General features: G+C 39.3%; 4 protein-coding genes across 4 annotated transcripts; all 4 read right to left on the bottom strand.

Annotated features, from left to right (window-relative positions):
- Positions 1-14,885: 14,885 nt before the first annotated feature.
- Positions 14,886-18,153, bottom strand: LOC136773744 (uncharacterized). Its single transcript, XM_066727658.1, has 7 exons — positions 18,149-18,153; positions 17,754-18,096; positions 17,000-17,691; positions 16,786-16,948; positions 16,591-16,698; positions 16,255-16,494; positions 14,886-15,041 (listed from the first exon to the last, which is right to left on the bottom strand). The coding sequence occupies exons 1-7, from the start codon at positions 18,151-18,153 to the stop codon at positions 14,886-14,888; spliced, it is 1,707 nt and encodes a 568-aa protein (XP_066583755.1).
- A 27,357-nt stretch (positions 18,154-45,510) lies between these two features.
- On the bottom strand, positions 45,511-46,197 carry LOC136773743 (uncharacterized). The gene has a single exon (XM_066727657.1). The coding sequence runs from the start codon at positions 46,195-46,197 to the stop codon at positions 45,511-45,513; it is 687 nt and encodes a 228-aa protein (XP_066583754.1).
- Positions 46,198-47,406: 1,209 nt separating this feature from the next.
- LOC136773742 (proteoglycan 4-like) lies at positions 47,407-49,279 on the bottom strand. Its single transcript, XM_066727656.1, has 2 exons — positions 48,657-49,279; positions 47,407-48,235 (listed from the first exon to the last, which is right to left on the bottom strand). The coding sequence occupies exons 1-2, from the start codon at positions 49,277-49,279 to the stop codon at positions 47,407-47,409; spliced, it is 1,452 nt and encodes a 483-aa protein (XP_066583753.1).
- A 17,076-nt stretch (positions 49,280-66,355) lies between these two features.
- Positions 66,356-68,503, bottom strand: LOC136773604 (protein FAM200A-like). Its single transcript, XM_066727385.1, has one exon. It carries the CDS (start codon positions 68,501-68,503, stop codon positions 66,356-66,358), a length of 2,148 nt encoding a protein of 715 aa, XP_066583482.1.
- Positions 68,504-72,089: the final 3,586 nt, after the last annotated feature.

The raw sequence follows: 72,089 nt of genomic DNA, 5'->3' as shown, positions 1-72,089 counted from the left end.
GTTTAACCTTGAACGTTGAACAAGTCTATATATTGAATAGAGAATAGCTTTACAAAATGAAGGAGAAAAAGCTTCTAAAGAAGATTGCTGAGGCAAGTGAAGTAATTCGTCAAAAATATCGCGCACTCAAATCTGACTGAGTAATGATGGAAGACAGTTTAAATGAAACTTTTGTTCGATCTTTGCATGGCAACAAATCGAATAAGGATCTGAAGTTGTGTAATTAATTTTACGCTCAGCAGCTTCTAGAAAAAATCGATACAGTTTGTGTTTTGTTTAAGGTAGAGATAGTCAATTTTTTAGATCGAGCATCGTCAGTCACCCAACAACTTTCCTACGATTCAGACGTGTCGGAGTAAAAAGATATGTAAAGGCCCGAGCCTAGACGTAAGACGTACAAGTTGAGTGAAATATGTAAAGGCCCGAGCCTAGACTTCAGAATTTGTGCGAACGGAGTAAGAAATGTAAAGGCCCGAGCCTAGACGTAAGACGTACAAGTTGAGTGAAATATGTAAAGGCCCGAGCCTAGACTTCAGAATTTGTGCGAACGGAGTAAGAATTGTAAGGCCCCAGCCAAACGAGTGGAGGTGAAGTTAAAGCAGCCCGGCTGTTTGTCCAAATCAAGGGCCCGGCCCATAAATGAGATAATAGCCATGCTATTAAACATAATATCAGGCCCGGCCTAAATTAATAAACGAGGTGATAAATAATTCAGATATTTAACGTGTATCGACCTGAGAGTGAAGATAAATTGTGCACATCAAAAAGACATTTTATAAATTGTGTAAATTGTGTAAATTCTGGACAATAAAAAGGGTTTTTTATGCCTTCGGGCTTTTTCCCTTAATTCGTGTAGTTTTCTTTATTTCCTAAAAACCAAGGAATTCATCCGTGCGGAGTAATTCCTCAAATCCATAGAAAAAGGATAAACAACTTTTAAACCAATAGTTGAACCATTAAAGAAGCTGACCGAAAATAATCAAGCAATTTTCGTTGCACCGAAACATGAGATGAAAATGGAACCTATAAAGAGATCTCTCTCAAACGAGGAATCTTTCATAATTCCGATGAAACGAAGAAAGTCTTATCTCACATCGACTCCACAGCGGAAAGATTTCATACGCAGCTCCAGAATTAACGTTCAAGGTCATTCATCGGATGATGAGCAGGAATATCCACAGTCGCACGAAACACAGTACCTTTCTCTGGAAGATGATGAAGAGGAGGAGGAGGAGGAGAAGGTGAAGAAGAATAATGAATATGGCACGCAAGATTTAGCGAAACAAATAGAATTACCTGTGCATACATCCATCGAGGATGTAAAAGATGCTAATCGAAGTACGATAAAGTCTGGTTCAATTGCATCCAAATATATAGAATTGTTGACGAATAATGCTAAGGATAAAATTGACAGTAATTTTGGAGTTAAGTTAGATAAAGTGACGAATAAAATGTGGCTTCCGAAATGTGCTTTTAATGTTGATGATTACAGTAATTTTATTATTATCGATAAGGAGTATTATCCTGGCACGAAAGGTCTATTTGAATTGATCTTCATGAAAGAACCTGAAGACTATACTAAAGATGATTTAGATACATATAAAAGTATTCTTTCTCAAACTAATGTGCACAGAGCAGATAACATTAGTACAGGAAAGCTTCGTGGGAATAAGGGACATAAATGGAAGAAAATAATTAGTGAATTATTTCCACCGAAGACAAAACTTGTACAAGGCAAGGGATATATGCGTGTTAATAATAATCCCGTTAGCTATGTACATTGGAACGATCCAAACGAACTGGTCGAGCGATTAAAACTATTAATTGCATCATCTGCTGCTGGTCATACGAATCACCATAATGAGATACAGTCAATAATGGAGGAGCTCCATGAAGAAGGTATCATCTTATAAAAGAGATTGCAGTTTCAAGATTTTCTCAGTTCAACGTACTACTTCGCTATGACGATAAATAAATTTGGAGCTGGTTTCAATACTGGTAAAGTGAGAAATTATTTTCACAAAATTGATAATGATACGTTAAAGTTTGATAAATATAAGAATGCATTTAATGCTAAGAAGAAAATAATTTCAAACTTGGGATCTGATGTTACTGATGAGACAAGTGCGGTGAATATCAGTGTTCTGATGAGTAATTTGACACCATTGCGTGATAGCTTTACAAAAGAAATGAATGAATATAGTGTGAAGCTGAATGAATATGCATTAAAATGTGAAATTCTTGAGGAAAAAATGACAAATCTGTTGAAAAAACGTATCGACGAAATTGATGAAAGAATCGAAAAATTGAATGATAAAATCGATCATAATAGTTACAAATTGGCAGGATCTAAATAAGAGAAGAAAGCGTTATTCTATATAAAAGAGATTGCAGTTTCAAGATTTTCTCAGATCCACGTACTATTTCACTATGACAATAAATAAATTTGGAGCTGGTTTCAATACCGGTAAAGTGAGAAATTATTTCCACAAAATTGATAATGATACGTTAAAGTTTGATAAACAAAAGAATGCATTTAATGCCAAGAAGAAAATAATTTCAAACTTAGAATGTGATGTTACGGATGAGACAAGTGCGGTGAATATGGCTGCTCTGTTACGTAATTCGATGACTGTACGTGATAGCTTAATGAGAGAATTGTTTGAATACAGTGAGAAGCTAACTCACTATTACCTAAAATGTAACATTCTTGAGGAAAAATTTACAACTCTAATGAAAAAAATCGATGAAATTGATGAAATTGGTATAAGAATCGATAAATCGATTGATAAAGTCGATCATAATGATTATAAATTGGATCGAAAAGACAAGGAATTACGAAATTATATGATTGTTGGATTGATAATTGTTGTAGAATATTTCTCTAATCAGCTGGCAAAAAAAGATTTTGCAAATGAGAAGAATAGAGAAGACGATATAAATTATGCCTTGAAGAAACTTATACTACCGCCAGTGCTTGATGACCTGCTGTAAACATAACACGTAGTGGAATAATTATGAGTAGTGAGGAGAAGAAGCAATTGGTAGAAGAGTTGCATGTGCCTGTCAGACGGAACTTTTTACGTAGACGGGTAATAATACGAGGCTTCGATGACCTCTGGCAAGCAGACCTGGTAGACATGAGAAACTATGCAGACGCAGGCTACCACTACATTCTCACAGTTATTGATGCATTGTCGAAATATGGCTGGGCAATAGCCCTGAAAACCAAGTCAGGCAAGGAAGTGACAGCTGCATTGCTGAAAATCCTGAAGAGTGGGAGATTTCCGAAAAATCTACAGACCGACGATGGCAAGGAATTTTATAATAGTGATTTCCAATCGCTTATGGAAAAGCATGGAATAAATCATTACTCAACATACAGTGTATTGAAAGCAACCATAGTCGAGCGTTGGAATCGAACGTTGAAGACAGAAATGTGGAAAGGATTTACGTTGAATGGAAATTACAAGTGGAGAGCTATGCTACAACAACTGGTTGACAAATAAAATTCAAGAAAACATCGTACTATAGGAATGCGTCCAGCCGATGTGAAACCTGAACATGCTAATAAGCTCTTGGCAACAGTATTCAGTAATATAAAGATCGTTGGTCGTGCCAAGTTCAAAGTCGGTGATTTTGTACGAATCAGTAAATATAAGAATGTATTTGCAAAAGGCTACACACCAAATTGGACAACTGAAATATTTGAAATTATAAAAGTGCAGAAAACAAATCCTGTTACATATTTACTAAGGGATTCTAGTGGTACAGATATATATGGTGGATTCTACGAATATGAACTTTTAAAAACTGCTAATCCTAATGTATATCTAGTTGAGAAGGTATTACGTAAGAAGGGGGACAAAGTCTTTGTAAAGTAGTTAGGATTCAATAATACACATAATTCATGGATAAATAAAAACAATATTTTGTAACATACAATTTATTAATAAAGAAGCAATTATTTAATCTTCATTTAAATCTACTTCACTTAATTCTATTTCATTTATCCTATAATGACCCCATGGTAGAGTTGATACAGTACCTTGTACAATATAGCGCTTATCATCATGTGGACTGAGAGAAATTTTTGCTGTATAATTGAATAAACATTATGCAATTTTGAACCAATTAAATTTTGATTATGGATATGAACAGTAAAATATTGTAAGCAGTCTCTATAATCTTCAAACGTTATTTTTCTAGCGATAACGCAACTCTTAACGCCCTTAGCTTTTTTAAAAATTTTATCTTGTATTTTAAATGTATACATTTTCGATCTCAGCCCAATAAACTCAGTCATAATTCTCCCGTTATTCTCATCTTTCATCAAACCAGGCACTTTTTTATTTACTAGAGGTAAATTATCCTGCCAATAGGCGCGTGCTTTTTTTTTACGTAGATAGGCGCGTGGGGTGCCACGGACACCCCATTTGTTTTTCGTTATTAGACGTAAAATATTTACAAATACAGATTTATTTTTCAATAAATATCATCTATGCGAAGTTCCCTTTGGTATACAATAGCAATTGCATTTCTTTACATTATTTGTATTAATTAAACGCTACTATTTTTAAGTGACTGCACAAATTTTTCGCTACGTTACCAATAGATTTCTATTCTTGGGGAGTTCTGAACACCCCGCGCGCCCATTGCCGGGTTATGCTGGTTATTAGGCGAATAATCACTAGTATCGAATCTTGAAAGATTTTCTCTCATGATCGTGTAAATGTCATCGCATTCGATACTGTATATCAAACTATCTGTATCGGTATACAATGCTCTACATTTACTACCAAACGTTGGAAGCATATATTCATAATGGAATTCGTATAAACATGTTTTTGAAATATCTAGAATACTCATACCTACATATATAGGTTTATCAAATTTCGCCGTTAATTTTTTTAATTCTATCGCAACCAAATTTTCGTTGAATATGGCGCTACTGTGAAAATTTGGTTGGGATATCAATGCTTCTGCTCCATATCTTCCTTCCCACTTACTAACTAGCCTCACATCAACTCTATTTCTTACATTTTCCATCGGCTTACCGAACACTGCATTGTTCATTAGTTTGAAAAGATTTTTCTCAAACTCATTTTTAGATGCAGCTCGCAAACGTGTGTTTAAGTCTATATATTTGTTTAGCCATGCAGATTGCTGGAATCTTAATCCGCGATGGATACGTTTCAGTACCATTCCATGACGAATACATTGTTGTAAAGCCCGATAATGTATAACTTAACGCTCCTTATTTTCGACAGTTGCAAGTAGCTTCTTCTGTCATGCTCCGGGCGGAGCCTCACGTACCGGACAAAATGGCAAGTCAGAGTGATTATCATGAAGTACGCTTGGATACTCCAAGTCTACCTCTAAATTAAAACCCTCAGATGAATCTATAGGTATGCTAGAGATATCAAAGTTGTTGGTATCTTCAATCCAGCGAAATCCATGAGTAGGTAGAGCTTGACACATTGCCCATCCGTATAGATTATTTACATCATAGTACATGAAATATTTGCTTGGTTTTGTTGAGTCATAATTATTCATATACCGATTGTTTGCTTTTTCATAGCGGTGAGAGCACTGACTCAAACCACCACGTATTCCGCGTTCTACGAAAAGCAACATTTCAACATCAGTTAAAAGTTCCAATTTTATTCCAGTATATTTAAGCATTGCATCCCAAGTGAAGCCTGGGAGTGTAAAATAATGTGCAGGATCCAAATTATAATTTTCCATGCAGCTATCGCGAAAATTGTCAAAAACGTCTGTCAGTAATAATACGTCAGTTTTTAAATAGAAATCGCTTTACTTCCCAAGTGTTTGTATTTGAAAATTGATCCATACCTCCTTAGCATGATTATATGCCTCTTCACTAATATCACTGTCAGTTAATTTGTTATAGAATAACTTGCGAGGCGGTAAAGCATTTTCTTCCAGACGATTCAGATTATCTACGTAATCATAAGGAAAAATACCTTTTCTTGTTAGTAGATTAAATTGCTCCGTATTTAAATTCGAAAATTCTGACTCTAAGTTTTTCAAGTGAGATCTCTCCAAGTATGAGCTCAATTTGTCTAAACTTGATGCAAGAAATTTAAATGAATCAATAAACCTGAGCTGAATATTATATTTCCGTATGTATTTTGTAAATGAAATATACTTTTCCTTATGTACAGGTAGCAGGTATACTGAACCTTCATACATGTTAGCGATCGCATTGAAGATGAAATGTGCATCGTAATTAGATAAATTATGAAAAATTACTGGAATAACGTGCGAATCTTTATAGTTTAAATTACAATTGTTGTGAGAGGGCCCTCTATATTTACCTGTTAAATGATCATGATCGCGAACACGTATTTGATTTGGAAGAAACGGCTTTTTACATACATATATGACAGTCGGGATCATTGTTATGACGAAAATTTTCGCTAATACTTACCGTTCTAATAGGCACCAGTGATGCCAGAAATACTATTTTTGACAAAAAAAAAACAGTTGAACAGGGAGGGCATGCACACAACGATAAATACCCCTATGTGTGTGATTAACAACTTTTATGCCGATTCGGGCAATTTCGGCTTTAGAGAAGGACAGCGACATTTACTACGTCACTCTACATACACTAGTCTACGGCATATGCGTGTGAGCTGCTTGCGTCATCGAATACCGGGAGACTAACACATGTGTATGATCCATCCGTGAGAGCCCTCCCAAAGTTTAGCAAAGTGTCAAATTCTCGTGTTCATAACCTATATCAACTTGTTCGAATGTTTTACGTGATTAAAGTGTAGTGAAGTGAAATGTCAAGTGTGGATAATAAAGAAGATTGTGGGGAATCTTCACCGAGTATGACATTCACAGGTAAATTATGAATTATTCTGTAAAGTTTTTGATGTTTGTTTCAACGTTTTCGTTTTTGTAGGCTATTTTAATGGAAGGGTTTTGGTGGGTAGGTGCGGAATAGCCGTAAATCCTGTTGAGTGTCGAGTTTGAATTTAATATTCCAAATAACTTGACCTCTCCAGGTCGGCAGCAAGTCCCACACTACCCGTGCAAAGGATCCTTGTATCGTTTGCGCGGGTGAACATGAGTTTTCCCTGCCATTCTAATTAAAATAAAAAAAAAAACTTATAACTGGAATAAAGCTTATGGATACTGAACACCAGTTAAAGTGGACGTTCATAAGGACTGGACCAAAAGAAGAGATGGTTCAACTGGCAACAAGGATTCTTCGAAGGATGAATTGCTGAATGGTGGATTCTTTCAATTTGCTGTCAAAGTGTCCACACCATTATTCTGCAACCAATGTCCAATATTCATTGATTTGCCATCGGCCTGGAAATGGAGATAATGGAGAGAAGTTGCCTTGTTATAATCCATTAATCCAAGGATGTGGAAACATTCTTATGGTATTGATGGATTTAACAATATAAGCATCAGTGACAACAGTAGATGGAAAAAACATTTTAAGGTACTCCAGTCATACGTTTGTACATCCAATCTTATTTCAACAGGAACACGCGCTGAATCTACTCCAATTGTGGCATCTGTTAGCATGATTCCAATAATGATTGGTAGTTTGCTGACTACATCATTTTCCTGTTTCCTCCCTGCCTCATGACCATTAATCAACGGCAGATACATGTTACAATAATAAGGTATATTTTTCAAAACTGTCATCTTGAGTGTTACATATAAACAAGTAAAATATATTTAATTCTTAATTTCTATTGCATTGTAACTTATAAATCTGTATTTGCAGAAGCTGCGGGTCACTCCAACATCAAGAGTCTATTATGGCTGGAATATTGCTTGAGGATTCTGAACACCAGTTGAAGTGGATGTTAATGAGGAATCAACAAAGAGAAAAGAGATGATTCTACTCGCAACAAGGAATCTTCGAAGAATGAACTGCTGAATGCTGGCTTCATCCAATTTGTTGTCAAAGTGTCCACACCATTATTATGCAACCAATGTCCAATGCTGTCGGATAAGCCATCTGCCTGGAAATGGAGAAAATGGATATGAGAAAATTGGTTACAATCCAAAAGTGCAAGGCTCTGAAAACATTTCTATGGTATTTATGGATTTTACTAAGAACTATACTTAAATTTGCAAATATTGGAAAATCATTTTCAATGAATCCAATGACATTTTTTAAAAGCAAACTTACTTTATCAGGTACACATTGAAACTCTTCCAAACGATGCATCTGGTGGCCTGAATGCAAGGAAAATGGTCATTATTCAGACTGGAGGCTTTTTTCATCAGCAAATGATCCACATGCTTCCCCACTGCATCAGGACCATTAATCAGAGGCAGGCATGCTGAAATTGTACATTACAGATTACAAAAATGTTATCCTGAGAGTTATATATAAACAAGTAAAAGATAGTTCATTCTTAATTACCGTTGCATTGTAACTTATAAATCTGTATTTGCAGAAGCTGCGGGTCACTCCAACATCAAGAGTCTATTATGGCTGGAATATTGCTTGAGGATTCTGAACACCAGTTGAAGTGGATGATAATGAGGAATCAACAAAGAGAAAAGAGATGATTCTACTCGCAACAAGGAATCTTCGAAGAATGAACTGCTGATTGGTGGCTTCATCCAATTAGCTCTCGTAGTAATTGTTCCTCTCAAGTCATATTTTATGGAAATCATTTTAATTTTAATTGAAAATATATGTAAAACGGTTAATAATTGAGACTATAAACTATGACAAGTATTAATATAAACGCAATATATGAAAAATGTATAGCTACATTCGTATACAAATAAGTCACTGTTAACATGATATTTATTTGTCAATAGATAGCATTATCAGTAAAGTTTAATATACATGTTTTTTTTGGTACACATTCTCATTTTCTTATTATAGACATTATACTCATATAGTGTCAATAATGTTTGAGTTGTACTTTCTTCTTCGTAGCTTAAATATTTTATAGATTTTTGAATTTACATTTTTGTATTTTTTAATAAATGAAATTGAATAATTATTTTTTATTTAATAAATTTATTTTTGTTATAGTTTACTATTTATTTTATATTAATTTTTAAAATAACTAAACAAATATATAATTTTAAACAATTTATTTAACTTATATACAATTTAATACTTTTACATTTATCATATAATTTAAAAATATTTACAAAATTAAACTTTAAATTAACAAAATATATACAATATTTACAAATTAAACCCTCCCCTCCCACCCCGGCCACCCCTACCCCAAGCCCACCACGACATCTTCTCATTTCTTCCCACGTTAAAATTTTGTTCATATAAAAGCTTTTGGCCGCCATTATCTGTCCAATATATTGGGCGGCCCTCTGCTTCCCCCGTTGCTCGGCCCTCTGCCGGACCTTCCTGCCAGCTCGATAGTTCCGCTTGGTTTCTGCAACAAATAATAAAATGCATATTTTTTATTTTCCAATTTTTAATCACCTAAAATTATTATATATATATATATATATATATATATGTCATATTGTTAATCTAGAATATCGTGAACCAAGATAAATTAATAATACGGAGTGAATGTAGATGATTGGTGAATGGCGGGAAATAGGAATATTTATCAAATGCAAACTGATGCAACCTGTCCATTGAACTCATTAGAATGTAGAGTAATCTATAATGGGCTATTACCGCTATTATATAAACCTATTAAGGTATTTAAAGTATAATACTTTAAATAAATTAAAAAGAAAAAAACAATAATTTATATAAAAATACGTTATGGAAAATATTGCACATTCAAATTAGCACAAGAAGTTTATAAAAGTTTGATTGAATTTAATAATTGCATATAGAATAAATCAAAAGATATTAATGAAATTGCTCTCTCCAGGTACTTTATACTGCCATGTTATTTGCACATCAACACAGTAACAATAAAGTAAAAGTGTTAGGCTGTAGTATATACACATACTAAGTCCATACTGCATATTACGAAAAATATCCGTCAAAAATAAAGAAATTTATTATTAGAAAGTGTTGATGGCATGAATGCATCAGATATCATCTAGACTCTACCAGAACTATATCCATTACCTTAATGTTACTGTATTGGTATAAATGGAGAAAATCCTTGAATTTTAAAATACTTTTTCAATGAAACAATAAATAATCATAAAAAGTTTTGCTTTTAATATTAAATTTTTCATTAACTTACAAAGAATCTCGGAGAATCATAATGTCAATAGTGTATTCTTATCCATCTATGAATTTATTAATCTTAAACCTTAACATTACTACGGTAGAAATAATTTAATGTAAGCTTGCGTTACTGTATAATTTATGCTTTGAATTTTGTAAAAAGTGAATGCTTGTTTGCTGTTGAAGAGACAGAAGATTTCTTATATTCATAATAAACGGCATAATCAGCTCCGGAAATTGATGTCATATTACCAGCTTTCCGTATAATCTAAAATGCATAAACGGTAATGTAATATATGAAATAAATATCCTATATTGAAATATAAATCAATAAATATCAAGTAACACGGTAGTGTTACGCGGCAAGTAATTTAAAGAGCCGCGCGACACTACCTACTTTTACGCTAAGTTTGGACTCACGATTTTTCCGATGGATATATTTTCCGATCGGTTCATTTAATGAAAATTTTGATGAAACTTTTGTTATATAATGTTTATATAAGCTTTCAAATGAGACCGCAAACGTTTAAATCGGTTCACGCAATGCTGAGATCTCACGATTACGTTCCACTAATAGCTCAAATCATTTCATTTAGCGTTTTTTCTCTTCCCGACCAAGATTTTGGTGTCTCCATCGGACCTCTCACTCTTACACGTTTAAGCGTTATCTTCTGTCCTTTACTTTTGCTCTTTCGAATGTGTTGGTGCTATAGGTGTGATGCGTGTGAAACTGATTCCAATATGGCCGCAACGCAGGCGCGACGTATATATAGTATCCATCGAAGTGTTCGTTTTGTTAGTATGATTCGCACGTTAGTTTTCCACGTGAATTCATAGTTAAAATTTGGATGCATCAATTATATGGCAGTGATCCAGAAATCAATTAGATAAGTATTGTTTGTTAGAACAAATATTTAAATTGTTATGTACATAGAATAAACATACATAACTCATTGCTACTATAAGCACTATATAATTAATATCATTATTATTATATTCAATTGGAGACATAATTAATCAATCTTAATCTAGCATAGTTATACTAAAAAACCAATAGCCTCTTAAAGCGACAAATTCCTAAATGTAATACGAAGCGCCAGACGCAGCTCGTTCACACTGTCGCCAAGGTTAAGTCCCGACACGTGGCAAATGCACTTCGACGGCAGTCGAATGTTCTAGAACAATGACGCATTTGACCATTGGGACCCGCAAATGTTACCATATAAGGAAACGTTTGACGCTGCACTTTGAGGGTAAGAGCCCCAAACGTGTAGCCCCAAAAATCAGTTCGAGTCAAAAGCTAGAAGGAACAAGTCGAGTCTCCTAGGACCTTCAGTCCTCTTATCTCTTAAACTTATCCAGGCAATCCCTTGTCTCTTAAAACTATAATTATCTAGCTCATAGCTCTGGTTATCAATTTGTATAAAGAAGAAACATTGTAAATCAAACGTCAATAAACTTTATTATACAAAAGAATTTCGAGTTTGTCGTGAATCAGCGATTGAACCACAACAAAATATTTGAGCAATGGTACTTTGTGGTTTCTTTGTTTTATAGGTTACAGGAAATAGAGTGACTAATAGAAAACCATGCGTTTATAAATACTCATCACATTCCAATTAATAAGGTAATTGGTAACAAAATGATGCCAATCAAGGAAAATAGTTGTGGTATAGTCTATAACCTTTAATACGCAGATTATTTAGGTTAGTTTCAATGCATCTTAAAGAACAAATTAAAAGTTAAATAACATTTTTCAATATCTGATTTTTATTTACTCAGTTTTAATATTAAATGTGTTTATCAATATTATTATTATAGTGTGTTTTCAAAATTACAGATTGTGTTAGCAAAATGCAGAAAGCAGATGAACGAATGGCAGATCGAACAGCTTACATATATAAAGGTATGCAGAAACAAGAATTAAACATACATTGATCTTTTGTGACTAATTTTAATGAGGTTAGAAGGTTGTATTAATAAATATATCTTCTTTCACCATTTAAATTTGCCATAACTTGGTTTGTACGTATGTTTAAAAATTGAATCAATATAAGTACTGTTATATACTTATATGCAGTCATATACCAACATATATTTTAAGCTATTGTTATTATATTCTTATAAAATGATTGGCAGCTAATATATTCTTCAAACATGCAACAACAAGTATCGGAATGGGAAAATAAAGTAGAAGTTATCAAATTGTATCCAGGAGCTGATTATGTAGAGTATGAGCCATTTATGGATATTAGAAAATCATTCAATTAGACAATGCTACGTAGAATGATAAATTTGGATTTCGACTAAAAAGAGGCCTGGTATTTTACACTGCGTAAGATCTATAAAATTGTAAGACAAAAATATTAAAATTTATAAATACATATTCATGTTTTTACAGATATATTTTTTTGTATTAATTTCAGATTATGTTAAAGAATTCTGTTTGGTATATGGTGATTCATGATGCTTATTAATAAACTCTAATACAATAATATTGAGATACTTATTTCAATTTAATTGGTGACCTGCAGGTAGTGGAAATTTGAATATTATCACCTTTTCGGTTCATAGTCTCTTGTATTGTTATTATATTCTTATAAAATGATTACCAGGCAATATATTCTTAAATAATGCAACAACAAGCATCCGAATGGAAAAAAAGAGTAGATATAATTTGTATCCAGTAGCTGTATGTTGAGTATGAGCCATTTGTGGATATTATAAAATTATTCAATTATATTATGTTTGAGATGAGCTTTATGTAGCAAAGCAACAATTAAAAGGAAAATTATATTGTATAATACGTACATATCCAATTTTAATTCAAACCAATTTTATCTTAAGTAGCATTATTTATATAATAAATTTGTCTTTTTTACAGGATATGTCAGAAAGAAGAAGGAGCATCTAGAATAGTGGAAAAATGGGTAAACTCTAAAATATTTGCATAAAGGTATGCAGAAAAAAATTTTAACATACGTAAACTGTTAATGCCTAATTATTGAAGATACAAGGCTTAAGTAATAAGTAGATCTTTCATCATTTAAAATTGTCATTAATTGTTGTATATGTATATTTAAATAGTAAGTCTGGGAACTATTATGTATGACTTGAGCTTTAGGTAGCAAAGCAACAATTGAAAGAAAATTATATTGTTTATATTAATATGTATCCAAAATTAATCCAAACAAATTTTCTCTTAATTAGCATTGTTTATATTAAAATTTTGTTTTATTTACAGGTTATTTCAGAAAGAAGAAGGAGCATCTATAATAGGGGGAAATTGGCTAAGCAGTCACATGTTTGCGTAAAGATATGCAGATAAAACATTATAACTTATAAAAACTTTTGGTGACTAATGTTAATGAGGATAGGAAGTTGTTGTAATAAGCAGATCTTTCATCATTTTAATTTTTCATTAATCGATGTATATGTATATTTAAATAGTAAGCCTGGGAACTATTATGTATGACTTGAGCTATAAGTAGCAAAGCAACAATTGAAAGAAAATTATATTGTATAATATGTATCCAATATTTAACCAAACAAATTTTCTCTTAATTAGCAATGTTTATATTATAATTTTCTTATTTACAGGTTATATCAGAAACAAGAAGGAGCATCTAGAATAGTGGGAAATAGGCTAAGCAGTCACTTGTTTGCGTAAAGATATGCAGATGAAACATTATAACTTACAAAAATTTTTGGTGACTAATTTTAATGAGGATAGAAGGTTGTAGTAATAAGTAGAACTTTCATCATCTAAATTTGTCATTAATTGCTTTATATGTAAATGATGTTGATTAATACATAAGAGGGATAATGAAACGTGATTATATTTCTTCATACGCAAATACAGTTATACAATGCATTGTAAATTGTTATTCAATTAGAAGTACTATTTCGTATAGGAGCAGGCAATGCTCTAAAATCTTTTATTCTTGCTTACAGAAACTATTGATAAATCTGTAAAAAATATTGATATTAGACAATATGCTGAAATCTAATTTGTTGGAAAGCGGCAGTATGATGCTGTTGATTTAATCACTGCTCTGTGTGATAAATTAAGTAGCTTGAATCGCGTTGTGCAACATTATCTTATAAAAACGGACAAATGTAGTACTTCATGTTGTCATACAGATATTACCCAATCTTGTAATAATATTTTATTACTTACGCTATTTGATGGTATGAAGAGTTTGTTAATTCCCAAAAAATTATGCAAAAGTAATTCTTGGAGCACACGAAAGAAATAATTCAGAGCAACTTCTCTAAGTGGAAAAAAAACTATAGAATTCTTTGTGCAGTAATTGCATGTGTTCTTTAGAACTTCAGCAAAAAATTGCTAGTACAGTTACTAACAAAGTTCTGATTGTTAAATTATCATTATACAATAAGAAAACTGAAAATATAGAAAACGTTAAAGATTGGATTGTTCTTAAAATCTGAAACATTAAAGGTATACCTATTGAGAAATAAGAAATGGGTGATAAAGTTAATAAAGCGAATTGTTCCATTTTCCATGACGGCAAGGATGCTGCAACTGGTCATTATACGTTTTTGATACGTAAGGATAAATCATGGATATATGAAAACGATCATATCGTTCAAAAGAAAACATGGCCCAGAAATTCAAAAGGTACGCTTATTATATTCTTTGAGGAAATTTAATTAATTCAATATTACGTTATTCGTATCTCTAACGGCTGCTTTTATAAATATTGAAAGTTGTTATCATGGGTAAAAACGTTTTACTCGTAATAACATGTTCAACAATATTAGCACCACGGCTGCGTTTAAAACACAATTTCACTAAATATTGGCCGCAATTATAGCGCCTTCGACTGCAATGTATCTAATGAATAAACTATTTAAAAATGATATGATTTCCACAATGAGTTTCTATCATGATTAAATTATTTTCTCACTGAGTATCGCGCCGTTTCAAATAAAGTCTCGTAATACATATTTTTTGTGTAGAAAATTATTGTATCTTTCTTCATCAAAACTATTTATAACGAGTTGATATGTAATTTTTCGATATATTATTTAAAATGTTGTACTTTTCCTTTTTTAATATTGTTAAATAAAATTGATTATTGTTAACAATATAATTATTTATATATTTCAATTTATATTCCCTTCCAATAAAATTTATTTATTAGAATACACATTCTTTCTTTAAGAGTTTCACTACATTTTGTATTATTTGCATAAAGAAATTCTTAAGATGTATCTTTGTCACATATTACAAAAAGCTCTGAGATCCCAAAAAAAAAACACTTTCGGGTAAAAAACAACGGCAAGTAATTTGGTCCTTTCTCTCCACAAAAATTAAAATCCCAATAAAATACAATAAAAAAAATTTTACACAAAATAAATCTCAAACAAGAATACCGGCAACACAAAGAATTGAAATCACTTAAATTCGACAAGTAATTATTTGATCCCAGACAAAAATAGCGGCAACACAAAGGATTGAAATCACTTATAAATTCGACAAGTAATCAAGCGGTAATATAAAGCACTGAGGTCGCATAATTTAGGCAACTAAAAAAATGTAAATAAATAATTAATTATTATATCATTTTTGTATACATACTACTTGCCAGGAGGGGCCAAATAGTGTTATGTATATTTAAATCTTCGTTACAGTTGCATATTGAAATATATACTACTCTACACTTTTTGGCCCCTCCTGGCAAGTAGTATGTATACAAAAATGATATAATAATTAATTATTTATTTACATTTTTTTAGTTGCCTAAATTATGCGACCTCAGTGCTTTCTATTACCGCTTGATTACTTGTCGAATTTATAAGTGATTTCAATCCTTTGTGTTGCCGCTATTTTTCTTTGGGATCAAATAATTACTTGTCGAATTTAAGTGATTTCAATTCTTTGTGTTGCCGGTATTTTTGTTTGAGATTTATTTTGTGTAAATTTTTTTTTATGGTATTTTATTGGGATTTTAATTTTTGTGGAGAGAAAGGACCAAATTACTTGCCGTTGTTTTTTACACGAAAGTGTTTTTTTGGGGGATATAAACATTACATCTCTTATATACATTTTCTATAGTTTTACCAAAAACAGCATTATTCATTAGTTTGTATAAATTTTTCTCAAAATCACTATTACTTTCAGTTCGTAATTTAGTATTCAAATCAATATAACTCTTCAACCAAAATGATTGTTTAAATTTTAAAATTCTATGTATTTTTTCCAACACCACACTATGATTTAAAGCTTGTTTCAAATTTCTATAATGCATTACATAACGATATTTATTGTTTAATGTTGCTAATAGCTATGAAATTTTTGATTTTGGAGGTTTTTTATTTTCCGAACACATGGGTAAATCTCTTTGTAAATCGTGAATTTTTTCAGGGTAAGAAAGATCAACTTCTATGATGTATCCTGTATCTGAATCATCAGCATAATCATTTACATTGAAATTTTCACAATTCTCAACCCATTCAAAATGTCCAAAAGGTAAAGCCTGAGACATTGCCTAACCATATAAATTGTTTACATCAAAATACATTAAATAATGAGATGACTCACTTGAATTACAATTTGATAAAAATTTATTGTTTGCCATGGCATACCTATTAGAACATTGACTGAGACCACCTCTTATACCTCGTTCAATAAATGTTAACATATATATATCAGTTACTAATTCCAACTTAATATCAGTATAAAATAACATTACATCCCATGTATAACTTGGTAAACTAAAATAATGAACTGCATCAAGTCTATAATTATTTATACATGATTTTCTAAAATTCTAAAAAATATCTGCCAACAACAGAACATCTGTTTTTAGATACAAATCGGAATATTCACCAATATTTTGAATAATAAAAGTATTCCATACTTTAAGAGCATGTGTATAATCATTCTCTGAAATTTCACATTCATTTAAATGATTGTAAAATAATTCACGAGATGGAAGTTTTGATTCATTTAAAACATTTAAATCTTTAACATAATCATATGGAAATACACCTTTACGTGTTAATAAATTAAAAGCATTCAAACCAATATCTTGAAATTCTGATTTCAAACACGTAAAATTATTCAGATCTACGTAATTGGCTAATTTTTCCAGACTAGAATCCAAAAAACGAAATGAATCTAAAAATATAAATTTAATATTACTATTTTTTATAAATTTAATTATAGTCATATATTTTTCCATATTTAACGGTATTACTTTTACATTGCCATCAAAACTATTTGTAATATCGCGAATTAAAAAATGAGCATCATAATTACTTAAATTATTAAATATGACTGCAATATTTAGTTTTAATTTATAGTTTATATTACATGAATTATGAGCAGCACCTCTAAATAATCCTGTGATATGATCATGATCTCTAACCTTTATATCATTTACACTAAATGGTTTTTCACAAATATGACAAAAACTTGTCTTTACAAATTTCTCAATATCTTCTTTTGACATTTCCATTGGTTTAATATTATTTATTATCTAAAAAAATTTATATATCAATATAAATAATAAATAAAAATTTTGTTTATTTGTGTACTTACTTCTGATATTTCAACAGCAATTTGTTGAAGTTCGTTGGTAAACCATTTTGCACAATCAATACTACGTTGCATTTTAAATCGTGATAAATTAGTATTATAATTACACGAAACATAATATCCAATGCCCAATGATTTATGTTGTTGAAATGCTTTAGCAGGAACAGATAAAGAATCTATTCTTTCAAGAGGACATTCGAAATCTGCATATATAACAAACGGCACTTGCAATTTTTTATAATAATCTTTAAATTGTAAAATATTATTATTTTTAGCAGGAAGTACTACTGCACAATCATTTACCAGATTACAATCAACACGATGTTGTATTAATTTATCATTACTACTAAAATAATGCATACAACGATTACAAAAATATTTTGTATGTTTATCTCTACTACATTGGTTAGATAGTAAATATGATAAATTTTTAATTAAACAATAATGGTAATTATAATCATTTGAAATATATAACAAATGAAAATGTTTAATTTGCTCTTCTTTCGTAAGATTTGTAGGTAAAATTTTTTTTTTCTCAGTTACAAATACATTTATTGAAATTTTATTAATTTTTCAAATTTAGGAATATCTTTAATGGATATTGGAAATACTAAACCTTCAAAATTAAAATAATTTTTATAATGAGGATATTATGATAATAAATTGCAATTTTTTTTTGCTGGAAATAATCCTGTCATTATTGCCCATGCAAAACAATCTTTGCCTCGATTTTTAACATTAATAACAGCATGTTTATTTTGAATCCATTGAGGTAATTTGATATACGATGATGCTGTCATTGGATGATATTTAATAATTTGAATAACAATATTTATTATTTTCGAAAGAGACCAACCAGAATCTTTTTCCTGAAATTCTTCTAATTCAGTTTTTATGTTAGACATTTCAATTTCATACCAATTTATAATATTTTCAGATTCGCATAATATCTTATAATTGGTATTAAAATATTTTATTTCCTCATAATTTTTTGACACAAATAATCCACTAAAAATCAACATCACCTTTATAAATTTAAATTTAAAAATTGCTTTTTGTATAAACTGGATAACACTATCTTTCGCATCCAACATAAAGTTAATTGGTTCAATATGTGACACATTTATTACAACACCAGTTTGAACTCTATTTTTGAAATTTGATTGTACTTCTTGCCATATATATCTTTTTTCATTCGTTCGATTTATTTTCTTTTCAGCACCACCACCACCAATTTTCTCATTTTTGTAATTAAACAACTCTTTTTTTTTCTTTCAATAATTGTCATTAAACCAATTATTCTATTAAGTTTTGCCTCTGCACTTATTTTTCTTCCCACACCAATTTTCATATTCAAATATGATTTTATACTTTTTATCGCTTTATTACACTTTTTAATAAAATTTATGTAATCTTCAATCGATGATGATGATGATGTATTTTCCATTAAACAGTAATATTTTTCACGAATCTCTCTCTCGTAAAAAGTCAACATTTTTAAGCAATCAACCATTGTGTACATTGTGCCGCTACTGGCTATCCTTGGGGATAGTATAAAAGGGGAGGGAGGAGTGATCCCTCACCGATCGCGTTCGCGTCCCAATAGGCGACTTCCTACTAGACCCGGGCGCCTTCGATGTACTTTTGATAATACCCGAATATTTATTTATACAGAGGGGGTTCTAACCCTCGTACGCGGCTATCGGGGATGGGATGCTAATATAATAACTCGCTAATTTCGGTAAAACTCTCTTTATTATAGTATCAATAATCAATACAAGATCCGTTTCGCGTTACACGGTAGTGGGGAATTACGCTGGGTCCTGCGTGTGGACGCGGCCTAAGTGGTGCGAACGCGGCTGAAGTCCCGATGACGTACTAGCTAGCCTCGCGCTCGAGCTACTAGTTGGCGTTCGCGGCGGCCCCACCGAGTCGCGCGGTACTCGCGCGCCACCGGCGGATCCCTAGGCTAACTACTACTCGACGCTACGCGGATAAGTCCCTCCTTCCGCGCGTGCGCGTCCCGCGACGGTTACCCGCACTCGCTCCGTTCCCGCGCTTAAACACCACAACGACCCAGATTGTTTACTATCAGACGCCTAAGGTCGCGAGTCCTCACGATAACTATACAAAGTCCGCGGCCTTGAAATGACTGAAGGGAACGTCCCTGTCAACGGTCAAACTCACGCGGAGTCGATGTAATCGCGAACACTTTTACTAAGTCGCGCTTTCACACACACTGACGCGATATACAGGTCCGACGGAATGACCACTCCGCTAAGTTGCCCGCTTACCCTTGACAGGTGAGCCGGGCCAGCGGTTCCCTATAAAACCGTTCGGTGCTACGAGCCCTAAAGCCCTAGCACACCCCGGGACGTCACAGGACTATAATACAAGACGAATAATCACCCTTACTTCAGCTTTCTAGGGCCGGCTCTCTTCTTTCCCGCTTTTCTCTCTCTCTCTCTCCTTTTCTCTCTCTCTCTCCCTTTCTCGCTCTCGCCCTTGGTGCTGGCCCGAAGGGCTTGGGTGTCCCGTTGTCCAATATGGGTTCGCGGCTCCCTGGCAGTCGCTGCACCTTTCCTTTTTCTAGCTTTGGCGTGGCGGCTGTCAGTGGGGTCGCACTATATCGGCGGCGGGGCACTCTCTAACACTATGTGTCACCTTTGACATCTAACCTACGTGTGTCGGGGCAGTTCGCGGGAGCAGGTAAGGCCCTGCGCCTGTCCCGCCGCTGCCCCGCTACACCCATCGCGCGACACTAGGAAGCCGACAAGTTATCGATCCTAGATCAATACTTATCGGTTGATAACTCCCTAGTTCGCACGCGACCCGCCTATCTAGCGCTTGAGATTAGCAAAGCCCTAGATGGCAGCTATTGTAACGCTGCGGGAACGCAACGTTACAACATGTATATGTTATTGATAATACAAAAAAATATTCTATAAAGAGAGAGAGAGAGAGGGAAGTGAAGTTTTTCAAACAATCAACCAACTTCGTTACCGTTGACGATAGACGCTTGAATCACAGTAATATTCTTAAATATGATTCACTCTCTTTTATATACCATACTGTTATAAAATGTTAATTAAGAAAATATTTTCACATGTATAGTAGAGAATTCTCATTTACACATTAATTGTTTTATATACACTGCAACGCGCGGAAAAGATTCCGGGTTAGAAAATACCAAAAAATTACACAAAAAGAATCCGGGGACACAATCTTTATTTCCCACTATAAAATCTCGGGGAGAGGTCTCCCGCGATGTCCTGGCACACTTATTATACGCGCACAATGATTTCATTAACCACTAAACGAAAAGGAAAACTGGGGAAAACTTAGGGAAAGCAACGGCATGAAGGCGGCAGGGGGGGGGAAAGCAAAAGGGAGAAAGAAATAGGGCAGGGAAAATCCTCCGTGGCTCCGACGGCGATGTCCCACGATCCCCCGACGTCCGCCACGAGAACTCCACAGAAAACTTTGCTAAATCGATGGCTGGGGCCCGCAATATTGAAATACGCCCAATTTCAATATTCGCGGCGACGACCCAGCTCTCTGTTCTAAACCACCTACTGATGCTCCAAGAGTAGAACAAGGTGTAGTCCAATTTGACGGATATTCCTCCGTTCTCCCAATTATTCCCCTCATTCCGGGGTGTCATGGTTATGATCGGGATCCAGGGACCATTCATTAATTAGGTATGGATTCGCGATCCATATTTCTCGCAGTTCCGGCTAATCACCCATATACTTGGCATGATAGCCGGCTGGCTAGCTCCTGCGCGAGAATCCTGCGTGATCGTCCTTAGCAGCAGACGACACTATGGCTTCGTGGTTCGGCAGCGGGGCGATGCGGTGCGGGGTCGGCGACGATGGGTCGGTAGTGGCGCGGGCAGGGGAGAACGCAGCTAGGCGCGCGAGGCGTCAGCGCGGTAAGGAGAGGGGACGGGACTCGCTGCTAGGCGCTCGCGGCGCGAAGCGCGGTAAGGGGAAGGATAGAGCGACGCGTAAACATACGCGGGCGGGACAATGGGTGCGAGGGAGATAGACTTATGTGGATCGGGTATGGGCTAGAAAAGGATAGAGGGACAACAGTTTTCAGGCTCTTGTTGGAGCAGGGAAATCGGTCTTATAAAGTACTAATAAAATTTACCATTGGGAATATAATATGTAATTCTAAATAAACTACAACCTAGAAACATTCGCTCAATCCTCAATCATACCATTTCCTAAAAACATTTACTCTCCTTCCGGGGATGGCAATTACAATATCCCTAAGCGGGTAACTACATTACCATCACACGGAAGGTTCATCTAAACTCACTCACAAGCATACTCAAGGGGACGGGAGGCACTAAGGGGGAGACCTGAGAAGAACTAAAAAATGTGTACATTTCTGTAACGTGATTCCACCACGTTACAACTCCTCCCCACTTAGCTCGGACCTCGGGGGGTTGGGGGTGCGATACTAACTTAACCTACTATTTACAAAGATTTACGCTCTGGACCACCGCGGGAGATTGTTCCTCGGAAATTTTCAAATTTTCTTTAAAAAGGGGGATTACTTAATCTGCTAATGGGTCCTTATGAGGAAGGACAACGCAACTTACTACTAACTGTACATAATTCAAAATTTTTAGCGCATCATCGCGCTCATGACTCGATACAACTCAAAGGGGTGACGCTGTGCGCCTTCTTAACTAGAAAATTAAAAGCTGGCACTGTCGTGCCGCCAAAACTACAGGATCTCTTAATTTATTTATGTGCCGCAGCCCCAGCTTCTAAGGCTCTTGCCTATTAGCAAAAAGGATTAAGAATTCCCTTCCGGGGAAGACCGTGGAGAAAATTGGGTCGTCGAGCCCGTACGGCTTCTATGGCCCAATTTATCTTCAAATTTTAATCCCGCTCCTTCTTAGATAGCGGGGGGGGGGGGGGGGAGTCGTGACCGGGGACGGGGGTGGTTCCGGCGTGACGCGGACGCGAGTCGACTGCTAATTACGCGCGGAATGACCGCTGCAACCAGTGCGCAGATCCACACAACTACACACCACACACACCACCACCCTGCCACTAAAATTAAAATAAAAGCTTACCTGGACGGCGTGGTCGGCGATGAGCTCCTGGATGAGGGAGAGGAGGCGTGTTGGAACCGGGGGGGTTTTTTCCCGTCCGGAGTTACTTTCCCGAAACTAATTGACTTGCCCACAGCCGCAACAACTCGAGGGGACACTAGGCAATTGCGAACCGAGACTCTATATGGATGAGGCGAGCGCTACGCGGGGAACTCGACACGCGACCCTAATATGAAACTACCAATTCGCGCCATCGAGACAGCGGCGGTATTTGAACTAGCGACTGACCGCTTTTATCCACTGCAAGCTTAAGTAAAACAACATAGTACTGCAATTCTTAACTATTTAGGCGCAACGGGTCCAAGGGCGGCTTCCTGGGGCGGCGGGGCATCGGGCTAGGTGGCGGCTATTTTTCTGGCAGGGCTGGGGCGGCAGGGTAGGGGGCAACACATATAGGGGGACTAGACAACACTGACACATAGGGGGGGGGGGGGGGGTTAGGACGGACAAGGGATCGGCGTCAGTCGGCCCGGCTCCCTATTGGCGGCGACAATAGTTAAGTTCGGAATTAAACTCTTTTCACTCCGACGGAGCTTTCCCTAGAATTCCCTATTCACTCCGTCTAGTAATTCTGTGTCCGGGAGCAAGTTAGAGAGTGAATAGGGAATATGGAAGAGCTGTGATAGGTAATTGCTATTCTATCCCCACTTCTAAAAGGAAAATAGGGGTAAGGATAAATAAGAAATATTGGCACTAATTGGGAGCTCCGTCTGACTAGTTTAAGCGGGAAAGAAGCAAAATTGACAAATGTTGGTTTCATTATTTTGGAATTAAATTTCAAACGTTTGTTTATATAAATCTAAGGGCCTGATAAAGTAAGTGAAATAAAATTTAAAATAATACAATATCGTGTATAGTTAAAAAATTAATCTTTTATTTCTTTTTAACAGTTGTTATGAATAATGAATATAGTTCGTGTAGACTCTACCAATTTTAATTTAATTTATTTTGATAACTGTCTTCTTTCAATTAATTGCAATAATTTCGTAATACAGCAAAAATGAAAAATTCCAGTAGCAACTTTATCCCTCCATATATTTTTAATATAATTTTATAAACTACTCACTACTTTTTTCTTGCAGTAGGACATCCATTTTTATTTTATCAAAATAAATTAAATTAAAATTGGTAGAGTCTACACGAACTAAATTCACTATTCATAACAACTGTTAAAAAGAAATAAAAGATTAATTTTTTAACTATACACGATATTGTATTATTTTAAATTTTATTTCACTTACTTTATCAGGCCCTTAGATTTATATAAACAAACGTTTGAAATTTAATTCCAAAATAATGAAACCAACATTTGTCAATTTTGCTTCTTTCCCGCTTAAACTAGTCAGACGGAGCTCCCAATTAGTGCCAATATTTCTTATTTATCCTTACCCCTATTTTCCTTTTAGAAGTGGGGATAGAATAGCAATTAGCTATCACAGCTCTTCCATATTCCCTATTCCCTCTCTAACTTGCTCCCGGACACAAGTAGAGTAGCTAAGGGGATTCTATGACCGGGTGACGAGGGGGTCGGGGTCCCGCGGGGGCAAGGGAAGTAGGGGAATTGCCCCCTCTCCTCGAGCGGTTGTGCGCATGCGCATCCTCCTCCCCCGACGTTAAACTCGTAGGGTACACACGTGGCCCCCCTTACGTTAATCCGTACAAGAGAGAGAGAGAGAGAGAGAGAGAGAGAGAGAGAGAGAGCCCCCCATCCCCCTTACGTTAAGTCATATAAGAGAGAGAGAGAGAACAAATATTGTTTAAAATAATTTTTTATTTATGAAAGGAATTAAGGGAACGGTTAATTATAAATACACGCAGATTATGGGAAAAAAGCCTTTCGGTATAAAAAACTCACTTTATTATTTAAAATACATGTTTTTAACTAACACACACACGCACACGCACACGCACACACACACACACACACACACACACTGCAAACTTCTTCTTCTTCTTCTTCTTCTTCGTGGGATTCTGCTTGTTGCTACTGCTTGTACTTCCATTGTGGTTTGCGTAATCACCTGAGACATATTTGAAAACATGTTGTTACTCTTCTTCTTCTTTTTCAAAATAGTAAAAGCTATTTTTTAAATGAAATTATACTTACAATGGCGCAGGTTGATGATCAGCATCAGCAGCACCAGCATCTGCAGCAGCAGCAGGCAGCAGCGGTGCATTTAAAGGTCTGCGAAGTGGTTGCTGCTCCTGCTGCTGCAGAAGTCTCCATCTATTTGGCACAACTACCTGCGGTGTTGGCTGTTGTACAATTCTAAATGGCTTCACAATAGCTACAGGCTTTCCACATTTTTCAATATCTTCTAATGTAAATTTTTTTTCTGGTAAACTTATTTTTTTCTTTTGGTTTGAATCCATTTCGTCAGGCAAACTGATTTTTTTCTGTTGGTTTGAATCCATTTCGTTCACTGTGGGAAACACTACTGAGGTCTAGGTTGCTCTTAAGTTTTAGCTATCTCTACTTTAGATTGAATTACATATCTTAATCTAAACATATTGAATTTCTTTCGCGCCGCTACATTCTCATGCAGTCACACTTTCGAACGTTTAAATTTTACTTACCGATCGTAATAGAGAGAAAGAGAAACTAAGGGAACATATAAGTACACGTAGATTTTGATAAAAACCCACTTTATTATTTACAATTATTACATTTTTTTTTTTTTTTTTTTTTTTTAACAATTGGTATTGAAAACAATCGGCATTGAGACAGCTAGGCTCCATAGTACTTTTCATCGTCGAAGTAAGTTGTACCTCAGGCTCGTAACTTGTGTTCCCCCGTGACGAAAGTCTCAGATTGCGCAGCCCCCAATATTTCTCACTTCAAACATATTTGAATTAATGTTGTTACTTTTCTTTATCGCAAAGTAATAGCTCAATTTTTTTTTTTTTTTTTTTTTTTTTTTTAACAAAGCAAATATACTTACAAAAATCACAATGCGATTTTTAGGCTTTCGCTGCTTCTCCTTCGTTTTCCTCCTCCTCCTCCTCCTCCTCCTCATGCTCTTCTTCTTCTTCTTCTTCCTCTTATTCCACCTGCTCTTGCTCCGCTTGCTGTAGCCCTTCTTGTATTCGATTTCTGAGCTCCACTAGTTTTTCAACTAGTACTATCAAATCAGGATCGTCACCCAACAAATCTTCGTCCTCTTGCACTTCTTCCTCCATTTCACCCATTATTTCCACAAGTTCTTTAACCAAGGCGCTAAATTCAGGATTATCCTCCGGATTCCTCAACAAATCTTCGTCCTCTTCCTCTATTTGTTCCTCTATTTCACTTATTATCCCCACAAGGTCTTCAATCAAGGCATCAAAATCAGGATTATACTCAAAAATGTCTCGTTTTTTAGGTGTATCACAGAACATTGTCACTGTCGTTGCTAGCGTTAAAATGATCTCAAGATTTTTCGTCACTAGTCGCTCAGATGCAAAACGATCTTCCAATGAAATATGAATTTACTGATTACACACGTATTTTGTAGTTAATCTGATACCTTTCTTTCTTCTTCTTTATCAATACATACATATTAGTCTACTCTTTATCAAAACGTATTAGCCTCCTATCCGAGAAGCGGAACGCAGTCAAAGAGAATTTCAATAGAGACCTGATACGACGAACGTTAATAATAATAATAATAATAATAATAATATTGTTTAATCATTTTTTCGCGTAATTCAAAGGTTGAGGATCAGGGGGAGGGGGGTTGAACGATCGTTGTAGTTTTTAATTTAATGATAACAGAAATAATAATAATATTTTTCCATTTATTTGATAAAGGAATATGTTTCTATAAAATAATTTAATAGTAAAAGAAAAAGAAATGTGGTGGTTCCTCTTCCTTCTTAGTCTGCTTTGACGCAATATCTTTTTCCTCCTCCTCCTCCTCCACCTCCACTACTTTTTTCTCCTTCTCCTCCTCTATTTTTTTCTCCTCTTCTTCTTCTTCCTTCTTCATCTCCTTTGACTCAATATCTTCCACGGTCTGTTTCTCTTCGTCTTTCTTCACTTTAATTTAAAAATACAAACAGGTAATAATTATGAAAAGGTAAAAAAGATAAAGTTAATACTTACATTCTTCCTCCTCTTTATCTTCTGCTTCCTTCTTCGTCTCAATATCTTTTTCCTCCTCCTCCTCCTCCTCCTCCTCCTCTATTTTTTTTTCTGCTCTTTATCTTCTTCTTCCTTCTTCGTCTCAATATATTTTTCCTCCTCCTCCTCTATTTTTTTTTTCTGCTCTTTATCTTCTTCCTCAGTCTCTTCGTCTTTCTTCACTTTATTTTTTTTAAGAAAAATATACAAATAATAATAATAATAATAATAATAATAATTATGGAAATGTAAAAATATTATATTATTAAATAAATACTTACAGTTTTTATGCAAATAATGATGCAGTTTCCGTTCATACTCTTCGAAGTAACGATTGAAGAAATCGTTAATTCGATTGACGTATTCCTCTGTCAATTCTCTGGGAGGAGTGGGTGGAAGAGGAACAATATCCTCTTGAATCATGATTAATTTACACTTTTCGCAGCTCATTTTTTCTTACTGTATGTCCAGCACCGGCGATGTTGTAAGATTGAATGAGGCTGCGAGGATTTGTTTTACCCTATTTATTTCTCAATATAGTTTTTTTCCACTCCCTCTATGAGTTTGTAAAAATTACATTTTTGCTTTTATCCATTTGGCAAAAACTGACACCTCCTCGTACGGACAGTGGATACGTTCATTGTTCAAGTTCTTCTCTCGAACGTGTAAATTGCAGGGAGTTTTTTCAAAATCATATAATTTAATTAAATCCTTAAACTTAGGGCAACCATACACTTCTAAATTGATATTATCCACATTCATCCTATTCAATAGATTTTTTTCAATGTTCCCTCCCTTGTAGGCTACTACGGGATTCTCGCACGTTAGGCAACCTCTAATAAAATCTTCCACATCCTCTTGCTCGTATTTCTCGAATCCCGTATCACTATATTTTATACCATGCACCATATTGACCAAATACCACACAGTTTTTTTGTCTTTCTCACTAAGGTTTTGCATACTGTCACGCAAACGAAAAGATGCGTAAGAAATTTGGTTACTTTTTAAATCAATTATAGCTATATCTTTATATTTAAGTTCTTTTTTATAAACTAAGAAAGCTTCTATATCCATTATGTGAGTTATTCTATGCATTGTTGCGCTCGTGCTATTCTCGATGAAGAAAAAAACTGAAATGAGACATTCGAAGAAATATCTCCGTAGAGAGAAAGTCTTTATCGTTTCTTTAAAATATAAAGTTACATTCGATAAGGAGTCCATTCTTTCTTAATCTCCGTAAGATATTTTTTTTTTTTTTTTCCGAAGAAACTAACAATGGGAAAAAAATAAAGTTACATTCGATAAGGAGTCCATTCTTAGAAAATATCCCCTCCTAAAAAAAAAAAAAAACATTAAATTTTAATATTTTCTTAAATGCAACAAAAAAAAGATCGTTCAGTATTGCATCGAGCGACTGACGACGACGATAATGACACCGACATTCGTTGATTTTCAAGGTTTTGTATTGACCGACAAGAGTTTTATAGTTAAAGAATTTGCGGTGTTGCGTGATAATGAAGTGTATCACAATGTATTTTCACCACCATTTCAAGAAGCTTGGTTGAGCGATCTCGAGAGAGAAAAGAATGAGTAAGTATTTTTTTTTTTTGAATGTAATGTTTTGTATATAATTTTATTTTTTTTTTAAAGTTGGCTTTATTTTAATCGACATGGATTCAATTGGACCGACGGTCATTCACCTTATTACAAGCATAAAGATGTAATAAGAAAGTATGTAACGTCGTACGATGAAGATTGGATTTTCGTGAAAGGACGGGAGAAATATGATTGGTTGAGAAAAATTTGCAACTTAGAAAATATATACAATGCGAAGGAGTGTGAGTGGGGTAAATTTAGTCTTGGATGGAGTAAAAATTTCGAACCACCGTTACCCAAGTGTATGAATCATTATGGTATATGTTCACTGCAAAATGTTTACTTTATGAAATCTGTATATGATCAATATATAAAGGAATAAAAGACTTCTGAAAAAAAAACAATGTATATCAATGTCAGTATGCATCTCGGACGAAACAATGGGATGTGTAGATACCCCTACTTCCATTCTCTATTCGATATATATAAGCGTTACTCTTCGGGAGAGACGCATTCGCAATTATTAATTTATTGTTGTTGTTCACCGTATGACAGAGTCATTTCTTTAAGAAAAAACATAAAATGTCGACTGAATTGCGAAGAAAATTTTTTACAATTAATAGTGCGAATGAGTACGATGCGTGGGTACTGGAATGTCGCGAGCATATTCGACGATTGAGCAACGCGGATCGAGCTTTACCCGTTGGAACGCGTCAGAAGAATTTTGCCGAAATCGCGTGTATAAAGTGTCTGTTGCTACGAGCGCAGAGGGAATTGAATTATATTAAATCAGGGGCTGGTTGTAGCAATGACGTACAAGGACTTACCTGGGAGGAGCTTGATTCGGCGTTTCGAAGTCGAATATGCAGCGGCATGGTAGTTAATAGTAATTATATAGAGCCTAAGGATTTTTTAGTAGACGCGGAAGTATTAGTGCGTACGCGTATAGATAAGGTATTTGTTAGTGCAAATAGTGTTAAGGTTAATTGTGTATTTAACGGACAATTCATCTCTAAGGACCAGAGTGATGATAAAAACATTAGTACGACTAATGCTACATTGTATAAGACTGATAATTTTAGTGATTGGTATAGGAAAAACATTTTAGACGTTATAATGAAAAAATTAAGTGAATTTCAAGAGCGTGATAGTGGATGGGCTTTGCACAAAATTCATTATTTAATAGTTAACATTAATCGTTTTAACCCGTTGCACGCGGGTTGTAGAATTAATATACCATCCGCTATCACGAGTAGGAAAGCTCTGATAAATTTAGAAACCAGTGATAATGCATGTTTCGCGTGGTCCGTGACGGCGGCACTCTATCCGGCAAAACCTACGGCTAATCCAAAGCGCACGTCCTCTTATCCACATTTTCGGACGGTTTTAGACGTCGGTAGCCTAACCTTTCCGACTACGCTAAAACAGATTCCGAAATTCGAGACGGATAATGACGTGTCTGTTAACATCTTTACCTTGGAGAATGAAGAGCCAAATATCGACGCAAAAATCGTACCGCTTCAGGTGACGAAGAAGAAGAGATCGAGGCATGCTAATCTTCTTCTCGTCAACGATGAACAGGGGGCAGGACATTTCATGTGCATAAGGAATCTGTCGAGATTGGTGCGAAGTCAATTCACCAAGAGCAAAAATGCGCATTATATATGCGATCGGTATGTATTAATAATGATACAAATATAACTGCATATGTTTTATTTATTTATTTTTTTTTTTTTTTTTTTTTTTAGATGTCTCCACTACTTTCGCACAGTGGAGAGGCTGGAGTCGCATGAGCAGGATTGCTCGCAGCTCAACGATAATCTCCGATTGATGTTACCGAGAGAGTCCGAGGATCGCTGGGTTTCCTTCAAGAACATCAAAAATGGGGAACGAGTGCCATTCGTCGTATACGCGGATCTGGAGTGCATATTATCAAAAGTTGAACAATCGAACAGTAGTGATATTTATCAGAAGCATGAACCTATGAGTGTAGGCTATTATTTAAAAAGTGCTCGCGATGCGTCACTCTCGAAATACGATGCTCATCGGGGTGCCGACTGCATCGAATGGTTCGTACGCGAGCTCGAGGTCATTGCGCGCATCGCGAGCGAGAAACTGGGGACTGTCGTGCCCATGCATAATCTTAGTATTAGCGAACGATCGCGTCACTATAATGATCCCAATTGTCATATATGCAAAAAGCCGTTTCTTCCGAATCAACTACGAATTCGCGATCACGATCATCTGACCGGCAGATACAGAGGACCGGCTCACAATAATTGTAATTTAAATTTCAAAGATTCGCATGTCATTCCAGTCATTTTCCACAATTTTTCCGGCTATGATTCACATTTCATTTTCGAGACGATCGCTAATTTGTACAAGGGATCGGTATATCTGCTGCCTGTGCATAAGGAAAAATACATTTCATTCACCAAATATCTGCGAAATTATAATATACGGCTGAGATTTATCGATTCGTTCAAATTCATGGCCTCCAGTTTGGACAAATTGAGCTCGTACTTGGCGGAATCTCAGCTGACAAATTTGAGGTCACAATTTTCGGAATTGAGCGTCGAACAGTTGAATTTGCTTACGAGGAAAGGTATTTTTCCTTACGACTATATAGATAGCGCGGCTAGATTGGAAGAGACGGCTTTACCACCGCGACAGTCGTTTCGCAACAGACTGACCGACAGCGATATCAGCGAGGAAGCATACAATCATGCCGTAGAGGTATGGACCAAATTCCACATGCGCACACTTGGGGAGTACAGTGACCTGTACCTGAAGACCGATGTCCTATTGTTGACCGATGTTTTCGAAAGTTTTCGCGATAGTTGCATGCTAAATTATGAGTTGGATCCAGCCCATTATTATACGCTACCGGGCTTCACCTGGGACGCGATGTTGAAGCATACGGGAATCAGGCTGGAGCTTTTCACGGACGTGGATATGTTGCTGTTCGTGGAGCGCGGTATACGCGGTGGTTTGAGTCAGTGCTCCCATCGTTACGAGAGGGCCAACAATCGGTATATGCGGGACTACGATCCGGCGGAACCGTCGAAATATCTCATGTATTACGACGTAAACAATCTGTATGGGTGGGCAATGTGTCAGCCGCTGCCCACCCATGGATTCCAATGGATCGAGGACGCTGCCAATCTCGATGTCTCCGCTATACCCACGGATCATCCCGAGGGTTATATTTTGGAGGTCGATTTGGAGTATCTGCGCGAGCTTCACGACAAACACGCGGACCTACCGTTCTGCATGGTGCGCGAGAAGCCGCCGGGCGCGAGCCAGGAGAAGCTGCTGGCCACTTTAAACGATAAGACCCGTTACGTAATACATTATCGCGCTCTGCAACAATGTATGCGTAATGGACTCGTACTGAAGCGTATACATCGCGGTTTAAAGTTTCAGCAGTCCACCTGGCTACGCGATTACATCGAGCTGAACACGCGTTTGCGCACCGCGTCCACCAACGAATTTGAGAGGAATCTCTTCAAGTTGATGAACAACGCGGTTTTCGGTAAAACAATGGAGAACGTGAGGAATAGAGTTGACGTGAGGCTCGCAACCAAGTGGGAGGGAAGATACGGGGCGGAAAGCCTGATTTCCAAACCGAATTTTCACAGTCTCGCGATTTTCAACGAGAGTTTGGTCGCGATTCAATTGTCGAAATTGTTCGCGAAATTTGATAAACCCATTTACGTGGGAATGAGTATTTTAGATATTTCAAAAATTTGCTTGTATGAATTCCACTATGACTATATGCTTCCTACATTCGGCGGTAAATGTAGAGCGATGTATACCGACACGGACAGTCTGATATACAGTGTCGAGTGCGGCGACGTTTACTCGGTCATGAAACGCGATCTCGCGCGATTCGACACCAGCGATTATCCTGACGATAATCGGTATGACTTGCCACGCGTCAACAAAAAGATACCCGGTCTGATGAAGGACGAGAACAATGGTCGTGTCATGACCGAGTTCGTAGGACTGAGGGCAAAAATGTATACTTTCAAGGTGCAGGACTGTGCGAGAATTACCAAAAAAGCCAAAGGTGTCAAAGGTTACGTTATCGATAGAAATATAACATTTGACGACTACAAGGATTGCTTGGATAATTTCACCGTACAGTCTCGCAGTCAAAATTTGATTCGATCGAGGCTGCATCAGGTTTTCTCGATCAGTCAGAGAAAGGTCGCCCTCAGTCCGTACGACGACAAGCGTTTCGTTACACCCGGCACCGCGGCGACTCTACCCTGGGGACATTATAGTCTAAAATAATTTGTTTATTTATTTATTTATTTATTTATTCTATATTTTGATACATCTTAATAAAAGTTATTATAAAACATTGCTCTTATTTATCCAGGAATTGTGCGTCCTGTCGAATCCCAGCCACTTTACGAACACTTTATCGCCCTTTCTACGCAATACTCTCTCCACCAGATACACATCGGGATTGATGGTTTTCGAAAGCTCGTATTCGTAAAATCCACCCAACAGTTCCGTACCCCTGGAATCCTTGAGGAGATACGTAGCGGGATTGGTCCTCTGCACTTTCGCCACCTCGAATATTTCGGTAGTCCAATTAGGCGTGTAGCCTTTGGCGAACATCTGCTTGTATTTACTGATTCGTACGAAATCACCGACTTTGAACTTGGCACGACCTGCGACCTTGTTGTGGCTGTATACTGTCTTGAGTAGCTTATCTGCATGCTCGGGTTTCACATCCACGGGACGCATTCCCGTGGTACGATGCTTTCGCGCATTGTACGCGTCCACCAACTCTTGTAGCATAGCGCGCCACTTGTAATTACCGTTCAACGTAAATCGTTTCCACATTTCCGTCTTCAACGTACGATTCCAGCGCTCGACTATCGACGCTTTCATCACGCTGTAGGTCGAGTAGTGATTTATCCCGCGTTTCTTCATCAACGCCCGAAAGTCACTGTTGTAAAACTCCTTGCCGTTGTCGGTCTGTAAATTTTTCGGACATCTGCCGTCCTTCAGTAGGATTCTCGTCATTGCCGTCGTCACTTCTCCGCCGCTCTTGGTCTTCAATGCCACCGACCAAGCGTATTTTGAGAGGGTATCGATTACAGTGAGAATGTACTGGTAACCTGCATCGACGTAATTGCGCATATCAACAAGATCGGCCTGCCAGAGATCGTCGAAGCCGCGCACGATGACTCTTCTGCGTGGAAAATTTATCCTCGCCGGTGCATGGAGCTCCTCCACCAACTGTATCTTTTCTTTGCTCATTTTTTTTTTTTTTTTTTTTTCAAAAAATAGACAGATTCTTAGAAATTCCTAATGAAAAGTGTTGCTAAGTATTGCTCTTTCCAGATCTCTTTTACTCACTTTATCATCCAATTTTTCACAAATTGTTTGATAAATTTGGTCCATCTTTTTCTCAAATTGTTCATTATGTTTATTCAATGTCATTGTCAGATATTGTTTGAATTCATGCAGTAAATGTTCTAAATTTGGTTCGTGTTTCCTACTCTCACCATCCAGTCCAATTCCAAATTTATTTATCGACATTTCAAAAATCAGTCTCCTGTTCCTCGTTATTATTCCTCTTTTTGATGGCTCGTAATGTCGAGAGTATACAGTCTACGATGTATGTTAAACAAATGCAAATTTCACAGCAGCAGGAGTCAGACATTTATTTTTTTTTTTTTTTACCTCGTACTACCGAAAGACGTTGATATTACACTGAGGTAAGAGTGTAACGTGCAACTTTCTTTATACGATGAGATCCTCGTCGCGCAACTCCTCGATTATCGACTGTATCTCGTTGTGATGACTCGTATTACCGGCAGCCACCGACGCGATCAAAAGTCTCAAACGTTCGATCAATTCATTCGGATCGTTCCAATGTACGTAGTTGATTGGTCCCTCGGTGACACGCATAAGACCTTTACCCTTTTTTTTCGATGATGCTGATGACGGTTTACTTGCGCTCGACGGTTTACTTGCGCCCGACGGTTTACTTGCGCCCGATGTTGACGCGTCAGAAGTTGACGATTTTCTTGCGCGTGATGTTGATGGTAACCGATAAGGCGGTAAAATAGGTTTTCCCAATAGCAATGGTTTCATAATTTCTGTATATTTAGCACCTCTATTACCTTTGATTTGTTTTAGACTATCGTTTAACAGTTTATGCGCTTTAGTTTGATTGAGAATACTCTTGTATTGTTCCAAATCGTCGGGTTTTATAATGGCTTGATTGGGTTCTCTCATGAAAATTAGTTCATAAGTACCCATTGTACCGGTGTATAACGTCTTATCGAGAATAATATCTCCCTCATGACTTATTTCAAATTTACATTTACCAAGCGTCAGTTGATCATCTTCATAACGAGGTCCAAAAGCACGATCAATCAAGTTATCCCTATCAGTCAGAAGTAATTTAATATACTTGCCAGGGATCGGATGTAATTGAATATGTTGAAAGACATGTTGAAACAAGCCTGGTTCCTGTTTTTCATCAACATTTAATTTTTCTAGCAAACTTTTTTTTGAATCGGACGACGGTTGATCGGTTATAGAAGACTCGTCGTCGTCGTCGGTCATGAAATCCAATGGATTCGTAATAGTTTCACTAATATTACTACTACTAAGATTCTTTGCTCGTTTATGCGGTGTCGATGTGAAATAGGCTCCCCTCTTCAATTTATCGTTGTATTTGACAAACGAACTATTATTATTTGTGTTATCCTCCGTTTGCGAAACGAGTTTCTTCAATGGTTCGACTATCGGCTTGAATGTCTCATTCAAACTGCTCTCCATTATCGCCTTCTCCGATTTCAAGGCACGATGCTTGTCGCGAATGACTTCGCTCGTCTTGGCGATCCTCTTCAGAAGCGATTTTTCATCCATCGCGATGCTGTATAAAACAGCTTTCCCCCGAATTGAACGGTTTTTAACCGACCTGTTGCGATGCTGTATTCTCCCCGAACCGACACGGGTTTTAACCGACCTGACACGGTGATCCGAACAGCCTGCGCTCCAGTATCAAACTGACACTCAAGGCCGTGATCGTGAAACCTTACCGGCATGATTATCGACATTCACAAGGCCGAAACCTTACCGGCAAGGTCGAAACCTTACCGGCCTGACAAGGCCGTTCACTCGATCGTGGCGTACTCGTTGAAACCTTTGCGATAACGACCGTTCCTCAGAGAGCTATCCTTGTCTATTACTAAGAAACCGTAATCGCGACTCCAACAGGTCGAACACAATGTGAGAAATTTCTCATACGACATATCACTGTTGACGTGATCGTTGAAAATATGCTTCAGATTAGTTCCATCCTGCTTAAATATTATTAGCAAGTTTGCGTTATCTCGTATCAGATGCTTCGGTATTTTCGCATAAGTCTGACAGAGGTAGAAACAATCGATGTTGGAATGTCTACCCATGCAAAAGTAGTCCCTTATATTGTCCTGCTTGTCGTTGGCCACATCGTCGAATATGAAAATGGAATTCGGCTTTGCATCCGCGACGTTCACAACCTCGCAATTGTTGGAAAATTGAAAGTAACCGATTTCCTCCGTTTCCTGCAGAAGCTGCTCCAGATATCGATACTTCGGTTGCTGGAGCGATTTCGAGTAGACGTACAGGTTCTCGAATCTCACACCGTGCGGAATCTCTATGAGGCTCAGCAGCACGTTTGTCTTACCGCAATTCGACGGACCGCAAACTATGCAGCGTATCGTAGATGGTAATAGCGATCCGTGACGTTTTTTTTTTATTTGCGCGGTAGCATTGTGAGCATCCAAATTTGTCACGCGAATAGTCGGCACGTGCTTCACGAAATGCATCCTCGCTATTAACCTTCGGGAACAGCCGTATCGTTCATTTATATTTCGCGAATTACGGAACTATTCGGTCAGTTGCCATTACGATGGCGTTCATGCTAGTCGTCGTCGATTCTCTGCATAACTTGACGAATCATCAGCTCGAACACATATCGAAGATCGTATTGCTCGAGTACTTTCCAGACAGTATCGCGAGTGTGTGGGAAAGATTACCTCGGCACATTCGCGCGGACTCGGATGTGCAGCAATATCAATATTGTTTGCAACACTACAATCTACCTGATACCACTCACCACGACGGACCACCGAGACGGATAAAAGACTGTTACGTTTGTCAGCAAGAGAAGCAGTTGCTCTAAATGTCTGGATCGTTCTTCAATAAAGTCTTGAAAAAATTGCCATTTGAGCTGCACGTGCCCGGTTACAATTATTGCGGACCCGGCACTCGACTTCGCGAAAGATTGGAGCGCGGCGATCGTGGTATAAATCCGCTGGACGAGGCCTGCCTCGATCACGACTTAGCATATTGGCACAACGAGGATCTACCGGAGCGTCATCAGGCCGATAAAGTGCTAGCGAGGAGAGCGCGTGAACGTATTAACGCAAGAGACGCGACCTTGGGTGAACGCGCGGTCGCCGCAGCCGTATGGGCATCGATGAATGCTAAGCGTAAACTTGGCTTGGGATTACATAATAATATTGTTGCGATGAAGAAAGCAGTAGCGGCTAAAAAAAAGAACAACAACAAGAAAAAAATTGGTATTACGAGGAAGAGAAGAATTCGAATGCCGAGGAAACGGGGTGGTATAATACCTATACTTCCACTACTAGGTGCAGTCGGAGCATTGGCAGGTGGAGCATCGGGTATAGCGAGTGCTGTAAACCGTGCAAAAGCTGAGAGAGAACGATTGCGGGAAATGCAACGTCACAATCGCGCGATGGAAGCGTCGCGCGAGAGAGGCCGAGGTCTTTATCTGAAACCGTACAAGCGAGTCGTCGGAGAGGGTATCCGTGGAAAAAAAAACAAAAAAAAAACAACAAAAAAAACGGTCGAGGAAGAAAATGAATGAGGGAAAATTTCGTCGTCGTCGCGATGCTCTCCCGGATTCAGGTCCTACTAGTAACGTACAATTGGCACTCATCTGCCGACGCATACCATACTTCCGTGGAGTCTTTATGCGCACATCTCTGCCGCTAGACGGACCGCGGTGCAACGAGTGCGCGATCGTGAATCTCGACGATCAATGCGGTCCTGGTACCCACTGGGTAGCCTACGTCAAGCGTAACGACATCGTCCTATATTTTGATTCCTTCGGAAATTTGAAACCGCCGAAAGAATGTGTGCGTTACTTTGGTCCTAACGTTACAATCTACTACAATCATGATCGATATCAATCGTACGATAAAAGCAATTGCGGTCAGTTGTGCGTGAAATTCCTGCGAGAACAAATACTTTGAAACAAAAATGTCTTTCACCGTGACATTATCGGATCGTAAATCAGTATTAAATTCAGATTTCTTCCCCCCCATCAATCTGCAAGACGATCGCTACGAGATCGGTCTCGTGGACATGCAAACGTTCAACTCGATAGCCAATGTGGACGAGACGAATAATAAGTTTTACTACGATAACGATAAGGTGCTGACGATACCCAGAGGCTGTTACGAGTTGAGTGCCATAAATGAGTTTTTGCAGTCTCAAATTTCTGCGAGACACGAAATTCAAGAAGACATTGACAGCGTTATTCTTCTACGAGCGAATAACAATACACTGAAGAGTGAAATATTCTGTAAATATTCGATTGACTTTGGAAAACCGAATAACATTGGCTCACTACTGGGCTTCTCGTCGAATCACGTGATCGAGCCGAACGTCCAGGCTGAATCCGACGATACCGTGGACATTGTGAAAACAAATATTCTACGCATCGAGTGCAACATTGCGGGTGGTGCGTACACCAACGGTAGACCACGACACATTATTCACGAGTTCTTTCCCAGCGTACCACCGGGCTATAAAATCTCGGAGGCACCGATAACCGTCATTTATCTACCGGTCATCGTCAGAGTAATCGACCGTCTCACGTTACGTATCCTCGATCAGGACGATCGTCTCGTAGACTTTGGACGTGAAGAAATTACCATAAGATTACACATTAAGAAATGTTAATTTACAAAAGTAGTAGCGAGGATTATAAAGCGGTGAAACTGGATGAAACGTTCGCTAGTCGTTCGTCCTACGTGGAGTCGAATACACCGGCTCGGAGTGAAAATCGCGACAATAGGAGCTTCCTGCTAACGAGAAGAAATATCGAATTTTTACAATCATTGGGATTCACCGTGAAGAGATTGGGCGAAGGTAGTACATAGTGGAACAATGGCAGATCCCTTGAACGTCACCGCACCGCTGACCTACGACAATCGCATCACGAAAATGGACATGCATGCCTACAATCCGTATGCGAACGCCTCGTTGGCGAACAGCGACGAGATTCGCATTCCCATACAGCAGCAAGATTTGATACTCCTGCCGTGCGAGAGTTATCTCTACGTCGAGGGCCAGCTGGTGGAGGGTACGCGTGACGCGAGCACCACCAACGATGATACAGTTACGCTCGACTGCAATTCCGCGGCTTTTCCCTTCGACGAGATTCGTTATGAATTGAACGGTATCGAGATCGACCGATGCAGAAACGTCGGTATTACCAGCACTCTGAAGAATCTCGTTTCCCTGAGCACCGAGGAGAGCGCCAGTCTACGTCATTCCGGATGGTTCGTCGCAACGGCCAAAGACCGACTCAAAAAGGAGGCGGCTGTTAAGAATTTCAGCTTTTGCGTGCCCCTGAAAATGCTGCTGGGATTCTGCGAGGATTATCGGCGAGTCGTCGTGAACGCGCGTCACGAGCTCGTTCTCATTCGCGCGCGCGACGATACAAACGCCATTTACTCGGCGGTGAAAATCACCGATTCGTCGATCAAGCTGCTACGAGTGCAATGGAGAATATCCCATGTGACCCTGAACGAAATTACGAAACTCCAATTTCTCGGTATCGTCGAGCAGGACAAGAGTCTGTCACTCGCTTTTCGCGCCTGGGAACTTTACGAGTATCCCCTTCTGCCCAAGTCGCAGCGACACACGTGGTCCGTGAAAGCGTCCACGCAATTGGAGAAGTCGCGATACGTCATTCTGGCGTTCAGAACGAATAAGAAGAGTAATCAGCACGAGGATGTGCTGAGATTTAATCATTGCAAAGTCCTCGATGTCAAACTCTATCTGAATTCCGAATCCTATCCGTACGATCGTCTCGACACTGATTTCACGAAATCCCGCTACTCCGTCCTCTACGACATGTATGTAAAGTTTTTCACCTCCTATTACGCTGGTGAGAAACTCGGGAGACCCATGCTCGACTATACGGACTTTTTGACGTACGGGCCGCTCTTCGTCATCGACTGCTCGCATCAGAACGAGTCCATAAAAACCGGCACGGTCGACGTTAAACTCGAGATCGAGTGTATGGAAATCATTCCGGATAATACTATAGCCTATTGTTTAATCATACACGATAAAATTGTACAATATAATCCTCTTACGAATATTGTTAGAAATGTAAGTTAAAAATAAGGAAACAATTGTTTTATTAAATAAATAAGTATTAAATTTATTCATTATTTTTGAATACAAAATACCAATCAAACTTTAGATTTAAATTCCACATTGTGATATTTTCCTCCTTTGTATAGCATTATTAAATTTTTGGCTGTTGCAGCCTTTTGCAGCTGCTGCAACTGCTCCGTATCCTCCGCCAATTTTGCCATTCTGCCAGGCAAGAACATCCAATCTCCAACTGACAGCTTAACAATTATTTTTATTCCATATTTTGTCATAATTTTGTCCACTTCTAAAATATCATACTCTTTATTTTCCGTCAAGCTATTTAATTTAACGAAATTCTTTGGAATTACGCTTCCCAATTTATTAATTTTATTGAAATTAATTATTATCTCTATGAAAAAAAGAAAAAAATAATTAGTCTCATTAGAGTTAAAAAATCAATTAAATAATGCATTTTTATCTTTATGAAAAAAAAAAAAAAAAAAAAAATGATTAGTCTCATTAGAGTTAAAAAAAGAAAATATATCCTTACCTTTTTTATGTAACAAACTAACAAACAAGAACAAGTTTCTTTTTAATGCGTTTTAAACTCTTTTCTCTCAATACACCTGACACAAAAACTGCTTTGCAGAATACGTTTTTACAGACTGAAGCGCTTTTACTGTGACTGCTTTGCAGAGTACGTTTTATAGACTGAAGCTTTTTCTTCTTCTGCTGTTCACTTGACTTCTTTGCAAACGATATTATCGTATGTTAAGCGTATTTAATTTCAATGTTTGGAAAAAATATCTATAGATATCACTATATTGGAATTATTCAGAGGGTATAGTGTATCCTTCTTGATTAAGAAAGAAAGAAAGAATGGACTTCTAATTGTTATCAAATGTAACTTCATATTGAAAACAATAGGAAAAAATATCTATGGATATCTCTATACGGGGATTATTCAGAGGGTATCCTTCTTGATTAAGAAAGAATGCACTTCTAATTGTTATCAAATGTAACTTCATATTGAAAACATAAACGATAAAGACTCTCTCTCTCTCGACGGGATTTCTTCAGAGGCTGCATTCAGTCCTCGAACGTTCATCAGTGCGGATAGTAAAGTAGAAAATTAAAGAAATGGAAAGTGAACGTTGTTTAGTGACAATAAATCTAGTAGAGGAGGAGGAGGATAAAAATCAAGCAGAATCGATGTCTGATTGCATCAAAAGAATTAACGATTCTCATAATCGTTATTTTGAAGAATATGAAGCAATGCTTCATCATAATATGCACATGAACTGTAAGTACTTATTTTAATTTCTTTTAAAGAAAAAAAACCCTACCCATCCATACAGATTGTTTATTTCAATAAATAGAATCATAAAAGAATTTTACGACACATATATTTGAAAACTGTTAACAATCCCACTATTTGACCAATTTTTTTTTTTTTTTTTTTATTATTATTCAAAACGAAGAATTACGAAAAAAAATTTTTTTCTTTTATTTTTTACCAGCCATTGCTTTAGAGGAGAGGGAGGAAGAAGAAGAGATGGTGGAAGAAGAGGAGATGGTGGAAGAAGAGGAGATGGTGGAAGAAGAGGAAGAAGAAGAAGAAGAAGAAGAGTTTGTGATTTTTGTAAGTATAATTGCTTTGTAAAATAGTTATTACAATATCAAAAAAAAAAAAAAATAACAAAATGTTTTTCAAATATGTCCCAGGTGAAAAATATGGCCACACAAACGGAGTCCATTGCTACAAGAACTGAGGCTACCCAAATGGAGCCTCAGATAGATCTCACACCACATTACTGGTGTACAAATTGTACAAAATATGGTCACCTACGCATCAATTGTTCACTACCAGAGTGGTGTAGCATTTGTCATAAATATATACATCATGCAATTGAATGTAAAAAAAATTTCTAAAAAAAGCAATGTAAATAAAACCTTTTTAATACTTCAATAAATTATAATTAAAAAAAAAAAAAAAAAGATTCCCTTTTTTCTAACTTATGAAAAAAAAAAAAAAAAAAAATATGGGGGAGCGATCACTGGATCGCTCTCTACGAGTATTCTCTCTCTCTCTCTTTCTCCAAAGCGTCTACACTATTCGCCTTAAAGAAGTCGGTCGCGCGGGCACCCAGGAGCGTAAAGACTCGGTTGGGCACCCCCCAACTCTCATCCCAGGAGCGTCAAGATTCGCTTGGGCACCGCTCTTTAAGGAATTTAAGGTAAAAGGGGGAGGCCACATTTGTACCCCCCCCCCCCCCCACCAAAGGAGTCAGAGGGGGGATACACGCGACAACTATCGGTAATTAGCGATACCGACAATCATCGATGGAATCTCTCTCTCTCTCTCTCTCTCTCTCTTTCTCTCTTTCTCTGCGTCCACTGCTTAACGTAAGAGGGGGGGGGGGGAGGCCACGTGTGTACCCTACAAGTTTAACGTCGGGGGAGGAGGATGCGCATGCGCACAACCGCTCGAGGAGAGGGGGCAATTCCCCTACTTCCCTTGCCCCCGCGGGACCCCGACCCCCTCGTCACCCGGTCATAGAATCCCCTTAGCTACTCTACTGACACAGAATTACTAGACGGAGTGAATAGGGAATTCTAGGGAAAGCTCCGTCGGAGTGAAAAGAGTTTAATTCCGAACTCAACTAATGAGGGCAGGTGGCGTTGGACACCCCCTCCCACCCACAGCCAAAACAAAATAATAGGCGGTTGGGTGTGGGCACTCCCGGAAGGAATGCCCACTCCCACCGCAGGCCCAGCACCCCTTGGGATTGGGCCGGTGGGTGGGGGTGACCCTCGCTCCTGCGGGAGCGGGACCCGGGGACGGCTGACGTCGGGGAGCGGGAGGGAAAGAGGAAATAGGGGTCGAAGGGGGAGAGTGGAAGGTGAGGGAGGAAGGGGGGGAGGGGAGGTTTGCAGGGACAGCAGAGGGGTCATGGGACCGCGGGGAGGACTGGGGCGGGATAATCGGGGAGGGGGAAATATATTAAGGGACATTAGGGGAGGGATGATGGATGGGGCAGGGGCGAAGGAGCGAGGGGAGGTTCGGGGAGGCATGAGGGGACGGATCGGGGCAGCAAGGGGCTGGAAGGGGGGACGGGGGGACATGATAGCGGAGGGGGGGAGGAGGAGGGAGCCCGAAGGGCGGGGGACTGGAGAGGAGCAGGTGGGGCGGAAAGGGGGAACAGGCGGGCGGGAGACCGGTGGGCCAAGGACTCGGGGGAGGGAGAAATGGACGTGGCGGGGGGGGGGCGAGGAGGTTCAGGGGCGGTGGGACGACGGGGGGACTGGGAAGGGGGGAGGATTGCGGAGCAAATAGGGGGTAGGGCTCAAGGGACGCGATCGGGGAGTAGTATGCGTCGAGGTCGGCGAGATCCATTTCCGGGAGGCGGGATCGGCGCGGAGGTTCTAGCTTCTCCAGCGCCTCCCGTACCTCCCGGGCCGCGGCCCGCACCGCAGCAGCCTCCTCCTTGGTAGGGAGCTGCAGCGGCCGCGGCTTAGCCGCCTCCCGCCAGGACAAGTGGAGCTTCCTACGAAGCTCCTCCGTCATTGGCGGGAGGGGCTGGATCCCGCCGGCCACGCCGCCGGAAACGATGGGCGGATAATAAATATCCGGGGCCAGGGGGAAGGGGTCGCGGACGCCGAAGGAGGGCCCGGGCTCGGTCGGGGACCGGGGTGGGCTCCCCGGCGGAATCCGACCCTCCCGGCCCAACATTCGCCTCGGTCCGGCCCGGTGATGTGGTAGCATCCTGTAAGTGGGTAAAAAGCGATTAGTGGGGTTATTTCGGGCCGTAACATAAACAGATTAACGGGGGGTTGGACGTTGGGTTCGGGGCCGAAGTCTAACGGGGAAGCGAAGGGGTGGGCGTCCGTTATTCGGGGATTTGGGAACGGGAGCCGTGGTCCGAGATCGCTGAAGTACCGGTGTGGACTCCCTACTGGAGTGTGATCCTCCCGGACTGGTGTCGCTCGAACTCCGATCCTGCAGAACCGTCTTTTTCTGGACTCTGGGGCTGGGGTGGTCGCGCGGGGATACGATGGGGGTAGGGTTATCGGTTGGGGTAGCAAAATAGGGTTTCAGGTCTTTCACGTGCACTCGTTTCACGAGAGTGCCGTCTTCGGCCTTAAGACGGTATACTGCTGGGGATAGAACAGTATCAATAGTATAGGGGCCTATGAATTTGGGGGCAAGTTTAGATGCAAATCCCTGGGTGCCGGACGAAAGTACATAATACTTGCGCAAGACTTGGTCGCCCACCTTGAACTCGACCTTCCTTCGTCCTTGGTCATACCGGGGTGCTTGGCGGAGAGTGGCTTCACCTAAATTCTTCCGGACCAGGTCTCGCAAATGTCCTAAATTGATAACTCTGTCGGTCCAGGTTACGGTATCGCGGGGTTCGTATTCGGTAGGGGAGGGTTCTTTTATGAGGGTTCGGATCGGTAAGGGATGGCGGCCGAAAATGAGAAACGCTGGGGAAAATTGGGTCGAACCCTGGGTGGACGTATTTAACGCGAACTGTAGTGACTCGAGTTTCCTATCCCATTCGCGGTGGTCTCCCTCCACGTACATCGCGAGCATTGTCTTCAGGGTTCGATTAACGCGTTCAACGGGGTTGGCCTGGGCGTGGTAAGGGGGGGTGGTGATTTGGGTAATTCCGTAAGCTTCGGTTAGGGCTTTAATATCCTTGTTGACGAACTCCGTGCCGTTGTCGGTCAAAAAGAACGTCGGACATCCCCATCTATGGACTATTAGGGAAGAAAGGGCTGCCGCGATTGATCTGCCATCCGCCTTCCGCAAAGCTTTCAACTCTACGTATTTGGTAAATGTGTCCTGGAAGACTAACAGATATTTATTCTGGTTTTTGCTTTGCGGAAGCGGTCCCATTATGTCTGCAGCCACTAAGGTCCATGGTTCCTCGACGACTCGTTCCCGCATCAGTCCTGGGGGGCCTTGGGTGGACTGTTTGTGGGTCTGACAGGCACGGCAAGTTCGGATATACTTAACTACGGAGTGATAGATTCCTGGCCAATAGAAATCTTGTTCGAGGCGGGCATACGTTTTTTCTATTCCTAAATGGCCGGACTGGGGAGGATCGTGTGCGTCGCTAAGGGCTCGGGGGCGGCTTTCGGGGGGTAATACTAACTTCCAGGCATACATATCTTCCATAGCGGGTTCTATCGTGGGATTTGGGCGATGGTAGTACAGTTTATCTTCATGAACTTTCCAATCCGGGTATTTCCAGGGAGCTTCTTGTACATTCTTCAAGCGATGAAGATACCACTGATCTTGGGAGGAACCTATGGTGGTAAGGGCAGTGACAAGGGAAGGGTACATGCGGGAAAGGGCATCGGGGACAACGTTAGCAGAACCTTTTCTATGTTCGATCGTCATATCGAACGACTGTAAGGCCAGCGCCCAACGGGCGAGTCTTCCAGTGGGATCGCGGAGCCGCTGCAACCACCGCAAACTACTGTGGTCGGTAATTACTCGGAATGCCGTACCCTCTATATAGGGACGGAACTTCTTCACGGCCCACAATACCGCCAAACACTCTTTCTCCGTCGTGGAGTAATTTCGTTCTGCGGGGCTCAGCACTCGGCTCGCGAACACCACCGGAAGCTCGGCTCCGTTGCTCATTTGGGTCAGGACCGCTCCTATCGCAGAGTTGCTGGCATCGGTCTGGACTATAAAGGGTTGGGAGAAGTCGGGGCGAGGAGGACAGGGCGGACTTCAAGGCTTCAAATGCTGTCTGTTGTGCTTCTTCCCACTTCCAGGGTGCGTCTTTCTTCAGGAGCTGCGTTAGTGGGACCTTGTGCTCGGAGAATTTGTCTATAAAACGGGCGTACCAGCCCACCATTCCTAGAAAACGTTGTAGCTTCTTGATGTTTCGTGGGGCGGGGTATTGTACGACAGGGGCGATCTTCTCGGGGTCGGCCTTTAATCCTTCCTTGTCGATGATGTAGCCCAAGTAACTGACTTGCTGACAGCATAGCTCGCTCTTTTCTGGGTTGAAGGTCAAGTTAGCGGCTTTTAGGGCTGTTAGGACTTTCTCCACGTACTCCGCATGTTCTTCAAAGGTTTCGATGACGATAATGATGTCGTCCAGGTATGCGAAGACGTGGGTGGACCATTCGGGTTTAATAAGTCGATCCATCAGTCGCTAGAAGGTAGCGGGGGCGTTGGTAAGGCCAAAGGGCATTCGGGTAAACTGGAAAAGGTCGGCTCCGGGGACGGTAAAGGCGGTTATTTCTCGGGATTCGGGGTCGACGAAGACTTGGAAGTAGGCTTGGCTCAGGTCGAATTTGGTGATGTAACGGGCTGTTCGTAATCCGTCGAGGATGGCGTCGATATTTGGCATGGGGTAGGCGTCCTTCTTAGTTACTTGGTTGACATCACGGTAGTCGATACAAAAACGAAATTTGCCTGTGCTTTTCTTGATAATTACGGGACAGCTGCTTCATGCACTACTGGATGGTTCAATTATTACAGCGGCCAGCATGTCCCATACTTCAGCGTGCGCAACCTTTAACATGGCAGGGGATAGACGACGGGGACGTTTAATGGGAGGGTGACCTTGGATATCGATATAATGGGAGGTGAGGGGAGTAGGGGGGAGGGATTGGTCGGGGATGGGCATCAGGGTTCGGCAGAGGGTTTGAAGGGTCTCCTTTCGCTGGGAGAGGGAGCAACTAGGGCTAGGCCATCAAGGGTAAGTTCAACGGGGGGTTCGGTAGGAGAAGGGGGGCGTAAGGGTCGAGAGGGAGAGTTAGGAGTGCGCCACGTCAGGTTTGCGAAGTCCAGGGTGACCTGCAGGGCCTCCAAAAAATCCACTCCTAGAATGCAGTCGTATCATAGGGCTTTACACACGCGAATCGCCAGGACTTCGTTCTGCCCGTCCAAGTGGAATCGGACTCGGGCTTCTCCTTGGGCTGGTTCTACGGCTCCATTGGCAACCTGTATGTACGCTACAATGTGTCGTAGGTGGTTCTTCAGGAGGTCTCCTATCCTCTTCCCGAAATATGAGCGGGCCGCCCCACTATCCAGCAGCGCGGGAAAAGTGTGCTGGCCAATTCGTAAATTCAGGAAATATCTGGGGTCGTGTTCAATAGGGGAGGCAGGGGAGAGTTCGGGGAGGGAATCCAGGGCGGTATTGGGACTCTTGGGAGCGGGAGTCGAATCGTCGAGTCCAAACGATGTCCCGATTATTCGTTTCCCGAGCTCTGCTTTTCCTTACAGTTGGGGCAGGTCTTGGTGATAATGCCCATCCGTCCACAGCGGTAGCAAAATTTTCCTCGGGGGTGGGAGCACTGGGTGAAGTGATGTCCTGGGCGATGGCAATTCCAGCAGGTGTTCGGGGGTGGCCTCATCTTCTGGATATCCAGATCTCCTGTGGCTGGGCTTCCAGGGAGGGGTTGATTGTCGTCGGGAGGGGTTTTTGGCAGGGAAGAAGGAGTACCGGTGCTAGGGGTTTTTGTGGGTTTGTTGCGGGGGCCTTTGGAAGGTTTGGACTGGGTGGGTGGCGGGGAAGAGGATTTGTCGGGGGTCGGGGAACTAGGGGTGAAGGCGAGGGTGGGTTCTTTTCTTGGACTAAGGTTAATTCGGCTTCGATGGGGGCGGCAGGGTTACGAGGACTGGTAAGGGGGTTATAGGTTTCGGTAGGGAATAGGGACGCAGAGGGCAGGCGTGGGGGAAGATGCTTGGAACGATCAGCCAACTTTCTGGTGTCCACTCGATGGCACTCGTTGATTAGGTCCTGGAAACTGGACAGCTCTTCTCTAGCTATTTTCTGACGATACAGGGGAAGCAGATTATGGTAGGCCAGGTTCAGTTGCTTCCCCAGTTCCATAGGGGGGTCCATTCGTTTCAAAATTCTTCTAATTTTCATAATGAAATCCAGCGGTCGTTCCTGTGGTCCTTGGGTCCGGGCGGTGGCTTCTTGTCGGATTACGTGGGCGGGGTATTTGATGGCGAAGGTTTTGCAGAAAACCTTGACGAAATCATAATATTCGGTCCACGCGGGACTTTCCAGTCGGAACCAGGTTAACGCGGTTCCTGCGAGGACTGAGGGAAGAGCACGTAAGACGGCCGAGGCCGCTAGATCCCTATCTTGGATCAATTCGTGCAGGGAGGTTAGAAACTCTCGAGGGTCCTCGTCGAATTGTCCGGTAAAAACTGGGATATATTTGGTGAGACTATCCTACGCGCGCATTTCCGGGGTAAGGGTCTCTGATAGGTGGGATGGAGTTAAGTAATAAGGATCGAACTCTCGGAGGGTGCTGGGCTGGGGGGGGGGGGTGGTTGGGAATTTTCCGGGATTGGGGTAGGGGTGTGCGTAGGGGGGGGGAGTATATGTCGGGAAGTAGGGGGCGCTAGATTCGGCGTTAGAACGTACTGGGTATGAAGCCTGACGTGCCCTAGGCGGCGTCGCTTCATACTGGTTCGGTCCGTGCCAACTAGGGGTTGTGGGGGGGGGGGGGGTAGGGTGGGACGAAATTGGGACGGGACGGGGCCATAGTGTACGTACTATGGAGGATTGAGGCAGAATTCCAAATGGGGGAAGAGTTACGGAGAAGAGGGGTAGTTCGGGACGGAAGGGGGAGGGTAGGTTGGTACGAGGTAGGGGGTGGATGCGTCAGGGGGGTAGCGGGTAGCATTCGGGGTAGCGGCACACGATCCGGGGCACCCGGAACCTGAAATGAAGAAAGTTTAGACGGCAGGGGTGGGGGTTGAGCGGCGGGGGGAGCTAAAGGTACATTCTCGTATCGGTGTTCGGGTCTTCCTGTAAATAAGCAAGGGTGAAAGGGGTTGGTCCGGTCAGCAGCGGTCGTCCTCGTGGATTCCTGAAAACTCGAATTGGATTCTTCGGCGATTGTGGTCGCTACCGGGGAAGAAAAACTAACTACGTTGCGACGGGGTTGAGTCACCTCTCGACGCGGGGTGGGAGGAATTTCATCACCCAATAAATCGATTAATTGGATCTCCCGAGATCCATAGGGGTTGCTGGGTTCTACGGGGGGAGTTAAGGGTGGTCTTGGCGCAGGGGTGGCAATTATATCAGCAGAGGGGGGTAGTTCGCAATTCGGAGGGAAGGTCAAAAGCGGTTGTGGGGGAGGCCTTACGTCCGGCGCGAGCATGGAGTCCCAATAGTAGGAAATCCCACTATTGTCACTCTCAAACGATTCCGTCCTATTACCGGCGGCCCGAACGTCGAGGTCCATCTCCCATGGAATGGACATGTCTCCCAACAAAAAACGGCTACGAAACCTAAAAAGTCGATCGCGAAGAATTGAGGGAGACCCGGAAACTTGGAGCCCGTAGGAAGGCAAAATTAATAAAATGACCTGTAGTGGGAGGGTACGAACCACGTCGCGGTAGGTTTCGAGGGAAAAACCGGGGGGGGGGGAAGGAGAAATGCTCATCACCTACCTTTTTCGCCGACCAGGGAAGCAGCGGGTCCCAGCACTCAGCAGCGGTGGGGGGAGAGAGCGTCGATAAGGCAGGCAGGCGGCGGCAAAAATTTTGTACTTGATTCAGTTTGAATCACTCGCGAAAACTTTCTAAGTTTGAACAGGAAAACAAACACTAAAGGTCACGAGCACTCGACCCGCACCCGCGACGCACGGAAACGCGGGAGATCACCGCCAGAGCCAACGGTCGAACACTATGGCAATAGGGTGGAGGAGGTAGGGGAAGGCCAGGAGAAAGTCCAAAAACTACACTTTTTAATGAAATCACTGCACTCGCGGGCACTACGGACACTCTACGCGGCGGGACCCCACGTTGGGCGCCAACTTGTAACGCGCGGAAAGGATTCCAGGTTAGAAAATACCAAAAAATTACACAAAAAGAATCCGGGGACGCAATCTTTATTTCCCACTGTAAAATCTCGGGGGGAGAGGCCTCCCGCGATGTCCTGGCAAACTTATTATACGCGCACAATGATTTCATTAACCACTAAACGAAAAGGAAAACTGGGGAAAACTTAGGGAAAGCAACGGCTAGAAGGCGGAAGGGGGGGGGGGGGAAGCAAAAGGGAGAAGGAAATAGGGCAGGGAAAATCCTCCGTGGCTCCGACGGCGATGTCCCACGATCCCACGACGTCCGCCACGAGAACTCCACAGAAAACTTTGCTAAATCGATGGCTGGGGCCCGCAACATTGAAATACGTTGAATTTCAATATTCGCGGCGACGACCCAGCTCTCTGTTCTAAACCACGTAATGATGCTCCAAGAGTAGAACAAGGTGTAGTCCAATTTGACGGATATTCCTCCGTTCTCCCAATTATTCCCCTCATTCCGGGGTGTCATGGTTATGATCGGGATCCAGGGACCAATCATTAATTAGGTATGGATCCGCGATCCATATTTCTCGCCGTTCCGGCTAATCACCCACATACTTGGCATGATACCCGGCTGGCTATCTCCTGCGCGAGAATCCTGCGTGATCGTCCTTAGCAGCAGACGACACTATGGCTTCGTGGTTCGGCAGCGGGGCGATGCGGTGCGGGGTCGGCGACGATGGGTCGGTAGTGGCGCGGGCAGGGGAGAACGCAGCTAGGCGCGCGAGGCGTCAGCGCGGTAAGGAGAGGGGACGGGACTCGCTGCTCGGCGCTCGCGGCGCGAAGCGCGGTAAGGGGAAGGATAGAGCGACGCGTAAACATACGCGGGCGGGACATTGGGTGCGAGGCAGATAGACTTATGTGGATCGGGTATGGGCTAGAAAAGGATAGAGGGACAACAGTTTTCAAGCTCTTGTTGGAGCAGGGAAATCGGTCTTATAAGCTACTAATAAAATTTACCTTTGGGAATATAATATGTAATTCTAAATAAACTACAACCTAGAAACATTCGCTCAATCCTCAATCATACAATTTCCTAAAAACATTTACTCTCCTTCCGGAGATGGCAATTACAATATCCCTAAGCGGGTAACTACATTACCATCACACGGAAGCAGTGAAGCCAGACTGGGTCTAAAATGCTTCCCCACTCTGCCTCCATAGACTCACTAACACGTAGAGCTATTGAATCGTCCGTGAGAGTACCCCACTACTGACTCTTCGAACGTTGCACGCATACCATCACTGCAGTACGTGCATGTTTCGGTGTCCTTCGTATAGCTCCGGTATATTTCGAGTACGAGAGAGAGCGGTATACTTTTCTCGGATCTCTCTTTCTCGCGTTCCTTCTTCGCTCGTTTAGCCAAAGAGTTTAAACGAGAGAAGCCAAGCTAGCCGAAGGAAATTAAGAAATGTCTTTTTCGCGGTCAGCTATGATAAAAGCTCAATACACTAAATGTGAATGTATTAAGATAAAATATTTATAAGCAGCCGTTAACTTATTAAATTTTATAATAAATAAGGAAATGCGATGATATTACGTAACATTGGTCAATTGTCTTAAGACTCATATGTTACGTATTATTGTTAAAAATATTTTATTTTCTTAATTTATTATCTAATCTAGTAGGTTAATGGCAATAAAAAAAATCATGACGAAAAAAAAAATTAAAAAAGTTTGCATGAGTCTGCGGGAATCGAACCCGAGCCCGCGTAAGTAGGAAGCAAGCGCCTTACCATCTGCGCTACGGAACGTATTTGTTAACTCTGAAGCTTAGTGGCCTGATAGAGCAATGGAAGCTTTCTCTATGAAATTCAATTTACAGAATAAAATATCAATTATAATCGTATATATATATATTTATTTCGTATGTCTTTTCCTAATGAAATAAAATATTTCTTTGCGTATTTCTAATCATTAATCACTTTAACAGCTGTAGCTTTAAAAAAAGACTCCAACATTACGAAGAATATTTTTGATGGCTGTGGAATTAAAAATAAGTAACCCAAGATTTGTATTTGGGATCTCTGTTGTACTTACTCAATATGTAAGTTATATATTCTGATAGCCTTTTAATGCAGTATATATGCTATATAAATACTTTGTTTGGCTACATCGTTTCATTTCTGTCAGTCATGCGCGTTTACTTGTCAAGAACGATGAATCATTTTTCTATATATGAGCTATTTCAAAATAAATTGATTGCAATAGAAATAATAAATTAAATCCCAAATACAAATCATGGGTTACTTATTTTTAATTCCACAGCAATCAAAAATATTCTTCGTAATGTTGGAGTGGCTTTTTGAAGCTACAGCTGTTAAAGTGATTAATGATTAGAAATATGCAAAAGAAATATTTTATTTCATTAGGAAAAGACATACGAAATAAATATATATACGATTATAATTGATATTTTATTGTGTAAATTGAATTTCATAGAGAAAGCTTCCATTGCTCTATCAGGCCACTAAGCTTCAGAATTAAAAAATACGTTCCGTAACGCAGATGGTAAGGCGCTTGCTTGTTACTTACGCGGGCTCGGGTTCGATTCCCGCAAACTCATGCAAACCTTTCTTAATTTCTTTTTCGTCATGATTTTTTCTTTATTACCATTAACCTACTAGATTAAATAATAAATTAAGAAAATAAAATATTTTTAACAATAATACGTAACATATGAGTCTTAAGACAATTGACCAATGTTACGTAATATCATCGCATTTCCTTATTTATTATAAAATCTAATAAGTTAACGGCTACTTATAAATATTTTATCTTAATACATTCACATTTAGCGTATTCAGCTTTTATCATAGCTGGCCGCGAAAAAGACATTTCTTAATTTCCTTCGGCTAGCTCGGCTTCTCTCGTTTAAGCTCGTTGGCTAAATGAGCGAAGAAGGAGCGCGAGAAAGAGAGGTCCGAGAAAAGTATACCGCTCTCTCTCGTACTCGAAATATACCGGAGCTATACGAAGGAGACCCAAACATGCACGTACTGCAGTATGGTATGCGTGCAACGTTCGAGGAGGCAGAAGTGGGGTGCTCTCACGGATGCTTCAGTAGCTCTACGTGTTAGTGAGCCTATGGAGGCAGAGTGGGGAAGCATTTTAGACCCAGTCTGGCTTCACTGCACGAAAGGTTCATCTATACTCACTCACAAGCATACTCAAGGGGACGGGAGGCACTAAGGGGGAGACCTGAGAAGAACTAAAAAATGTTTACATTTCTGTAACGTGATTCCACCACGTTACAACATATAGAGAACAATTGAAGTATTGAAATTAGATTTCTTTTAACCAATTTAAGAATAATTGAGGTACTCTCAATTTTCTCCTCCTCCATCACTGGGAGAGAGAGAGAGAGGTTTTTTAAGGTTACGAAAAAACATTTGTATGAGACAGGCAGGAGCTATTAACGAGCGCTTATGGTAGCGAATACGTCCTCGTCTCTCTCTCTCTCTCTCTCTCTCTCTCTCTCGACACACACACAAGTTTAAAATATTAATACTTTTTTCATGACTCACTGTCTTACCTTTTTCATGCTGATAAAAATACTCACTGCCTTGCCGACGGGGCCTTGTCGGCGGCGCGCTTCCAGGCGCATACCCCTCTTACACCCTCATACTACCCGGGGGGCGCGCGCGAGAAAAACGGGGTGGTGGCGGTGGGCGGGGCCTTATTTTTTTAAAAATGGGCGGGGCCAGTCGGGCGGGAGGGGGGACAAACCCAAAAACGGACACGAACCATATTTGCACATGACCATGGCGCTTACCATATTTGGTCATGTCCATATATGGATCGAACCATATTTGTATTACCCCCCTCACCTCCCTTCACCCCCCCCCCCCCTCGCCTACACTTCATCCAAGTCCTGTCTAGTACTACTACTTACGTAGCTAGTCAGTGCGTTATTGTGGGTGGGTTATTACGATATACTCAGTCTCCTTGTGAGCGACGTTTATTCTCTGTATTCTGTATTCCCTGGATATTGAATAAACAAACTTTATACCAGATTTTCTCAGCGTTATTCCATCCCCTAGAGTCGTCCTCTCCTATAGTTATTAGAAGATATCATCCAGTCAACTTTCCAACAATGATGCTTTGTGGTTTTTTCATTTTTGTTACAGGTTAAGTCCTATTTTTGGAGACCTGTCATCAAATAAATTAATTATTTATCTTCTTTGAATCAGTACGTACTAATTTATCATGTTTTAATTCTTATGTAATGCTGCCATTATAATATGTTGTTGAATGTGATAAAAATCACCTGTAAAAAAAAGTAAAATTTTATTATTTGACAAGACTGGAAGGTAATTTAGTTTTATATAATTTGTAGAAATTATATGTTCATCTTCTTTTTTGTTAACTTTTCAAAAAATGGCAGATGCAATTTTATTTTATGAAATGCTCTATCTATATACATTTTTTATTTATCTTTTTAGATTAATGTGCATGAGGAAATGCTGTTACGCATACTCTGACCTTTGGAGATCAGAGTTATGTGGAAAGACCCCTTTAAAGGTCAAGACTCCTCTGGGGGGAGTGATTTTTATATTTTCTTGAGAAAGAAAACCTCAACCAAGCCGCCACCCCCAGATATGCTCACTAAAATCCCCTGCACCATTAGGAATTATAAAAGATAGGATGGAAGGTAAGGAAGTACCAGAAATTTAATAACAGAGTGCATAACAATTAGTTTGTATTACCTGATGTAATCTGTGTGGGATAGAGAGCACAAGATTTTTGCAAATATCAGGTTCATTTGCCAATTACTCCCACATTCTACTTACATAGAACTTAAGTGCCTCTTTTGTTCTTTCTTGTTCCGGTCTCCAGCGTTTGACAATTATGCCCCAAATATTCTCAATGATATTGAGATATGGAGATTTTGCAGGCCAATTAATTGCATCAATGCACGGATGGTCACTAAACCACTGTCTTGTGACTCTTGAGGTGTGGACACCCTAATTATCCTGGATAAATTTGATGATTGGCATCTCTTGCTCAGGATATCTACTTCGGACACTGGGGATCATGGAATTTTCCAGAAGACTCGTATAAAAGGCTGAGCTCATTTTTGTATCAACTTCAACTATTTCTCCTACTCCATGCTTTGATATTCACCCCCAATACGCAACACTTATTCTGTTGCTACTGTTTCTAGGTGGAAGATATTGATCTTCGTATCTTGTTCCATCCGGGCGCCAAACATGAATCCTTCCATCTTCAGAGGACTGGAATACCTTTTCGTCACTCCAGATTACATTATCCCAAAAGTCATCATCTTTACGGAGGTATTCTAAAGCAAATCCGATTCTTTGCTGCCTATGTTCTGGAGATAATTTGATTTTAGGTCCAGCAGGATGGCAATGTACTCCAACTTCGTGTAGTCTTCTGCGTAGTTCTTGAAGATAAATTTACATCCAATTCACTTAATATGCTGCATGATGATTGGAAAGTATTTTCATTCATAAGACTGACGATTTGTCTATTTTCAATTTCTGTCGTTTTTCTTGTCCTCTTATTATTCTTTCTATTATCTGCTAAGCCTGCATATCCTTCCACACTGTAGGTTTTAATCCAGCGATTAATAATGGATTTATTGACCTGTAGCTCTTCAGCAATTTCATCTGAGCTTCTTCCTGTCTTCCACATACCTAAAGCCTCTCCTTTTTTAATTAATTTGTCATTAATATTAGACATATTGCAAATTTGCTTTGTAACAAACACTTTTGAAGCACTTAAACAATAAAACAAATAACAACCGCAATTGTTAGTCATTTGTTTCTTGATAATAAAAGAAATAGTCTATTGAATTATCTTTTGTTCTATTGCTTAAACACTTTAAAAAGTATTCTGTTTATTTAAAAAATAAAATTGTAATATATACGAAATTATAATGAAACATTAATTCCAAGAGGAGAGGCTACTGGTTTATGGAAAGTAAGATGTTCAGAAAATATCACTGAACAGTTGTAGGTGTATGTATTTATTGCTAATCGATGAATTAAAAAACATTGTGAAAAAGAATATTTAAGATTCAGCAACAAAAAAAAGAATATTAAAATAATAAACCAGAATAAATAACTGAAGAAGAAAAATGGCAAAAAATTGATGTAACGAATGAAGATCCATTTCAGTTTTTGTCTATAGTATTTGACATTAATTTCACTTTAACATATTAGAATGATTGTCCGCAGATGACTCTATTAAACTTGAATCCATTGCCATGTTGCTCATAATATTAAAGATGAGCAAAGAGGCACTCAAATTTTAATTAGGCAGAATGAGAAGTTGGCGAATCAATTAGAAGTCTACATTTGTTTTGTGCACTCTCCTTGCCAATTAAACAATTTCATTGCAACCAATAGTTAAAACTTATATGGTATAAGAATAATTAAATTTTATTAGTAATTTAAAAAGTTTACAGATAACAATATTATTTGTAACATATATCATCTGACGTAATAGAATATTAACATATGAATTTACTATTTTAATTTGGCTAAACTTATATATATATATATAATTATTATAAAAACCATAAATAAATTACATTACATCTTGGTCAATTTATAATAACACTTTTTTCCCTTAACTACAAACCAATATCGTTTTACATGTATTTCCAAGTATTGAGATGATAGCGTCACACAAGATAGAATAATAAATTAGTGCTATCTCATCCAATGAAAATAAATAATTATTTTATTTGATGACAGGTTTTCAAAAATAGGATTTGACCTGTAACAAAAATGAAAAAACCACAAAGCATCATCTTAAAATATAAAAAATTTGGCAATTCTTTATATTAAGCAATACTCATCTGAGATCCTTTTTCTCCCTTTTATTTTTTAAAATGTTCTCCTTTTTCTTTTCATCACTTACGTTCTTAAATTATCACTCTTCTTATAATTACAAGAACAGATTAAAATTTGGTAGAGCTTTGATAGCGAGAAATGGTAGAAATTTTCCGTACCGACAAGAATTCCCTAGATAACCCTTTGCCCCCCTTTTCATGTTACCCCTCGCCTGACGCAAGATTAATAGCCAAAACTGTACAAGGCCACGCACCTTTAAGACAACGAGCCCGGCGAATTTCTCCAAAGATGTACGGAGTCGCCCATCAAGAAGTGGACAAAATGCTTGCCAGTGGAGTGATTGAATGCTCAACGTGTTCCTGGGCGAGCTGCCCTGTAATAGTTCCCAAGCCTAACGGGAAATTTCGATTCTGCATTGATTACCGGGAGGTTGATGCTGTCACCAAGAAGGATGCGTATCCTCTACCCCACATGCAGGCTATACTGGATAAACTCAGGTCAGCCAAGTACATTTCTACACTGGATCTAAGTCAAGCATATTTTCAGATAGAGCTAGAGGATGCCAGCAAGGAAATAACGGCTTTCATCGTTCCCGGGAAGGGCCTTTTCCAATTTCGTCAGATGCCTTTTGGACTAACTAATGCGCCGGCCATGTTCCAGCGGCTCATTGATCACTTAATAGGACCAGAGTTGGAACCTGTAGTATTTGCCTACCTCGACGACATAATTTTGGTGACCCCAAGTTTCTCGGAGCATCTGGAATAACTCGAGAAAGTGGTAAAAATTATTGAAGGCGCAGGCCTGGAAATCAATTGGGAGAAAAGCCAACTCTGCCGTTCTGAAGTGCGTTTCTTGGGATACTTAATAAACAAGGAAGGATTGTGGCACCTGATCCAGAAAAGGTCAAACCTATCATGGAATATCAACCCCCTACTAATCTAAAACAACTTCGCCGAATTTTAGGTTTGATGGGATGGTACGCCAAGTTTTTGCCGAATTTGTCAGAGGAAAGTTTCCTTTAGTTTTACTGTCACGGAAGAATGTTAAATGGAATTGGGGGCAGGAGCAGGATGAAGCTTTTGTTAAGATGAAGCAATCGTTGTGTTCTGCACCGATTCTAGCAAGACCGGATTTTTCTTTACTTTTTCTCCTACAGACTGACGCGAACGATTACGCTATAGTAGCCGTTTTAGTTCAAAACATAGACAGTGAAGAACATCCTATAGTTTTTATTAATCGGGTTCCTTCAGCAGCTGAAGTCAAATACACCGTTACTGAAAAAGAGTGTCTACCAGTGGCCTGGGCCATTAGAAAACTGCGACCTTATTTGGAAGGATATCCGTTCACAGTTATAACGGATCACAGCAGCTTGCGATGGCTTAACAACCTCAAGGATACTACGGGGAGACTAGAGCGATGGGCATTAGCACTCCAAGCTTACGACTATAACGTAATAAATCGAAAGGGTGCCTTGCACCATGTACCAGACGCACTATCCAGAGCTTTTAAAGGTACATTAACGGCACCAGCAGAAGGAGAAGAAAGAGCGGTTCCTGTCGTAGCAGTGACTGAGGGAGCAGACCTCTGGTACTATCGAAGGACAGAAGAAATACAGAAATTTCCAGACAAATATCCAACTTGGAAGATTGAGGGCCTGAAGATGTATCATCATTTGCCCAACAAAAACCATGCGATATTGGGCCAGGAATTGGACGACTGGAAGATAGTATTACGAAGGGCACAGAGAGTCGAAGCGATTAGGTTTGCGCATGAACAGCCCTCATCAGGGCATCTAGGCGTTGCAAAAACCAAATATCGTTTGGCTACTCGATTTTATTTGCCGGGAAGGCAGCGGGACGTTTGGAAATTTGTGCGTTCATGTAAAACTTGTCAAAAGACAAAGGTCTCCCAAGCTCCGCCCACTGGGTTAATGATACCCAAAGTAATCGAACACCCGTGGACCGTCGTGTCTGCTGACATTATGGGACCCTTACCCCCAAGCCGATCTCAGCACCGATATATTGTTGTATTCTTAGACAATTTTAGTCGCTGGATCGAAATGAAGCCTCTTCGGAAGGCTAATGCGAAGTCCATCATATCTGCTTTCGAAGATTTAGTAATTTATCGTTGGGGAGCGCCTCGTGTGTTTTATCAGACAACGGATCGGAGTTTGCGAACCATGTCTTGCGAAAGTGCTTGGAAAAACATGGACTGAAACTTTTTACCATTGCCCCCTATTATCCGCAATCTAATCCTGTGGAGAGAGTGAACAGAGTGGTGAAGGGAATGATCTCTGCGTTTGTGGGACAAGACCACAAAGATTGGAATGTTCATCTACCACAGTTTCGCTACACGATAAACAGTTCTTTTCACGTTTCTATTGGAGAGTCCCCAGCTTTCTTAAACTTTGGGCGTGAAGTGGAGTGCTTTAGGGATAATGCGGGAGTGACTAACTTAAATGAAGTGCTAGTAAAGAATGAGATGGCCAACTGGGCCGAACGCTTAGGAAACATGTCAAAACTATACGAGGTAGTGCATCGACAAATGCGTAAAGCCAGTGAACGACAAGCGCAATATTATAATAAAGGTAGAAAAACTGTATTATATAAGGTCGGAGACCTAGTATGGCGTCGCAATCATGTACTGTCGTCTGCAGCAGACAATTTTGCGAATAAATTAGCTCCTAAGTTCGAAGGATCTTATAAAATATTGCGTGTTTTGTCTCCTAGCGTTTACGAGATAGACGATACCAAGTCACGACGCAATCCACAGGCGCATGTGTCAAACTTAAAACCATTCATAGCTGTCTATCCCGAACTAAGTTATTAGAAACTGAAAATACTCAAGAAGGCCCTTCGTCTAAAGAAACTGATCGCAACTCTCAGGTACAGACGGACAATATGTTAGCGCTTGAGGATCCTAAAGATCCAAGAGATCGCAGAGACTCCTCAGTCAAGAGAAAGAAAGCCGCGGATAAGCCAAATTCTTGGACTCAGCGTTTAAGTCCTCGCAAACCTAAACCATAGTGCCTCTTTTCATTGTGTAGATTATTGAGGAATTGTTCCTAATTTTTCTTGATGCCTTTGTGGTAAAAATTGTTCTTGTTGTAGACATTGATTTTATTGTATGAGTTTCCTTTTTGATTGATTGAATGCCTGTCCTTGATCCTTCTTTTCCTAGTAATCTCCCCGGTGAACGGTTAAATACATTTTTTTTAGGGTCAACAGTTGGCCAACTCAGTTGCATGGAGTACGTGGGCCAAGCGCCACGATTAAAAATAAATGCCATTTAATTTTAGCATTATTAATCACCTCTCTCCTTTTACCGGGAGGAGTTAGACTCCTAGCAGCTGCTTAATTATCCTTTGCTTCTTCTTTTCTTTTATTGAGATTAAAGCCTTTATCAGCAAACCCGAGATGCCAGGATACATTCCCTATGGTCATGGGCCCTACAGGCCCTTTGTAGGGGAATTAGATGGGGTGTACCGAGCGCCGCCGGACACCGAAGACCGATTCGTCGCTCAGCACGTCGATCCGTACCGACCGATGGTGGAGTTCGCGGGCATGAACTGGCCCTCCTCCTTCAGAGAGCCCTTCAACCGACGTCATCGGGCTTAGAGCCATCGACCTTTGAAGGTGATACCTCTGAGGCCATATCCCTGTCTCCTCGCCTTCTCACGCCGGAGGTGGCGGCATGAGAAGGCGAATCCGGCCTTCCCTGGCCCTTCGGACGCCTACGACGCCGGGACCGGAGATCTGTTGGTGCGGCCTGCCTCATTTATGGTGCCCCCACTGGAGGAGCCATGCCAGCTGGAGCAGCAGCAGGAGGCCATTCCCGTATTCCAGCCGAATCGGCAGTGGTGGAGTCAAGGACCCTTGCCCAAGGACCGCTGCTTCCAGTGCCAACTGCCTGGCCACACCTGGAACGTATGCCCCCGTCCGGCGCTCTGAGCCTATTGTTATTAATGCGGATGGCCCTTCAAAACCATCGAATCTTGCCCCAAATGCTCCGGGCCCTACTGGAGGAGCCTGGGACGCCGACCTCCCACGCGACCCATTACGCTGGACTGGACGCGGGAAATGCCGCAACCCTCTCCCGAATTCACCCGAAGGACTCGGTCCCAGTGATTCAGAGAAGAGACGGGCTTATTGGGAACGGCGTCACTAGGGAAACTCCCCCGGGTAGGACCGCGGACTTTGGAAGGCTTAATTTTTCTAGGTGGCAGACACCTCAGTAGCTCATTAGAGCATAAGTAGTTTACTTTTTTTTGGTGGAAGACACCAATAAATCACTTGATTGAGCATTCTTCATAGTTCTTTTGGTAGGTTAAATTATGAGGCTGAAGTTAGCCCACACTTTCAGCCCACAGTTACGGGCGCAGGTTGAGAACCACTGCGAACCCTTTATTTCTCTGAAAATTCGATTTTTTCGTATTTTCAGTAAATCAAGGGCTCACTTTACATATAAATCAATAAACTAAATTAATTTATATTAAAAATAATAACCTTATTAATGGTTTTAATAAGATCGCAATAGTGGTTACCACCAACCAATAGCTTCTGTATTTTTCATAGTAGGAAATTTTTCTAATTTGTCTTAATTCTACACTCTTGAAGCCAATTAAATTCTGAATTGAATAGTATGCATTTCGTGAGGGTTCCCAACTCCCTTAATGTCCTTTTTAAGAAAGAAATAGGACTTTAACTCCCATAACCAAAGTTTTCTAACATTGTGCTGGATTTTTTAAATAGCAGGCATTTTTTTAAATTTTTTTTCACCTACACAGTCTTTTAGCCCATTAAATTCTCAATAAAACAGTATGCATTTCGTGAGGGTTCGCGACTCCATTAATGCCATTTTTTAATGGAGATGTGAACAGAATTCGGAATAGATAGATAAACTGACGTTTTCCATCTTTGGGCTGGATTTTTTAAATAGGCATTTTTTTTAATTTTTTTCACACACACAGTCTTCTAGCCCATTAAATTCTGAATAAAACAATATGCATTTCGAGAAGGTTCGCGACTCCCTTAATGCCCTTTTTTAATGGAGATGTGAACAGAATTTGGAATAGATAGATAAACTGACGTTTTCTATCTATGGGCTGGATTTTTTAAATAGGCATTTTTTTTAATTTTTTTCACACACACAGTCTTCTAGCCCATTAAATTCTGAATAAAACCATATGCATTTCGAGAGGGTTCGCGACTCCCTTAATGCCCTTTTGAATGGAGATGTGAACAGAATTTGGAATAGATAGATAAACTGACTTTCTCTATCTTTTGGCTGGATTTTTGAAATAACAGGAAATTTTAAAAAATTTTTTCAACTACAGTCTTCTAGCCCATTTAATTCTGAATAAAATCATATGCATTTCGAGAGGGTCCGCGACTCCCTTAATGCCCTTTTCTTTAACCAAGAATTAACCAGAATTCAGAATAGATGGATAAACAAACGTTTTCTGTCTATGGGCTGGATTTTTTAAATAGGCATTTTTTTTAATTTTTTTCACACACACAGTCTTCTAGCCCATTAAATTCTGAATAATACCATATGCATTTCGAGAGGGTTCACGACTCCCTTAATGCCCTTTTTTAATGGAGATGTGAACAGAATTTGGAATAGATAGATAAACTGACGTTTTCCATCTTTGGGCTGGATTTTTTAAATAGCAGGACATTTTTTTGAGGGCATTAAGGGAGTCGCGAACCCTCTCGAAATGCATATGGTTTTATTCAGAATTTAATGGGCTAGAAGAATGTGTGTGTGAAAAAAATTTAAAAAAATGCCTGCTATTTAAAAAATACAGCCCAAAGACAGAAAACCTTTGTTTATCCATCTATTCTGAATTCTGGTTACTTCTTAGTTAAGAAAAAGCATTAAGGGAGTCGCGAACCCTTTCGAAATGTATATGGTTTTATTGAGAATTTAATGGGCTAGAGGACTGTGTAGGTGAAAAAAATTTAAAAAATTTCCTGCTATTTAAAAAATCCAGCACAATGTTAGAAAACGTTGGTTATGGGAGTTAAAGTCCTATTTCTTTGTTAAAAAGGACATTAAGAGAGTTGGGAACCCTCACGAAATGCATACTGTTCAATTCAGAATTTAATGGGCTTCAGAGTGTACAATTAAGACAAATTGGAAAAATTTCCTACTATGAAAAATACAGAAGCTATTGGTTGGTGGTAACCACTATTGCGAACTTATTAAAACCATTAATAAGGTCATTATTTTTAATATAAATTAATTTAGTTTATTAATTTATATGTAAAGTGAGCCCTTGATTTACTGAAAATACGAAAAAATCGAATTTTCAGAGAAATAAGGGGTTCGCAGTGGTTCTCAACCTGCGCCCGTAACTGTGGGCTGAAAGTGTGGGCTAACTTCAGCCTCATGGTTAAATTTCAGGTGGCAGGCACCTCAGCAGCTCTTGAGAGCATAATTTCTTTTTGTTTGTTCTTCCAGGTGGCGGACATTTCTGGTCAGTTCACTTGAGTATTCGATTATTTGCTTCAATTTTCTATTTTATTGCGTAGCTTTAAGTGCAGGTGGCATACACCTATTGTAAACTCGTTGAACCGAGTAAAGGTTTCGTTTACCATTGTGTTTATATTCATTCTTTGCGTGGATTTTTCTTCTGTTCGTTTAGCGAACGCTTTATTGGCTCGTGGAGCGACGTTTTGTTCAAATTCTTTCGGTACATAGTTATTTTTTCCGTGACAAGCACCTATTGCGCTCATTGGAGATTTCGTTTTGTTTCTTTATTATTCTTCGTGATCATTCCAGCGCGTACCCGTTAAGAGCACTTTTGAAGGTGATCGACACCTATTTGATTGTTGAACTTTTGCTTTTTTTTAATTTATTTTGGAGGAAGTTATCGCGGTCTCATTATTCTTTCCTTCTACGGCAGTGGCGTGTAGAGCTGATTGATTATTGTATTCGCTTCAGCATTAATCCCTAAGCTTGGCGATTGTCTCTGCTATCACCGCTTATGCAGTAGTGTGTTTTCCTTCTGTGTAATTCTCGATCCTTGCATAGGCCTCTGAGCTTTGTTAATTATATTCCATGTTGTTGAAGCTTTGATTTTCTTGATGTTATTTGTTGCTTAGCAGACATCATCATCCCGCATGTTGATAATTAATTTTCTTTCTCGGTAGAATTGGTCGTTACCCGTGGGTAGGATTCTCCTCCCCGTTAGTGATCGTACTCTCCGTTTCGTTACGCGTGTAAGACATCATTTAGGGTATCTAGTTCATCAGGAACGAGTATGCGAGTACGAGGACAGGAGGCGCGTCATCTTTACCCGAGCCGTTGATGCGTCCCTCCTGTAGACTAAGGAGAGCTGCGGAGGACATCAAGGATAAGGAGCGCCCGTCCTAGTTCAAGGTCGTCCTTCCAGCCGAAAGATTGGGAGAGGACACATATGTTAGGAAGCATCGTCTCCTGGGGATGTCAACCAACCAGCTTGTACCCGCAGAACCGGAAGGAGAACTCCAAAATATCTCCTCTCGTCTCAGACTGGCTGAATCTCTCGTTGATTATTTTTTCTTTGATGTTTCTGTTTTTGTGTAGCCCTCGTCCCTTGGGGAGATGGGTCTCGCTTAAGGTAGGGGGTGTTGTGACGAGATATTCCCTCGTCACAGAGTTTTTGTTTGCGGTAAAGCTAGGTGGGTTCGGTCGATAATTAGGGTTACTGTTGCGCGGCCCACTGGCCTAATTCCGTTAGTGAATCGCCCGCTGCAGCCCGTGCCGGGATGTAGGATCGATTATGCAATAATCCGTGAGGAGTGCTGATCGATCCCGGCGACGTGCCAATTGTCGACACGAGGATTCACACCAGTGATGTGAACCTGCGGGAATTTGGTATCCCCACTATGCCTCCCGGGGGAACTAACACAAACGCATGCGTCGTTCGTGAGAGCGGCGTCGCTACTGTCGCCAGTTATTTACGTGCAGTCGCGTATAAAGACCTTCGGCCAAGGTTGGTAGACTTCGTTAAACGTCGGGCGTGCAAGCTAGATGCATAGAGGTATTTTCGGATCTCTCTGTCTTTCGCGACTCTCCTAGCATCTCGATCAAATGAATATTCTTCCTGTTTAGCCGGTCAGCTGGGCCGCTGCAGAAACACAACAACAATTTTCATCCCGCTCTCTTTCACTGCTCAGCTAACTGCGAATCATGTATGACACTGAAAATTAAAGCTCCTCGATGAAAATTATTCCTTCTTAGCCGATCAGCTGAGCCGTTGGAAAAGGACAGCGAATATTGTCTTCTCGTTCTCTTTCTCTAATCACCGTAATGCGAATAATTTATGACTCTGGAAATTAAAGCTCCTCGATAAATATTCTTCCTGTTTAGCCGATCAGCTGAGCCGCTGGAAAAGGACAGCGAATATTGTCTTCTCACTCTCTTTCTCTAATCACCGTAATCCGACAAATTTATGATCCTGAAAATAAATATTGACAGAAGTAGTCATTTTAATAAAGATTGTGGGGCTTGGAAGAATATAATTTCTTTCAAAGTTAACCCGGAGAAAACGTTTAGTTACATTTTCAATGCATATGATTTACAGAGAAATATTTGTAATTTCTTACTGTAAATGTTAATGATAATAGGACATATCTAACAATTACTATTTCGTAATTTGCGAGAACTAAAGAACCTGTGATGTTCTTTTATGTATATCTATTTTCAGTCAATTAAGAGTAATTGTTTCGGAACTGTTTACCTAAAGATATATTAAACTGACTACGCCAAATTTATATTATGTAATTTTGTCTTCAATTATTGAATACAAACATATGTTCCAAGACTCCTCATATTTAACGAACGAATGTAAATAGCGTTGAAATATATATATAATCCTTTCATATAATTTCTGCGTTCTACTGTCATGTTTCTGGATTAGATTCCATGTGCATCATTTCTTGTTTACCTAGTTGAAATAAATATGTATTGAACCTACTCTCTATGTTATCATTATATTTATAATTCCTGTGCCTTTACGTACTTATATATAGATACATCTAGATTATTTATAGCAATAATTGATGTTATCATTAATCAGTTATACAGGAAAACATTTCAAAAAATAATTATGTTATAATGTAATAAAAATACTCACCTCAACAATTTTTTTTATACGAGCACGACATTTTACACGAAATAATTCATGTTCTACTCGAGCTAATAATTACTGCGCAAAAATGCTTTTCTTTTTTTTTTTTTTTAAGAGAAAAATGCATCCTGGCACACTAAGTAACATGATTGAAACCATTTGCTTAGTAGTGTGGGACTCACTATCTCCATGCCTGTGTCGATTTAACATATTGAGGACAGAGAACAATGATTATAAATGAATGTAATTCATCGGTTCTTTTTATCGTCGTAAATATGTAAAAGTCAAACTACATGGTTCTTATGATAGCGCCTACCCACTAAAAAACTCTGAAATCACGAATTGTCGAACCCGTCAGACATTTGTTGATCATCTTTTTAAATTTGTCGAACCCGTCAGACATTTGTTGATCATCTTTTTAAATTTGTCGAACCCGTCAGACATTTGTTGATCATCTTTTTAAATTTGTCGAACCCGTCAGACATTTATTGTTCATCTTTTTAAATTTGTCGAACCCGTCAGACATTTCTTCAATCACTGCAAAGTAAATCATCATCATTATCATCGTCGTCACTTTTGTACGCGTGAATGGTCAGAGTTCTTTCACACTCTACATAACTTTTTGCATATAAATTACTCTTTTCCATTAATATTAAGTGACTCTTATTTATTGGAATTGTAATGCTGTCACTGTTTGTACACTTTAAGTAATTCTTAATTACACACATTGAATTTAGAGTTGCCGAGCTTATACGATTTCTCTTTTTGGTTTTCACGTCGGGTATTATTGAAAAGCAACGCTCCGCTTCTGCATTAAAATGAGGCAACGATTGGATTATATTCAAAAGCGATTTTAATTGAGGATACTTTTCTTTTCCTTCGCACGTTGTTTGCGATATTTTAATCCACATTTCATCGAAAGGCATTTTAGGCCACGCGTTCTTTTGATTTCCCGATTCATTGTTATATAGAGAGAACCATTCTTGTTTTAATTCAATTTCATTTGCAATATTGAATAAATTATTAATTTTTAATAATATGACGGCTGATGATTCACGATCCGGATCGAAAAGAGAGCATTTGTAATCGAGAATTGTAAGGTTTTTGAAAAATTGAGCATCGATTGGAAAACGGTTACATATTTCATCTGCAGCTTTTATTAGGAATTTCAAACAACTTTGTTTGATTTGGTCAGCTTGCAATGTGCTTAAAGTACCGTCGTGCAATTGCTCTTGCAGATAATCCTTACAATCGAAACCGACATTAATATTTTCTAATTCCATAATATTTTCTTCGCGCGAGAAAGTTACCGTACGAAAGTTGTTTTCATCAATGATCAATTGTAATAAATCTGGTTTCACGAATTTTCTCAATATGAAAACTAAAAGTTCTACCGATTTCGGTTGTAATAAGTGAATTTTTGTTTCGCGAGATTGAAACACTGCATTAAAAGAATTGAATTCATTTAAAACGAAACGCAGAAAATATAAATACGCTTTAGTCTCCGTGTTTTGCATACATTCGTGCAACTGTGTAGCTTGCCTGTTATTTTCAGACGACAGTTCCAATAGAAAATTATTTAAGACATCCCAATTTTGTATTATGCGATCAATACACTTGTGTCGAGTGAGCCATCGAGTTTCCGCGTGTCTCAAGATATTGCTTATTTTATCTGTGAAACATCTTTGAAATTCGAGGAAGATTGCCGTTCTTTTAGGGCTACCGTTTATAAAATTTACTATATTTTTCACGAAATCCTCGGGAAACGAAGGAAGCGTTTTACATGCTGCAGATGCAGCAAGTGCTGATACGTGGCATATACATGGAATTGTTATTACTCTCGAATTCTTTTTCAAGATTTTTGTCCGAAACGATGAATTTTTCCCGATCATGACCGATGCATTATCGCAGCTCATTGCTATTACTTGAGCTAACGGAATTTGTTTTTTAATTAATTCATTATTAAAAGCGGTAAATAATTTTTCCGCGGAACAATCTCTCGCATCAAAATTAATTAGTTGCAAGAGGCGCGCTTGTATTTGTAACGTTAATGGTTCCACGTATCGTACCATTATGGAAAACCATTTTTCATTCGTTATATCCGATGTCTCATCAAGAAATACTGCAAATTTTGTATTTTGCAGCGTTTCTGTGAGACTTTTCGTTTCTTTGCGACAAACGACGTTATTCACAATCTTTGACAATTTGGTGCGTCCTAATTTTATGGCTCGAAGGACTTGCGGATCCTTGCCTATTTTTTGGAAAATATATATCATCGCGGAACTCGTTACATATGGAATGTTATGTTCTATGAAAAAAGTAGCTAATCTAATTTCAGCTATTTTTACGCTATCATTAAAGTCAAAATTGACTTCATCTTGAATGTCTGGAAAGGCAGTAGAGGTTCCCGGGAGGTCGCGAAATTCAAAACTTTCTGCGTTTCTGTTGTGAACACTAGACTTTTCGTGTTTACATATTTCCGAATGACCGCAATCTAAAGACTTTTTGCAAATAAGGCAATGAAACTTACTTTCATTTTCAGGTACCGGCCGTACCCATGTTCTCCAAGACGGATGTGTGTCGTACCACTGGTATTGAAAATTTTTCTTATTTCTGGTCTTCTTAGTTTCCGGACTAAAAGACATCTTCGTCCTTTTTAGATCTGGACTAGTTGACATTTTTCACGACTGTTAACACTTCTCACTTTAAAACACAAAACTTTAAATTGAATTGATGTTACCAGTTTTAAACGTTTAAGGCAACTGCCCGAGAGACAACGACTTCACCTTCCTTTATACATTTATTTTTGTTTACAAATGAAGGCAGTGATGAGACTTTTCTGAAAAGCAGTTAATTTGAAGGCTACAACATTAAAGGGAGTTAATTATTTTTCATAAAAAAAAATTAATTGCTCCACAAGGATTCGAACTTGTCAGTTTGTCACCACAGGTTCAGTAGTCCCGCGCGCTAGGTACTCGACCGTTCGCCGTTTTATAAGAATCAAACATGTTTCATACGCTTTTCAGGGTTCCATAAATAAATCCAATTTAATAGCACCTGTACTCCAAAAGCTAATACAAATTTTAAACTTTTATATTGTTAATTAAATATTTTTTTAATTATTATTAAGGCATTGCTTCCATTTTTATGATGAAAATGAGCCTGAACACGGCGTTAATCGGATAATTATTTCTACTTTTATTATCTCTTGCATTTTTAATTATATTAAATTGTAATTAAAATCGAGTTGTATTTATTTATATTTATTTAAATAATACATTCCCGAATGAGTAAAAATGATGTAGCAATGGGTGGATAAGATGTTTAAAAAGATATTAGGCATCTTTTTGTCAATTAATATAAATATTTCCAAACCATATCTTTACTATATAAGAAAGACTTCAGTATTGCTTTAAATAAATATTATAATTTTTGTAGATTATAGTAACACAAATTTGATTTATCATTACACAACTTGATGGAATGAAAGCTGTAAGACAATTAACATAGAAATAATTATCCGATTAACGCCGTGTTTAGGCTCATTTCTATCATAAAAATGGAAGCAATGCCTTCATAATAATTTCAAAAATGTTTAATTATCAGTGTAAAAGTTTAAAATTTGCATTAGCTCTTGGAGTAAAGGAGTAATTAATTTGGCTTCATTTATGGCCTTTGATTTATTACCCTAGGCCGATGATAGCTAAGGTAAGCCGCTTGGTGGGGGAAACTTTCTCCGCTTCGGAAGTAAGGTCCTTTAAAACATTTGTTGATATGTTGGACAGAATTTATTTCCCGGAGTGCAAAGGTTGCGTAAATTTAATACGCTGTTTTATATTGAACGCATATATAGCCCTAGTCAACAATATTTTTCTTATTTAAAATGCTTATATCTCCTACTTGAAATTTTTATTTTAATGAACCAATGATTCATTTGAACATTGATTTTAATTATGCATATTTACTGGAGATAAGACTTCTTATATTTTACAGTAACAACTATTATTTCAGGTAAGAAAATTACGTGGAGTGTTCAGTTCGCCATATCAGTAATTTTCTAACATGCTGTTATTTATCTATTTTGAAGTGATACTGTTTACACATTATATACAGGGTCGACAGCTAATTACTAACAACAGAAATAGAAATTAAACGTCAATTTCTTAAGAAATCGTATACTACAAACATATATGACTCCCTAAGTCAACAGTGAATAAAACAATAGGACACCCTGTATAATTATATGTAGAGGATATTGGGAGACCACATAATTGAAGCTCAGTCGTATTATAAACCGTGGTGATCGCACTCTATTGTGACAAGTGACGGATTATACAATCATGTAAGTACTTTTTAAATTTACAGCTGTATTTCAATATTAGAATGTATCCCCTTTTGTTTATTGCATGTAATATATAAAATGAGCAAAAATCTTTATTTCTTTAAATTTGAGGTCTAGAATTTAAATAGCAAAATATTTACAATAAATTAATATTAGTGTCGTTGAAAAGACGTTACTTATTTTAATATTAACGGGAAAACAATATTCTTTGTTGTTATATTAATGCTTAAAATAACTAATGATTTATCCCTGTACCCATGAAAGAAATTATTATTTCTATATATTAATTATTTTGTAATTTTTTGCAGGAGCATAACTGAGGAAGACTCCATTCTTTGTAAATAAAAATTCATTTTTCTATAACCATTTTAAAATACAATTACAACATATCATTCTTTTTCTGTTACAGATACGGACAGAGAACTATTGCTCCGAATATTGGAGCAAAATGCTCAAGATAGGCGGACCCAGTAGCAGCACCACGAAGAGCTGGTAAAACAGCAGAAGCTGCTGCTGGACCGCCTAGAGGGGCTGCAGGAGCAGCTGCGGCAGCAGCAGAAGCAGCAGCAGCGGGAGCAAAAACTGCAGGTGGAGCTGTAACAACTCCGGATAAAGATGGAGCAGTTGCAGCTCCAGCAGCAGCAACAGCAACCACCTCTGCTGCTGGCTGTACAGCCTCCCCCGCCACCCCAGCAGCAACAGCCGCACCGGCAGCGGCAATTTGTGCCTCGGGCAACCCGGACTGAAAGACCCGGCTATATAGGTAAGATTTTTAAATAACTATTAATAGTTGAATCAAGAGCAATAGGTGGAACCGGGATCAACTGTAATACAATGAGCCATTTTCCTATTCATTTAACATGGTACAAACGACACTAGTTTCCTTGTTACAATTGATTCCGAGCTCTGCTACATTTACTTGAAACAGTTTATTATATATATTAACATGTTTCTTTCTTCAGATCGCCCATACAACGCTGGTCAGTCGCGCCGCAATTTTTATGGCCGGTTCCGGGAGGCTAGGGAGGAGCCTCGAGAGGCAGCTCGGCCCTACGCCCAACAGGTTTTTTATTATTATTAATAATATTTTAAATTAATAAATATAGTAAAATATATTTCATGGTGTTGTTCATTTGTACTTCCTATTACAATTCCACATATTATCCTATATCAATAAATGAATTAGACATAGAGAGTAGGTTCAATACATATTTATTTCAACTAGGTAAACAAGAAATAATGCACATGGAATCTAATCCAGAAACATGACAGTAGAACGCAGAAATTACATGAAAGGATTATATATATATTTCAACGCTATTTACATTCGTTCGTTAAATATGAGAAGTCTTGGAACATATGTTTGTATTCAATAATTGAAGACAAAATTACATAATATGAATTTAGCGTAGTCAGTTTAATACATCTTTAGGTAAACAGTTCCGAAACAATTACTCTTAATTGACTGAAAATAGATATACATAAAAGAACATCACAGGTTCTTGAGTTCTCGCAAATTACGAAATAGTAATTGTTAGATATGTCCTATTATCATTAACATTTACAGCAAGAAATTACAAATATTTCTCTGTAAATCATATGCATTGAAAATGTAACTAAACGTTTTCTCCGGGTTAACTTTGAAAGAAATTATATTCTTCCAAGCCCCACAATCTTTATAAAAATGACTACTTCTGTCAATATTTATTTTCAGGATCATAAATTTGTCGGATTACGGTGATTAGAGAAAGAGAGCGAGAAGACAATATTCGCTGTCCTTTTCCAGCGGCTCAGCTGATCGGCTAAACAGGAAAAATATTTACCGAGGAGCTTTAATTTCCACAGTCATAAATTATTCGCATTACGGTGATTAGAGAAAGAGAACGAGAAGACAATATTCGCTGTCCTTTTCCAACGGCTCA

Source organism: Prorops nasuta, unplaced genomic scaffold, assembly GCF_024137725.1.
Source record: "Prorops nasuta isolate Cenicafe-Biocafe unplaced genomic scaffold, Cenicafe_Pnas_1.2 PNAS00005, whole genome shotgun sequence".
Taxonomy (NCBI): Eukaryota; Metazoa; Arthropoda; class Insecta; order Hymenoptera; family Bethylidae; genus Prorops; species Prorops nasuta.
The sequence above is the reverse complement of the archived record's forward strand: the minus strand, read 5'-3'. Positions and strand labels throughout refer to the sequence as shown.

Coding starts and splice junctions, on each gene's coding strand:
- LOC136773742 (XM_066727656.1), bottom strand. CDS start 49,279: ATGTCCATTCCATGGGAGATGGACCTCGACGTTCGGGCCGCCGGTAAT. Junction 48,236..48,656: donor ACGCATCCACCCCCTACCTC/GTACCAACCTAC, acceptor CGCGTAGGATAG/TCTCACCAAATATATCCCAG.
- LOC136773604 (XM_066727385.1), bottom strand. CDS start 68,503: ATGTCAACTAGTCCAGATCTAAAAAGGACGAAGATGTCTTTTAGTCCG.
- LOC136773743 (XM_066727657.1), bottom strand. CDS start 46,197: ATGGATCGACTTATTAAACCCGAATGGTCCACCCACGTCTTCGCATAC.
- LOC136773744 (XM_066727658.1), bottom strand. Junction 16,699..16,785: donor GTTCTAATAGGTATGCCATG/GCAAACAATAAA, acceptor TTATATGGTTAG/GCAATGTCTCAGGCTTTACC. Junction 15,042..16,254: donor TTGGTAAAACTATAGAAAAT/GTATATAAGAGA, acceptor TTTATTCATTAG/ATACATTGCAGTCGAAGGCG.